The 72,089-nt window shown below is 48.1% G+C and overlaps 1 protein-coding gene and 1 long non-coding RNA gene across 2 annotated transcripts; one reads left to right on the forward strand and one right to left on the reverse strand.

Annotated features, from left to right (window-relative positions):
* Nucleotides 1-8,065: 8,065 nt before the first annotated feature.
* Nucleotides 8,066-52,355, forward strand: LOC127597274 (cuticle collagen 1-like; the record flags this gene model as incomplete). Its single annotated transcript, XM_052060186.1, has 3 exons — nucleotides 8,066-8,195; nucleotides 51,791-51,849; nucleotides 51,931-52,355. Coding segments are annotated over exons 1-3 (591 nt in total), but the record flags the coding sequence as incomplete, so codon positions are not given.
* On the reverse strand, nucleotides 12,068-12,755 carry LOC127597759 (uncharacterized). Its single transcript, XR_007961719.1, has 2 exons — nucleotides 12,593-12,755; nucleotides 12,068-12,223 (listed from the first exon to the last, which is right to left on the reverse strand). It is a non-coding gene; the product is annotated as an uncharacterized LOC127597759 (long non-coding RNA).
* Nucleotides 52,356-72,089: the final 19,734 nt, after the last annotated feature.

The raw sequence follows: 72,089 nt of genomic DNA on the forward strand, positions 1-72,089 counted from the left end.
AAGGATCTGTGAAACAGTGAAAGTAGCAAAAATCTGATCAGCGGGTTTGATCACTTCGCAATAGCGTTATGCTGGGGCACATTCTATGTCCAGGTCAAATGGGCCCTTTCATGTCCCTCAGAGGTTTATTTATTCTTTTCAACAATTATTGCACATTTTGAAGGGCAATCAACCTGCAGAAGACGGGCCATTTACGCCACCCCGCTTAGAGAGAACATGGCATGCCATTGCACCGAAGCACTTCCCTGCTCACTTCCCGCCCTCCTCCTCCCATGCATTAGCCAACATGATTTTCTTGTGTTTTCATGTTGGCCTTGCTGGTGTCACCATCTCCGAGTAGGGGAACAATAGCATGCATCTTGCTGGTGTCACGAGCATGCCTATCAGTAAAAGCAACACAAAAAAGCAGCTAAGATTTAAAAAAAAAAGAAAAAAACTGAACTTTCTGCCACTGGACTACCCACTTTATCAACTGAGCCACAACCACCCAGCAAGAGCCTATTGCTGTTGCTACCCAGCCTGTGACAGCAGCAATACTCCAGTTTGCCCCCGCTATCACCAACTCCCATCAGGGCCCCAGCAACATCCTATCCTTGCTGGGTAGCTGTATCTCACTTCAGAGTGCGCTTTTTTTCCAGTGACCAAAGATTTGCTTGTTTGAATATTGGCTGTTTTGATTTCCCTTTTTGTCTTGATGGTGTCAGATCAGCACAAAAACATAACAAAACCTTGCTGGTCAGTGTTGTTTGTTTGTTTTTCTTTGGGGGGGGGGGTTCTTTTGCAACTCTGCATTTCAAGCTAAGCTATTAGAATGGCTTCTCCATCTTGTTGCTTCTTAGACAGAATTTTATGTTTCATGACTCCTCATGCGCTTTTAGTGACAATGATACGTGTTAGAATTGTAGCTTATTTGCTGCAAAACAGCAAAGATGACCTAGGGGCCTGATCCACACGAAAACAGCTGAGTATGTCACTGCGCCACAGAGCAAGTGCAGCTCATATGTGGTGTGCAAAAATCTGCCTGGCAAGTTTGTTTGTTGTTGATTGGTGAACTTGGGGGACTAAAAGTGCTGGCAAAAAAACAAAACAGCTTTGACGAGCGTATGATCACAATGTCTGAGAATATGGCTCTGTTAAGAAAATGAAAAATCATTCAGCTGTAGTTAGGACTGCCAAGAAAATCATCGATACCTGCACTAGTCTGACAACTCCCTGTCTCACGTTGTGCCTGAAGCGATAGAATAATTACTTTGTGCACAACAAAATAAGGAAGTGGATCCCCGAAATAGCAGACAGAAAAAATGGTTGTCAGAAAAAATGAGATTTAATATAAAACACAAAATACCCATCTGGATGAAAACAACAGAAGACGCTGGTCAAAATAAGGACCAGGAATAAATAAGGAGGCAACAGAAAAAGCTTGCGTAAAAAAATAGCAAGGAAATAAATTTAGGCAACGATAGAATCTCGAACGAGATGATAAGAAAGTTCACAGTAACAGTCACTAGACTCTAAGGCAATGATTTGCTAGATAAAGACTCGGCGAGTGTAATGGCACGGCGTGGAATACTCCGGCAGTGAGTCGACTGCCAGAGCGCCCAAATAAACCCCGTGTAATTAATCACCAATGGGTGGCAGGTGTGCAGGCGGCAAGCAGGAAGCCTGCCCCCTGGTGGCAAACACGGAACGTGACACTCCAGTGCCGCGGACCTGTAACCGCGGGTCATTTGGTGCCGGGCTTCACAGAAAGACGACATAATTTACACTATTTCTGTTTCATTCATTTCAGAATCTGAAAATGTTTTATTTTGAAAAATTGCCAGATTCTCTGCAGGTGAAGTCCGTGCTTCTCAGTCACGTAATAGGCTGCCGCTAAAATGAAACCCAAGAGCTAGCAAAATGAGGAAAAACACTAACGTCTTTGGAAAGTTCCTTTGGGAAGGGGAAAAGGCCCAGCCAGGAGACAGAAGAAGACTTCCAAAAAAAAAGAAGGCTACATTTCATCAGACATGATCAGGAGTCCTATTGAAGATACAGATTTATCTCAACAGGAGATTCCCATGCAGCAAGCCCTTTCTGCATAATATGCAGCGATGGTGAGTCGTATTTTTCAAGCACTTTTTGTTTGTGATGTATCTTATGTTAAATGAAGGCACGTTTAAACATTACCATAGGGACCAGAGAATGTTTCGGCCAAATCGGACATTCCTCGCGTCATGATTCATGTTTATTATTATGTTACGAAAATACCATACAGTTCATATCATATTATTTTGTTGTATTTCTCTGGCCTTAAAAATCCCGGTCCCAAAAATACTCAAGCTGAGGGGAACGTAACTGCAAGCAATGATGGCACCCCTTGATGTAGCCATCTGCATGTCGAGAGGCCAAAATATTCCAATGAGGCTGGGCTGGCTTTCCATGCCAATTTTAAATTTTGGCATGGGCTGGCTACTGGTTTGAGTTGAATAAGGCACAACATATCTGTCCTGCTTGTCAGTGCTTAGCCCAGCTGAAAGAGAAGAATGAAATTCTTATAGCAATATCTCAAATTGTCTGACCTTCTTAAAATTTACGTTCCCTCTCGTTCCCTCAGGTCCACATCTTCCCTCCGCCTCTGTGTCCCCTCTGCCCGTCTCAGCACAATGGGGTGCAGAGCTTTCAGCCGCTCTGCCCCCAAACTCTGGAACTCACTCCCACCCAACATCCGAAATATTCATTCTCTTCCCACATTCAAATCCCATCTCAAAACCCACCTATTTATAATCTCATTCGTCTCTATTCTTCTCTCTCTCATTATTTATAATTTTATCTGTGGTTTTATTCTTGTTTTGATTGTATGGTGTGCTTGAGTTTTTTTGAATGGCGCTTATAAATGAAATGTATTATTATTATTATTGTTACGATTTGCTATTTTCGTATTTTAGCAGGTACCATGAAGTGGAGTCACTCAATTTGATTTTATGAGCCATACATTACATATATACAATTTTGCGGCGCGCCAGATCTGACACCTGGGCCTTGACTGTGACACCTGTCAATTACAGCTTCCTAAGTATGAAGAACAAATGTCAGTCAGCAAGACCCGCCTAATAGGAACCGCCATTGTGACAACAATAGCAAAGCCAATTAAATGCCTCACCTAATGACAGCGTGACCTTTCTGATGGCCGTACAAGACATCTGCATCTTTCATTTCATTTCTGTGAGGCCACCTAGAAAACATCAGAGCAGAATCAACACTGTCATAAGAAGCGAACTGGTCCCCACAAGCAAACTTGACTGGACATGGTCATTGTTTTGCCCACCTTGATGTGCTCTCAGGAAACACAACATCCATATTGGAATTACAGTCATGATAAAATGTCTACACATCCTTGTCAAATGCCAGGTTTTTCCGATAAAAAAAATGATACCAAGATACGTTAAGACAGCTGGGATAGGCTCCAGCATACCATAAACCTTTGTGAGGATAAGCGGTTCAGAGAATAAATGAGACCAGCATAAATCATTTAGAAACTTTTTCCAGCAGTAATGTGACCTATAGCCTTTAAAAGGAAAAAACAAAAACAAAAAACGACCGAGGTAATGTGATTGCACAACTGTGCACATTCTCTCATAACTGGAGGTGTGGCTGTATTTACTACGAACCAATTACAACGAAATGCATTTTTATTGGGTGTCAGCTCACACTTGCCACCATTTGAAGTGGTTCTGCTGTTCCCCAGGAGTTTTGTTGTTTGACATTTTTGGCTACATTTGACAGCAGAAGTCATGCTCTGCTGAAGAGTCTCCAATGAAAATGAAAATATGACACAAGCATGAAATTAATAAGAACTGGACATCCCGCCAAATGAAAAGACGAGAGGAAAGCCCATGTGAGTGACGAAGTGGCCGACAGCAATTCTGAGGGAGCCAAGTAGTTGACCAGGGCCACCTGATATGCTGCAAAGGAGGACTGCAATGGATTAAGAATGGGGCAAAATGATTTTCGAAAGAACAATTGGACAATATGCACTGCAGCACACGTCTGTTAGAAAGGTGAGGCGAGGAATGAGTTTCAGGTTTTATTTCAAGCAACTTAGAAAATATCTCTCGGAAAAATAACTTCATTCTTCAAATCAGTTCTCAAATAGTGGGATGGGTGGGTGTTAATTTTTGTCCTTTTTCAACAAAGATGAGTTGAGAAATTCACAAGAAGACATGCAAGTCTGCCTAACTAAGGATCTGTGAAACAGTGAAAGTAGCAAAAATCTGATCAGCGGGTTTGATCACTTCGCAATAGCGTTATGCTGGGGCACATTCTATGTCCAGGTCAAATGGGCCCTTTCATGTCCCTCAGAGGTTTATTTATTCTTTTCAACAATTATTGCACATTTTGAAGGGCAATCAACCTGCAGAAGACGGGCCATTTACGCCACCCCGCTTAGAGAGAACATGGCATGCCATTGCACCGAAGCACTTCCCTGCTCACTTCCCGCCCTCCTCCTCCCATGCATTAGCCAGCATGATTTTCTTGTGTTTTCATGTTGGCCTTGCTGGTGTCACCATCTCCGAGTAGGGGAACAATAGCATGCATCTTGCTGGTGTCACGAGCATGCCTATCAGTAAAAGCAACACAAAAAAGCAGCTAAGATTAAAAAAAAAAGAAAAAAACTGAACTTTCTGCCACTGGACTACCCACTTTATCAACTGAGCCACAACCACCCAGCAAGAGCCTATTGCTGTTGCTACCCAGCCTGTGACAGCAGCAATACTCCAGTTTGCCCCCGCTATCACCAACTCCCATCAGGGCCCCAGCAACATCCTATCCTTGCTGGGTAGCTGTATCTCACTTCAGAGTGCGCTTTTTTTCCAGTGACCAAAGATTTGCTTGTTTGAATATTGGCTGTTTTGATTTCCCTCTTTGTCTTGATGGTGTCAGATCAGCACAAAAACATAACAAAACCTTGCTGGTCAGTGTTGTTTGTTTGTTTTTCTTTGGGGGGGGGGGGGGTTCTTTTGCAACTCTGCATTTCAAGCTAAGCTATTAGAATGGCTTCTCCATCTTGTTGCTTCTTAGACAGAATTTTATGTTTCATGACTCCTCATGCGCTTTTAGTGACAATGATACGTGTTAGAATTGTAGCTTATTTGCTGCAAAACAGCAAAGATGACCTAGGGGCCTGATCCACACGAAAACAGCTGAGTATGTCACTGCGCCACAGAGCAAGTGCAGCTCATATGTGGTGTGCAAAAATCTGCCTGGCAAGTTTGTTTGTTGTTGATTGGTGAACTTGGGGGACTAAAAGTGCTGGCAAAAAAACAAAACAGCTTTGACGAGCGTATGATCACAATGTCTGAGAATATGGCTCTGTTAAGAAAATGAAAAATCATTCAGCTGTAGTTAGGACTGCCAAGAAAATCATCGATACCTGCACTAGTCTGACAACTCCCTGTCTCACGTTGTGCCTGAAGCGATAGAATAATTACTTTGTGCACAACAAAATAAGGAAGTGGATCCCCGAAATAGCAGACAGAAAAAATGGTTGTCAGAAAAAATGAGATTTAATATAAAACACAAAATTCCCATCTGGACGAAAACAACAGAAAACGCTGGTCAAAATAAGGACCAGGAATAAATAAGGAGGCAACAGAAAAAGCTTGCGTAAAAAAATAGCAAGGAAATAAATTTAGGCAACGATAGAATCTCGAACGAGATGATAAGAAAGTTCACAGTAACAGTCACTAGACTTTAAGGCAATGATTTGCTAGATAAAGACTCGGCGAGTGTAATGGCACGGCGTGGAATACTCCGGCAGTGAGTCGACTGCCAGAGCGCCCAAATAAACCCCGTGTAATTAATCACCAATGGGTGGCAGGTGTGCAGGCGGCAAGCAGGAAGCCTGCCCCCTGGTGGCAAACACGGAACGTGACACTCCCGTGCCACGGACCTGTAACCGCGGGTCATTTGGTGCCGGGCTTCACAGAAAGACGACATAATTTACACTATTTCTGTTTCATTCATTTCAGAATCTGAAAATGTTTTATTTTGAAAAATTGCCAGATTCTCTGCAGGTGAAGTCCGTGCTTCTCAGTCACGTAATAGGCTGCCGCTAAAATGAAACCCAAGAGCTAGCAAAATGAGGAAAACCACTAACGTCTTTGGAAAGTTCCTTTGGGAAGGGGAAAAGGCCCAGCCAGGAGACAGAAGAAGACTTCCAAAAAAAAAGAAGGCTACATTTCATCAGACATGATCAGGAGTCCTATTGAAGATACAGATTTATCTCAACAGGAGATTCCCATGCAGCAAGCCCTTTCTGCATAATATGCAGCGATGGTGAGTCGTATTTTTCAAGCACTTTTTGTTTGTGATGTATCTTATGTTCAATGAAGGCACGTTTAAACATTACCATAGGGACCAGAGAATGTTTCGGCCAAATCGGACATTCCTCGCGTCATGATTCATGTTTATTATTATGTTACGAGAATACCATACAGTTCATATCATATTATTTTGTTGTATTTCTCTGGCCTTAAAAATCCCGGTCCCAAAAATACTGCCTGACATTAAACCGGTCCATGGGGCAGAAAAGGTTGGGGACCGGTGCTCTCGAGGGCTTCTATGGGCTGCAAGAACGAAGACAGGTTTTAGTTGACTGTGAACTTTCACAATGCATTTATTCTCTGTTCTCAATTGCTTTAGCTGGTGAAACAAAGAACACAAGAGAATCTGGACTTCTTTTGGACCCTCGGCAACCTGTTCACCACCTCTTCCAGCTCCTTCCCACAGGGAGGTGCAATCCAGCTATGCACACGAAAACCAGCAGACATTCCAGCAACTTATTCCCTCTCGCCATGAACTTCCGAAAAAGTTGATTTTTAATTCCTGAGTGTCATTCTGTTTATGTCTGCCAATTTTGCACTTCTGTTTTGCCGTATTCACTATTGTAACTTTGTCATGTTGCATTATTTGTTGTTTTTGTTCTTTACTACCATGCTGCTGGTCATTTTAAATTGTTTTGGGACTCAAAATCACCATTGCACGGTTGTCGTTTTATCATATAAGGGCACCTCTTACAATTCTCAATGCCTGCATTTGTATGTGTTTGTCTGAAATATTCATTTTGCTTGCTGTAGTGTTAGAGTGGCTCCACCTACTGGTGGCAAATTCTTTGTCTATTTAAGAATGGCAAATAAAGATGATTCTGATTTGGATTTTCACCCTGGGGTGTGTAGAATTTTCACGGAAAAACAATGCATCAATTTTGGAATAATGCTGTTTGATTTTGAAATGCCTGACGAGTGAAAATGCTATGTTTTCTTTTCAAATGAAAACTTGATTTTCAGAAATTAGATTATTTTGCCCTCAGCAAATTATTTCAACAAATGTTCCACAATGGGCAACCCGGTGGATCCAGTGGTTAGCACCTCGACCTCACAGTGCAGAGGTACTGGGTTCAATTCCAGCTTCGGCCTCCCTGTGTAATGTAAACTCATTTACATGCTCAATTCAACTCAACTGTATTTGTAGAGCACTTTCAAACAGCCGTCGCTCAAACATGTGAATTCCTTACATTTTCTCCCCGGGCCTGCGTAGATTTTCTCGGGGTACTCCGGTTTCTTCCCACATTCCAAAAACATGCATGGCAGGCGGATTGAACATTCTAAATTGTCCCAAGGTGTGAGTGCGAGTGTGGATTGTTGCTCGTCTGTGTGTGCCCTACGATTGGTTGGCAACCAGTTCAGGGTGTCCCCGGCCTTCTGGCCAAAGACGGACAAACCATTATTTTTGCAAAGCCCCAATAGTCTTTGTCACATACACCACGCAGCTCCTTTTTTGCTAAACAGACAGTAAAAAAAAAATAATAATAATAATAACATGAACATATATCAGCTATTTGAGAGCATATTGGGACTCCAAGTACAAAGCTCATACAATTCCTGCGGTGATGAAATTTTGTGTGATCTATTCACTTCAAAATGGCTTAATTGACATGCAGCTTGCCAACATGAAGCAGAAACACTGCTTGGCAATAATCACCTGTGATTGTGTGAAAACAAAAGAAAAGTCAATTAAATGACCCACCTAGGCGAGTGCCCCACCTGAATGGGACGGACAAGTGATTTAAGCCCTCCATTACTGACTGTGAAACGGCAGAAGAGAGACGGAAGCGGGACTGACAACAGCTCCAAGGCCAATCTTGAGTGTTTGTGGTGAGTACTTTCTCCATCTTGAAGTGTTTTCAGGGAACGTGACATTAATGTTAGACATATTTGGTGTTGCACTTGTACCATCACCTGAAAAATTTGGACTCAAGTTCAAGTGGGCATTGCTTCATGCCCTTTGGCACGCTTGTCCAATGAAGTTGGAAAGCAGTGAGGTGGAGTTGGGGTAGGCAGTGGAGGTATAGTCTTCTCTCCCCTGCATGTGAAACCAGACGTATAAGAAAAATGCTATTTAAAATACGAACAAAACACATACGAACACGCAAAATACATGCTCCAAACAGATTTCATTTTTCACAACACTTTTTTCAGTACAGGTATAAAAGATCAATCCTTCAATAACAAAGGGTTTTAACAAACAAAATCAACTACCGGTATGCACTTTTTTTTAATGCAGTGCAAAGGGTTCCTGAGCATAAAAGTCAAAAGTCATGATTTCAGGATGGCACAAAATGGCTCAACAGCAAACCGACATATGTTGTCTTTTTTTTTTGGGGGGGGGGGGATTTTCTTTTCACAAATCAAACTCAAACTGAACTCAATCAATTATATATATATATATATATATATATATATATATATATATATATATATATATATATATATATATATATATATACACATATAAAACCAATATATAATAATGTAAAGGTAATATGTCCTGCTTGTCATTCCCCCAAAATATTAGGGCTTCTTAGGCTGTAATGTAGGGCAGTATAAGACCTGGTGCAAATGTTCTTAAGGCCATGTCTGCTATTGAGTGATGAATGGAAACATTACACCTAAAAACTAAACCGCGATACCCCGCTATTCGTGGGGCATATGCTCTGTGAAAAGCAAAAATCTGGGAATAACGAACGGTCACTGAAATGGATTGAGGCAATGGTTTTGTTAATTTTTAAAAATATATATATTTTTAAAAATGTGGGAACAAGTGATTTTGCCAATGGCCACTTGTAAGTATTTGGGGATTCACCCCAAATCCCCCCCCTCCCCCCAAAAAATAAACATTTATACAAACATAAATTTTTTAAACTAATGAAATGGCCACTCAAAGAGTGTTTCACCTGCAGTGTGCGGGCCACCAGTTGCCCATGCCTGGGCTAATATATTTAATGAATGTTTGTGACGTTGGCACTTGATGATGAAGTACCGTTTCCCAAATTTGGGCTTCACATTGGTGCAACCTGTGAATTTGACCTTCAAGAAATGTTTTTTTTATAAAGGAAAAACAAACATTTGTTGGTTGTAGTTTTAAATAGTTAAGTTGAATTAAAAACATAACAAAGAATCCGCTCAGTTTATAACCTGAAAAAGATTTGTCCATTGGAACAAAGCATATTTTGACATTTGCATGACAACAATTATTTCATTAGATTTGGATTGATTGGTAATACATTTTCATTTGTGCAGCGTAATGAATGAGTACAAAATTTTAACATAAGTTTTGTTTTGAAGACATTTCAAACAAAGTGCAGAAATAAAACAATTGCAGCAATTTGCCCACAAATTTAAAACAAATCACAAATCAAAGGACTGTTCCTGTCACGATGCATCGTGGACCCCAAAAAGCAGGCCAGAGGGAGGGGGCAGGGGGTATTTGATGAATTGTATTAAAACACAGAGAAAACTAAATCCAAAACAAAGTCCTGAAAACAAAAAGAATCCAAAGGAGCAAACAAAATCCTGACTGAAGCATAAACTAACCATGACCGAAACACGACTGAGAACATGACAGTCGCAAACACACAAACAGCAACAATGACCTGACCATGAGTGGTCGGGCGGGAGTCCTTTGATAAAGCTAATTACACAATGATCAACGGGTGTGCAGCTGCATGGGGGAGCCCCACAGTGCCACCTGTTGGTCACAAACAGAATCATGACAGTGCCCCTCCCTCAAGGGACGGATCCCAAAACGTCCCATCGTCGTCCAAAGGCTTGCCTCGCTGGGGAACAGGAACGAAAAGCGACAGCAACCCTTGTCTTGCCAGGGAACAGGAACAAAAGCGACGGCAACCCTTGCCTCGCCGGGGAAACGGGAACAAAAGTGATGGCAACCCTTGCCTCGCCAGGGAACATGAACGTAAAGTGAAAGCAACAAAATCACAAGAAATCAAAGTAGCAAAAACCTAAGACTGAAAACGAAACATGACACCCATGAGTGGTCGGGCGGGAGTCACTTTATACAACTCATTACATAATGACCAACAGGTGTGAAGTTGCAGGGGGAGCTCTACAGTGCCACCTGTTGGCAATATTTGGGCATGGATGTTTTTTCTTCTGACAATTAAAACATGGTGCTGCCTTCAAATTAATCTCTTCCACACACACGCGCACACACACACACACACACACACACACACACACACACACACACACACACACACACACACATTGAATACATTTTTTTTAAGTGTCTAATTATATTTTAACGTGTCAAGAACTATTATGAGAAACTCTTAACAGCTAAAAGAATGCTCAAGAAATTTGGAGCTTCTAAAAAACAAGAAAATTTAATATTTGGCATTGAATATTTTTTTCCAGCATCTTTTTGGTGTCACTCACAGCACTTGTTTATCATTACATCCCAATTATTTTGCTCTCGTTTCAAAAAGTAATTGACGTGCTTAATAGAATGCAACCACTGTTCAGATATTAGAAAGCGAAAGTATACGAAACAAAGCTATTTTTCTCCAGATTCTGTGGAAGTAGATGAATATTTTAAGATTTTGCAATGTTCTCCCGCTGACTACCAAAGAATGGAAACAGCGATAAAGGTAGTATCAATCTTCTTTGTCCACTGCTTAATTCAAAACATACTTCAAAAATCGCTGATGTACTCTCAATAAGCATTTTCCATTAAAAAAATGGGGGATGGTCCCATGCACGTATTTTAAATTTGACCAAAAAAGATCTGTTGACAGGTGAGGATTGTGAATATGGTTTTGTAAAGTTAAAGGCTTTTGCACGGTGGGGCTCTGCGTGCAGTGTATGGTTGGTGCTGGGACCATTTTCGGCAAAATAAGCAATTAGCGTCTCAACAAGAAATTGATTTCCAAGAAAGTCGTGGTTTCAGTAAATGTGAGAATTCCATTCGACGGCAACAACGTTCAGATTGGCAGTGAGTCACTTCTTCCAAGTCACAGTCAAGGTGCCTCGTGGCGAGGCATGGAACTGGGCCCCATTAAACTGACAGTCAGCTCTCCTCCCATGCTCACCTGATGGACTTTCCCTCAAAGTACAGTACATTGACCGTCTCTTTTCATTGTATTTTAGGACATCACCAGCCACAATGATCATTCTCAAGGTGTTCACTGTTGCCCTTTTGGTGTTAGGTAAGTCATCAAACCTTCAACGACGAAGTAAGAGTGAGTGAAAGGCATGTATGTAACAAAGATGCCAACTCTTTATCACAGGAACCAGCAGTTTTTCTGCTAAGGTTCGACAAGTGCGAAGTCATCCACCAGGACCACCTGGACCACCAGGAGGACCACCTGGTCCACCAGGCCCAGATGGACCGCCAGGACCACCTGGTGAAACAGGACCATTAGGACCACGAGGTCATCCAGGACCACATGGACCAAATGGTCCCCCAGGGCCAGATGGTCCACCAGGGCCACCTGGACCAGATGGTAAACCAGGGCCAAAGGGTGCAAGTGGACCACCTGGACACGATGGTCCACCAGGACCACCTGGACAAAATGGGTCAAATGGTCCACCAGGACCACCTGGACCAGACGGGCAGATTGGACCACATGGCCCAGAAGGCCCACCCGGGAAAGCTGGACCACCAGGACCACCTAGTATGCCAGGACCACCTGGACCACCTGGACCACCATATTATCCACCTTGGTCGGCTTATTATGGTCGACATTGGCCACCAGTACCTTGGCAACCTAAGCCATTCCCATATCAATATTACGGATACTTGCCACCAAACCAGCCTTACCAATACTTTCCACCAAGGTATCCTGACCAATCCTTCCCACCACACCCTCAGCTACCTGGACCACCTGGACCTCCTAGTATGCCAGAACCACTTGGACCACCAGGAACTCCTGAGTCACCACTAAATTTTCCATATTATCCACCTTGGTCGACTTATTATGGTCACCGTTGGCCACCAGTGCCTTGGCAACCTAAGCCATTCCCATATCAGTCTTACCAATACTTGACACCATACCAGCATTACCGATACTTGCCACCATACTATTATTACAGATACTTGCAACCACACCATTTAAACCGATACTTGCAACCACACCAGGATTACCGCTACTTGACACCATACCATCCTTTCCGATACTTTCCACTGTCCCAGCCTGACCAATACTTGCCACCACAGCCTGAGCTACCTGGCCCACTATCACATCCTGGTGAACCATTTGACCAATATCCATAATCTTCACAACGAGGGCAACGGATGAAAACGACCGAACGAGAGCAACACCTTGCCAAGCTATACCATCACTCAGACATTTATTTCATATCATCAATTAGCCACCCGGCAAATACCAGCCACCATTGCAGTCACATATTATTGTGGATTAAAAACCACCCATCTGAACCAAGTGTTACTCCAGATGAATACAATCAGCCTGACCTTTCAAACCAGGACCACCAACTAGGTCCCCGCCAGGACCTACCTCACCAACATGAGTGACTGCAGATATAAATGACCCAACTGGACCACCACCTTGTTCATCCAGCCTTTTACTGGTGATGAACACAACCCCCCTCTACCACCAATTGGACCAACATCTACTTCGCCACCTGGCTCCCTGGGCATGTCATCCCAGAGCATTGAGAGTGAGCTCTGTTTGTCCCTCAAGAAAACTTGTCAGGATTCATTCAATCCTTATTGTAATGATCAGCATGCGGTCGTGTGTGTAATGCACAATTACCATCCTTGCCCCCTGCACTCAGATCAAAGAATAAAGAGGATTTTTCTTCATAATGACTTGGTTGTTTGAATATGACCTCAACTCAGACCTTTTATCCTTCGTGGTCTCAGACACAATTTTGCTTCCTAGGTTTGGCATCAAATTGCAAACACCTGCTGCATGATTGAAAACAAAAAACAACAAATAAAACAACCGTCAACAACAACAACAACAACAAAAACTAGAGCGAGGAGAAAAAATCAAGAGGAGGAGCGCAGTCTTGGCATTTGTGTACTGGCATGTTGGAGCATTGGTATTGTACTGTCTCGGCCAGATTTGGACAGTCAGCTAAACTCATCTTCTACACCACGACTCTGAAGACGTTACGCTTTGTCCACAGGTTTAATAATGGAGAAAAAGGTGAAACTGTAACATACAATGAGGCGAAATTACCTTCAATTCGCACCATGCACAGATGTTACAATAAAAAACTGAAATCGCAGAGTATATGAATTGCTTTTCGTTCACAACCAACAGAATAAAATAACATAACCCGGACTGCGACATTAGCAAGACGTCATCGTGCTAACGCAATTAGCAAGCGCTCGCTCAAATCCGAACATATTTTTTGCAGTTCACCGAGCAGCATTTCAAACATAAAGTGTCACAGAACTGTTCACTGATAACGAAACAAACTTGTATATACCCACGATGCTACCAAATGCGTGATATGTCTGTGGATTGTGCTGGATTAAACTTGACGACCATAACGTTTCTCTCATTGACGATCTATCGCTCTACTTCCTGCTTCCGCGTACACGTCTTCTGCTTTCACGACGTCACGTTGGTGTTTACAGTAAAATCAAGAAATATGTTGCATAACAAAACACTCTTAATTATGCATAGGAATATGAACATTTCTTTAGTGGACCTTAAATGCAACATTCAAACTTAGATTAACTGTAAATTGGGGACAGAACACTCCCCACCCGGCATGATTACGTGCCACCCACTTGTCCATTGCCTACGCATCTGGAGGAAGAAGCAACACCCGTTCAGTGACTGGTGTCATGAAGATTGTCTCTCCTCCAGGCTTGATCACCTTCACCTCGAACTCTTCCATCTTTGCTTCTAAAAGTCTTTGTTACTATTCCAAGTGGCCATTCATTTCTTTGTACTTGGCGATCCTGAAGGAGAACAATGTTCTTCGGCTCGATGTTTTTGTGTGGAGACCGCCACTTACTTTGTGCTTGCAGGTTTGGGAGAAACTGTATACGGCATCTGTCCCAGAAGGTGTTGGACAGATGCTGGACATGCCTCCACTGGCGCTTGTACAGGTCAGCGGGTCCAAATTATCCTGCAGCAGCTGGTAGAGGGGCCACTTTTTGAGTTAGAAGAGTAGCTGGTGTGAGTATGAACGACTCGTCTGGGTCAGTTGTCAAAGGAACAAGAGGGCATTGATGATAGCCGATACTTCTGCCATAAAGGTTACCAAGATTTCATGGGTACGTTTTCTTTCAACTGTAGGAACATGGAGTCGAGTATCTTTCTGACGAGCCTGATCATTCTCTCCTTTGAGAATGAGAAGTGTGTGGAGGTTTGAAGGTCCAGGAACATGCTTGGTCTCAAAGGTAGGACTTAATACTGTTGTCGTCAATGTTGGGAGGTATTTTGAGATTCTTGCATGCACTCACTAAATTGGTTCCTCAATTAGACCAGATACTTTTAACTGGTCCTCTTGCAGGCAGGAAATTAGCCAGAATGAATGAAACTAGATGTATCGAGGGACACAATGACTTCTATATGGACGGCTCTTATGCTCATACACGTAAAAACCACAGCGCAGCGTTTGCTTTCTGAGCAGCCTCCTCTTGTCCGATGAGAATAGACACTCCAGGAGCCAAATAAATCCAATCTGACATTTGTGAAGGGTGGGTTGGTGGAAAGATGATCTGCTGGGAGATTAGTCTAGATTTTTTTACGACTGGTCGGAGCCCTCAGACTTCTGCATGGCACACAGTAGATGATTCTGCTCACTTTTCTCTTGCCACCAATTATCCAAAAGCCAGCTGATCGGACCGCTCCTTCCGTAAAGTGAGGCCCTTGATGGTGGACTTCAAGAATCTTCCACCTATTTCAAAACTTAGCTTGGAGCAGACGTGTGCACATTTTCAGCATGACATGTCTGATCCACTGGTGAAAGGACACTTTGAGCCTCTCCTCTTTCATTTAGAACTGCTTCAATCAACAAGGTTGCTGATATATGGTTATGATTGCATGACTGTCCATTTCTCATGTGTGATATTATATAACCATTTTTTGTTATTTTATGTTAACTGTTCTGTAAAACGGATGCCCGAGTGGGCCAGTGGTTAGCGCGTTGACCTCACACTGCAGAGGTGTAGGGTTAGGATTCCGGCAATGGTCTCCCTGTGTGGAGTTTGCATGTTCTCTCCGTGCGTGTGTGGGTTTTCTCCGGATACCCCGGTTACCTCCCACATGCCAAAAACATGCATGGCAGGTTAATGGAGCACACTAAATTGTCCCTAGGTGTGAGTGAGACCGTGGATGGTTGTTCGTCTGTGTCTGTGTGTGCCCTGTGATTGGCTGGCAACCAAATTAGGGTGTACCCCACCTACTGCCCAAAGACAGCTGGGATAGGCTCCAGCACCCCCCACGACCCTGGTGAAGGATAAAGCGGATCGCAAAATGGATGGATGGATGGATGGATGGATGTTCTCTAAGACACTTTGTTAGAGCTGCGGCTGTTGTGAAAGCGCTACATAAATAAAGATGTATTGTATTCTATATACAGTATACACCAGAAAACAAGAGAACAGTGTCAGTCTCATATTGGGTCGAAAGCCAAAGAATAAGGATGTGTCTTCAAATGTTTTTTATAAATGGACATGGATGGGGCTTGGCTAACATTTAACTGACCTTCAGTTCGGAAGGGAAAGACAGGCAACAGAAAAGTGGTGATCCCCTCTGAGGCTCCGCTTAGTTTTCGGCACTGACAGTAGAGTTTGGTCTGTAGACCTGAGGCGCCGATTCGACGTGTAGGTGTGGAGGAACTCAGAAAGGTAAACTGTGGTGAGGCCAATTCAAGATTTGAAAACAAAAAAAAGTTAAAATGAACTCTAAAATGTCCTGAGCGCCAGTGAAGAAAAGCCAGAATTGGGGTTGTGTGCACCCTTTCATGATCTCCAGTCAGGAGCTAAGCAGCAGTACTTCGGACCAAGGGGGGCACTTGAGGGAGGACTGGCTGATTCCAAAACAAAGTACATTTCAATACCCTGTCTGAGAAGTAACTAAGGCATTGATTACTGTTTCTAAGCGCTGCTGAGAAAATAAAGGCTTTACCTATGCCGGCTGCCTAAGATGAAAGAAGCACCGATTTGCCAGTCTGATTAAAAATCACTGTTTGGTTTGGTTTGGTTTGTTTATTGAACATAAAACATATACAGTAATAATTTGACAGAAAATAAGGTAGATAAAAAAGTAAAAGAAAGAAATCAGTCTTCATTCAACACAGTTATTATGTTCAAGGGAGTAGGATGAAGTAAAAAAACTTATCTAGTCCTACCCCGTTATGTGTTTATATCTACTAAATCATTTTTATATCAATCACAAAAGAAAAAGTAATAAGAAGTCTCCATTAAGGCTCATACTTTACCCTTAACCGTGATATTTTCACAACTTTTGGTTTGTATCGGGATTATATACATCCTCACCCTGGCACTCTTGTGTCAATTTTCTCTTGTATTCATAATGGATATTGCAATACCTTTCTCTATTTATCAACTTAGTTCTGATTTATCATTATATTTAATGTTTAGAATTTATCATTTTAACTCTGATTGGTGTAGGTTGTTAGTACTATTTTTTTGAATTTGTTTTTGAACTCAGCAAGCGATTTACTCATTTTTAGGTCCGTTTTGAGATTATTCCACATATTAACACCTTTGCTAGATACACTTCTTTGCTTGATGTTTGTTCTTGTTTTGAGTTTTTTGAATAAGTTGGTACCTCTTAATTCATAGTTGCTTTCTCGAATTTCAAAAAACTTCTGAATGTTTTGGCAGAGCAGGTTATTGTGTGCTTTGTACATTAATTGGGCGATTTTAAAGTCAACCAGGTCATAAAATTTCATCGTATTTAATTTAATAAATAGTGGATTTGTGGGTTCCGTATATTTTGATCTATTAATAATTTGAATTGCTTTTTTTTGTAGTTTGAGAATAGGGAGTGTGTTTGTTTTGCAGGCATTTCCCCATATTTCCACACAGTAGGTCATGTATGATAATAATAATGAAGTGTATAATGTGTACAAGGATCTCTTATTTAGCACTTCCTTGGTTTTGTAGAGGATCTTGTTTTTGTAGAGGCTATTTTTCTTTTTACGTTATCGATATGTGGTTTCCAACATAGTTTTGAGTCTATTACTAATCCGAGAAACTTGGTTTCATACGCTCTTTCTATTTCAATTGAGTTTACCATAAATTTAGCTTGGTGTTTGATTGGTCTTGTGCCAAAAACAATTGACTTCGATTTTTTCAGGTTAAGTGACAATTTATTTCTGTCGAACCAGTTTTTTAATTTGTTTAATTCGTTTTCTACGGTTGTCAGGAGCTGTTTCAGATTTATTCCAGAACAGTAGAAAGTTGTATCATCAGCAAATAGGACACATTTAAATAGTTTTGAGACCTTGCAGATATCATTTATATATAAGGTGAATAGTTTTGGACCAAGCACTGACCCCTGAGGTACTCCTTGAGTGATTTTCAGTTGATTCGTTTTTTTATTGTTGAGTTGCACGTACTGATATCTGTTTTCTAAATAACTTTTTATCCATTTATAAGCTACACCTCTAATGCCATATCTTTCTAGTTTTTTCAATAATATACTGTGATCTATTGTGTCAAAAGCTTTTTTTAGATCTAGGAAAACCCCAACAGTAAATTCTTTGTTGTCTATATTAGTGGCTTTTGCTTCCACAAACTCCATAACTGCCAATGAGGTGGTCCGTTTTTCCCTGAAGCCATATTGATTCTCACTTAACAGCGCATGCTTTTGTATAAAACTATCAAGTCTGCGCGAAAATAGTTTTTCTAATATTTTTGAAAATTGTGGTAGTAGTGATATTGGTCTATAATTTGTAAACAGATGTTTTTCTCCACTTTTATAGATTGGAATAACTTTAGCAATTTTCATTTTTGATGGAAAGATACCAGCTTTGAATGACAGGTTGCATATGTGTGTGAAAGGTCGCACTACATATTCTATAATCTGCTTAATTATTGTCATATCAATATTAAAGCAATCAGTTGACTTTTTATTTTTAAAAGTTTTTATAATATTTGATACTTCTTCTTGTTTTACTGCAGTAAGGAACATCGTGGAGGAGTTTTTTTCTACGTATCTATCCACTTCAAACAGGTCTGTTGGATCAGGAATTTGTTTTGCTAGGTTACTGCCGATGTTGACAAAATACTCATTAAATTCAGTTGCTATTTCTGCAGTTTTTTCCAAAATAGTATTTTTACCTTTGATAAAATACTCTGGATAATCCATTTTTTTAGGACTATTTCTGATTACTTGGTTCAGTATTTTCCATATTTCTTGTGTGTTACCTTTATTCTGCTCTAATAGTGCATGATAATGATCTCTTTTACTGGTTCTTATAATATTTACTAATTTATTTTTATAGGTCTTATATTTTTTTTCTGCTTCTTCAGTTCTGAATTTTAAAAACAATTTATATAAATTGTTTTTCTTTTTACATGCGTTTTCTATGCCTTTCGTTATCCATGGATTACTTGGGTCTTTATACTTTTTGGAAACTTTAGTTAATGGAAAATGTTTATCATATAAGAAGATTATGGTAGACTGAAATACTTCAAACGCTGTATTTGGGTCTTCGTTTGAGTAGACCTCGGTCCAGTTTTGTTTTTCTAGGTCTTGCTTAAAGGCATCGATGGAACGTTGGGTTCTTAGTCTTATTTCTGTTATACAAGTTGTTGATTTAGCTTTTCTATCGAAATAATTATGAAAAACTGCAAAAACAGGCAGGTGGTCACTTATGTCATTAATGAGAAGTCCACTTTCCATTTTATGATCAATCTTATTTATAAATATGTTATCTATTAATGTGGCCGTGTCAACTGTTATTCTTCTAGGTTTCAGGATTACTGGGAAAAAGCTGTTGCTGTACATAATATTTATGAAGTCAGTTGTTTTTTTGTGTCTATTTGGGTTTAATAAGTCAATGTTAAAGTCACCACATATTATTCGTGTTTTCTTATTGTTGTAGTAACTGAGCATATCTGTTACTAGACATTCCATTAGGTTTTCTATTGTGTTTGTCAATCTCTCGATTTTACTGCATTTAAGTGCTTTGTCTACATATATTGCAACCCCCCCCCTCCTTTTTTTTTCTCTATTAGTTGCAAACATTTCGTAACCTTCTATTTCCATTTCAGTTGTTTTATCTTCATCAAGCCAAGTTTCTGATATGGCAATTATTTTAAATTTATTGAATTTAGTCAGGTATTCTTTAATTTTTGTGAAGTTTTTATAGAGACTTCTACTGTTTAAGTGTATTACCGAAAGTGCATTTTCCAATTTTATATTAGTGTTGAATTGTTCATCCAGGTAATAGTCAGAGTTTGTTACCCTTTGTTTGTTGTTGAAGAAGTTATTGTCTGGGTCCAAATTGTTCTCGGGATCGAATGGCTTATAGTCAATATCTTCAAAGGGTTGGAAGTTCATGTTTTTGGGATGTGAATTTCCCGCTCCCACACGGTCGTCGATGGCTCCCTCACGTCCGTCGTTGGTTCCCTCGCTGTCGTCGCTCGCTCTCTCACCGTCATCACTGGGTCCCTCGTGGTCACTGGCTCCCTTGCGGTCGTCGCCGACTCCCTCACGCTCGCCGGCTGGCTGCCTCCCGGCTCTCTCACGCGCGCTGGCTGGTTGTCTCCCGGCTGCCTCAGGCTCGCCGTCTCCCGGCTCCCTCGCGGTCACTGGCTCCCCTGCAGTCGTCGCTGGTTTCCTCTCGGTCGTCTCTCGCTCCCTTGCGGTCGTCGTTGGCTCTCTCACGGTGGTCGCAGGCTGGTTGTCTCCAGGCTTCCTCACGGTCGCTGGCTTCCCTGCAGTCGTCGCTGGCTTCCTCGCGGTCATCACTGGCTCCCTCACGGTCGGTCGTCGCTGGCTGCCTCGCGGTCGGTCGGTCTTGAAAAAGTTATTGTCCGGGTGCAAGTTGTTCTCAGGGTCAAACGTCTTGTGGTCAGTAGGGTTGGAGGTCATCAAAGGGTTGGAAGGGTCATCAAAGGATTCGAAGTCCATGTTTTTTGGTATGTGAATTTCCTGCTTCAGTTGGGTCAGAGTTTTTATTGTCGGGTGGTGAAAAATTCTCAGTATGCTGCTTGATGGTGTTGAACTCGAGCCTGTTGTGTTGGAGTACTGGTGCGGGGGTGGACAATAAGTTTGTTATGTCTTAAGTAGGCAGTTTCCCCTCTGTCACATGCAGCTTTTAATTTTGGGAGGAGCTCTTTTCTTTTTTGTCGTACGGCATCTGTAAAGTCTTCGTTAATGTAGATGTTGGAGCCTTTTAAATATTTTGCATTTTGTAGGATCCTTGATCTGTCCTTGTATCTTAGAAATTTCACCACAACTGGCCTTGGTCGAGGTCTTCCAGGGTCTTGTCTTCCTGTGCGGTGAGCTCTCTCCACCTCAATTTGCCCCTGTATCAGCAGTTTCTCCTTAAGGATTTTTTGAACTTTTTCGTCTGTTTCAGTCCACGTTTCTCCCGGTTTTTCCTCAATTCCATCAATTACTAAGTTGTTTCTTCTTGACTGTCCTTCCAAGTAGTCCACCTTGTCCGTTAATACAAGCATGCCGTCACATACTTTGTAGAATTCCGTTTGCATGTCTTTGGAATGGCCAGTTTGACAGATTAGATTTTTTTTTAATGTCGTCTACCTCTTTTTGGGTAAAGTTGATGCTGGTTTTTATTTCTTGGACTTCCCTGGTAAAAGTGTCAAGTCGTGAGTTTGTTGAGTCGATTATCATCTTGACAAATCCTTTGAAATTTTCCTGTTGTTGTTGCAAGAGCGCCGTAAAAAGTTCTTTTTGTTGCTGGAGTAATTCATTTACTTGAGTGAGGGTCAGGGAATCCTCTTCCTGCTTTGTGTCTTGTTTCTGTTTGGGTGGCATTTTGTCGGGTCTCGTTGCTAGCCGGTTGTATGCTAGTTTGTGACGTGTCCAGTAGGCTTGCTGCTGGGTGTTTCTAACGTGGCAAGTGGGTTTACCGGCTCCCTCACGCTCGCTGGCGTTTGGTTGGTTGGTTTCTGGTCGTGGGTTCCAGCTGCGTAGCGACTTTTCGCTGTTAGCTTCCGTGCTAACGTCCGCGGTTAGCTTCCGTGCGAACGAGCTAGCGTTTCGTGATGTGCAACTGGATTATGTAAAGCTGCTGTCAAATAAGATCCTCAGGTATCAATTGGAAAGTACTTGATATTTACATGCTTTGGAAAGTACTTGATATTTACATGCTGTAATTAATCAATTTCAAAAGTTGACATTTGTTTTTCATACTTGCATGTGCTGGAACTGATCATTTTCCAAAGTCAAGGTGAAGAGGATACAACAGGCATCTGTCATCATAACATTTTTCAACCGCCTGGTCTGCACACTGCGTTGACATTTTGTTGTAATGATTGGCCATGATGAAATCTACCTGGTACTTTGGGTACTACCACTTTGGGAGTATGGAGAAGTAAATCCCTAATACAAGGTATTTGGTCCCGAGACCACTGATGTGAGAGTTTGGTTCTGTTTGGTTCTGGTTGCAGGCCTTAAGTCAGATTTGTTACCAGTGGGTTTTGGACTGTGCCAAAGAAGCCATTTGTTACCTATTGTGTTAATAAATTTTAGGGACAGAATTTTGGCACACAGCCAATGCGTTAAGGTGGCCGCTTTTCAGATCGAACATGGAGGTCGTTCACCTGTTTAGTCAACAGAGATGTAGCAAGGAACTCTGCTGTGCATGCCCATTTCCTGGTTTTAGATAGATGAGACGGAGCCACCTAACAGATGTCGCCGAAGTCAAATACAATATATACCAGGGGTGGTCAGGGACTCGAAGCCATTTTTTACTATGTTACTGTCAAGAGCCACATCATACACATGGGCACACATAAGCATCACCACATCGCTTCGTCTCTGTCACACACACACACGCACACACACACACACACACACACACACACACACACACACACACACACACACACACACACACACACGCACACACGCACACACACACACACACACACACCCCTCTGCTCAGCCAAATTTATTGAAAATGTCGCACACCATCATGATAATGACAGTACTAAGACCACAGACCAGTCATTTTCAACAATGAATATTGTGTGCACTGTCTCACACACACATACTCTAAGTTCAACCAAGTCCACAAACAAAAATATAAGAATGTTTTTCTCTTACTATGCATATTGCTTGCCTGAGCAAGCAATATGCTGAGCATCGTTCATGCGCATTCCTTCATGAACGATGCTCTTCAAATCTGGCTTGCATTCCTTTCTTGCACTCGAAGCAATCATTGTCTGCATGCGAGCTGCAGCAGTTACTTACTACTCGGGTCAGCCTGCAACATAGGACAAACCTTTTTGCCCGAAGATAGACTTTTGAAGCGACCAACCTTCCACGATCGATCTAATCGCACACGTGCAAACATATTCATATTCTCTAGTACAGACTCGTGTTTGCGCTGTCCAATCTGTCCTGATAACAGAAATTCCTCATTTGGGAAATGAGCATGGTACATGTCCTTTATGAACCTGCAAATATGTTGACAAAATGCACGTGTAACAACATGATCTGCGGGACGCACGTGAATAAAGTTAATATCTTTCGCAATTACAGTAAAATGCACGGCAATAAAAAGTCACTTACACGTCGTCGTTTCGGATCTGATGAATGAAAAAGGCGAAGCGAACATGTTTCTTAATAATAATAATAATAATAATAATAATAATAATAATAATACATTTTATTTATAAACGCCTTTCAAGACACCCAAGGACACTTTACAATAACAAAGACCACAAAACAATACGGGTTGAGCAGCGGCAGCCAAAACGCGCCAGCGTTCACTCAACCCAGGAAGTCAGAAAGAAACCACAACTGAGGGAGAGGGGGAGAAAAAAAAACACACTCGAACTACACTCATTTTGAGGATAATTAGAGTTAGGCGAAAAACTCCTGCACAAGCATATGACAGTTACAACAGGTCACAAGACATAAACAATGAAGACGGTGAATCAAGGGAATATATGAAGGAGGGGGGGATGGTGGGGGACGAGCTTCCGTGCGTACTTTCATCAGGGGAAGTTAGAGATAGCAGATGTTGTTTTGGTAGCAGGCTGCCCAAGAATTCAAGACAGGCTTGAGTCCGTGGCTTATGTCTCTTTAGTGGCGTCGATCAGCCAAATCCGTGATTTCAGTCAATATTTGAGCACGGATTCCAGTTTCTCCAAGTTCTTGACCATCTTGCAGAGATGCTCCAAAACCGCAACAGTTGGTGGTTGAGCGCAGTCTGAGTCTGAGTGTTGGACATCCGCACGATGCCATCCTTAGACCGGCAGCCTCTTCACTTCCAATAGAGCTGCTCCCGTCGGTTGAATTTTGCGATAGATCAGGAAACTGCTAACACCAGACAGCAGCATACCTGTTCTCGGAAGCCCAATAATGTAGATGTCAACCACATCCTCAGCGGACAGTGTTGACAGGCACACCGTTCTCTGCTTCCTCCAAGGATCTAGGGCAGGGGTGTCCAAACTTTTTGCCAAGGGGGCCAGATTTTATGTGGTAAAATGTCGGGGGGCCGACCTTGGCTGACATTCTTTACATTGAACAACAATATTGTTCAACACATTTTAGTAAGCCAGTCTGTTTTACATTTCCATTTTTATTTTAATTTCAACAATCTTAAGAATTTCTTTTGGTTCATTTGAAACAGGTATATCACATGCAACTGCTTATTCACTTGACTTTTTCTTAAACAGAATTCTCCTGAGTGCAAATTGATTGATTTGAAACATAAGATGTATCACCATGACTTTTCAATAGTCACAAAACCTTTGACTCGAACAACAGGGAAATGAACAAGCAATACACATATCCACAACTGCAAGGATCATTTGAAATATGACATATCAGTCAATATAAACACGGAGTGATGTCTTGTTAACTCGTGAGTGATGCCCTCTAGTGTCTAAATGCTATTACTCATTTAGTGAATGCTATTACTCATTTAGCCACTAGAGGGAAGCAGTACTCTATGAAACATCACTCACCCGTCTACAAGACATCAGTCAATGCAACACGTGTTCCATTGCGCCCAACCTGCGGGCCAGACGGCACTGATTTTATGACAGGGGTCGAGGGCCGGATGAAATTCGACCGCGGGCCGGACTTTGGACATGGCTGATCTGGGGTGTACCCAGCAGCAAATGTCCCGGAGGGGCAAGTAGGCTCCCCACTGCCTGCTCTTCTCATCGAGAAAATGTTGTCGATGGCATCGAGAGATCAGCCAACCAATTCCATGTTTGTTTTTAGGATGAAAATACGACAGGAGGCTAGGAAAACTCAGACAAAGACATCACATAGACTGAGTGGCGAGCAGGGAAGGGTGGGGGTGGCAGGGGGGGGACAGGAGCAGAAAGCAAAAGCGTCCGCCTTTGTCGAGAGCCAAGCCATTCTTCCGTCGTGTCGAGTAGGCACTGCTTTTTAAGCTAGTGCCGCAATCTATGAGATGTAAGTGAATAAAGTTCAAATCTTTCGCAATTAGAGTAAAACGCACACCAATAAAATGTCACTTACACGTCGTCGTTTCGGATCTGATGATAGAAAAATGCGAAGTGAAAATGTGTCTTACGTTGTGTCTTTCTATCGCACCGGGTGGTCGTTACGTGTATTTAAGCTGCCGCTGCGGTCCCTCTCCATACGGGTTAGGGCTAGTGGAATTTCCGCTTACATAAGTTCCGATAACATGTAATATCATAGTCAAAATGTTAATGCGTAGGTTTTTATTCCGGGTGAAGGAAATTCCTTTTCATAGAATTCCGGGGGTGATAATGTTTACTGTACACACACCCACGCATGCCGGACGCCCAACCATGCGCCCAACTATGCACGCACACACGCACGCCACAATCAGCAACAGCCCAAACGAAACCGAGGCACGCGAATACACAAATCTCCCCCACCCCCATTTCCTCCGCCCACCCTCTCATGGGCGACTTGGGACCAGTCCGCTGGCTTTCGGTCCCTTGCGATCAACGTATTAGGCACCTGTGCCTTAAAATCAGAGTAATTCGCTAACTAGCTTGGCGCCGTTGTTTGCGCATGAGTGGTGATTCAGTTGTCATCTGACTGGTTGCACTGAATGTCAATCAAGTAACGGGATTGATGATAGGCTGACATCGTAAATTCTGCATATTTAGCGCCATTATTTGAATGGCATTTGAATGGCCACCGCCGAGGCATTTTCAATGCTTGTCAAGTGAAAGCCCAGGAGCTGCAGTGAACCGGCCAAAGAGCCGCGTGTTGGCCATCCCTGGTACACAATAAACATAATCAGGGGTGCACATAAAAACACCATGGTCCTAAATGTTAATGCATGTGTAACCCGGATTATGGCATGAGGCAAAGGGGAGTAGACATAACCAATTGAAAGATCATAGGTTTCATTCAGAAGGTAAAAAAGAAGGATTTTTCCTGAAGTCCACGATCATCTCTATCGTCTTGAGCGTGTTCAGCTCTAGGTTTTGCCAGCTGCACAAGAGCTCCAGCTGCTCCACTTGCTGTTGGTGTCATGATCCTGTTTTGGTCTGGCCAGCAGGTGGCATTAGCGGACTGCGGCACGCACCTGCTGCCAATCTATAATTTGTGAACACTGTATTTAAAGTCTCTTCTGCATTGTGTCACGTTCCGTGACTGCCAGCAGGTGGCGGGTTTTTCCCTCTGCCTACTGCACACCTGTTCTTAATTCGAGGGTGATTATCAGGCCTTTATCAAGTGGCTCTGGCAGCTCATTCTCTGCCGGAGAATTCCACGCCGTGCCATATTCTCTCGTGCTCTATTTCGCTATTCGTAATTGACTCGTTGCCTTCTTACCTTACGGCCGATACTCTTGTGATTTCGCGTTTAGACTCTAAGAATTGTACTTATCGTATTTTCGCCAATTCAGGCCCTCCTCGTGTTTTGTTTTCCGCAAGCGTTTTCAGTTGTTTTTTCCTTCTTTGTTTCTCCTGGTCCTGATTTGATCAGCGTTTTTTGTTACCGTTTTTCCCTGTCGGGCTCTTTCTGTTTTTTGTCATTATTTCATTGTTTCTTGTCACCTTTTGTTTGACAAGATTTTTTCGTTGTCTGCTTTCCGGGGATCCAACCCTTTACTTCCTTGTTCTGCACGGAGCGATCCGTTATCGCTTCGGGCAGAACGTGACAGAATTCTCCGGCCAACATGGATCCCGCAGATATCGAGAAAATATTGTCCGCTCTTACCCGACAAGAGCAACAGATGAGTCAGCAGGGCCAAGCCATTTCGGAACTCCGAGGCGCGGTCTCCATGCTGGCTCATCGGTTCGACGAATTCGAACCTCGTTTAGTGCGGGTGGAGGAACGGAGACCCCCTCCCTCCGGGGCCCGTCCGACCACCCCGGAAGCGCCCCCCTCACATACCACTATGTCGAGGGAACCATCGCTTCCACACCCCCCTCGTTACGGGGGTGAGCATGGGCAGTGTGGCCACTTCCTTCACCAGTGCTCACTCATATTCGACCAACAGCCGTCTGCCTACGCTAATGATGCCGCCAAAGTGGCCTATGTGATGAGTTTGTTGACAGGTCCGGCGGCGTCATGGGCGATTGCGACCAGCGACGCCAAGCCGATTCTCCGATCGTCGTTCCCTGAGTTCGTGACAGCGTTTCGCCCGGGTGTTCCACCATCCCGTGCGGGGCCGAGAGGCAGAGGGTCGGCTACTCGCCCTCCACCAGGGAGAACGATCGGTCGCGGACTACGCCATCGAGTTCCGGATTCTGGCAGCACAAAGCGGATACGCCGATCGAGCACTGTGCGGACTGTTTCGCCGTGGCCTGAACACGCAACTCAAGGACGAGCTGGCTACCCGCGACCACAGCACCGACCTGGAGGAGCTGATCGACCTCGCCCTCCTCATGGACAATCGCCTGAGGGAGCGAAGCCGGGAGCGTGGAGGAGATCGGTTTCCGTTGCGACGCACTGCGCACCGTGAGGAACAGCGTGGAGTACTCAGGCCTGCAAGGCTCGGTGACCACTCCTGAGTCCGGGAGACAGCACCCACGGAGAAACCGATGCAACTGGGAGGTAAAGACGTTGGTATGGAGGGAAGAAGTCGTCGTCTCCGCGATCGGGCGACGAATGACAGCGTCCCACCATCTCCTCACGCCACTACCAGCTATCCAGGATCGTCATTTCACGCCCACCCCGAGTACTGTGAGTCACGATCCCGCGCGTCACCCCCGAGTCTAACCGTATCGACATGCGACCGGGACACCCCAACAGACTGGCGCTCGATGGGGAGATATTTGGTGGGTCCCGGTCGAGGCGGGTTCGGGCCCTGGTAGACTCAGGGGCGGATGTCTGCCTGATGGACACTGATCTCGCATCCGAACTGGGTTGTTTTCTGGAGGAACTAATCGATAAGAAGCGGGTTCGTGATCTCAATGGGCGTCTCCTGGCGGTCGTCACACATAGAACAGAGCCATTGAAGCTCCAACTTTCCGGTAACCATGTCGAGCACCGTCGCTTCCTCGTAATGCGGTCCCGTAACGCTCCTATCATCCTCGGTTTACCCTGGCTCAAGGTACACAACCCCGTAATTTCATGGGCGCGCCCAGCCATAGATAGTTGGAGCCCATACTGTTATCAACACTGCTTACAGTCAGCCGTCGGGGTGTACGATCGTGTCACACCCCCCGAGGAGATCTGCCTTGACGGAGTGCCGGATTGCTATCGGGACCTCAAGGAGGTCTTCAGCGAGGATCGCGCGCGTTCTTTGCCCCCACACCGCCCCTACGATTGCGCTATAAACCTGCAGCCGGGCGCTCCGTTGCCGACCTCGCGGCTGTATCAGGTGTCCCAGCCTGAGCGCGAGGTGTTGACGGAGTATATCAACAGCTCGCTCGCTGCAGGTCTCATTAGACCATCACGTTCACCGTTAGGGGCGGGTTTTTTCTTCGTGGGTAAAAAGGACAAAACCCTGCGACCATGCGTCGACTACCGTGGGTTAAACGACATAACCATAAAGAATAGATACCCACTACCTTTGTTGGACTCCGCCTTTGCCCCACTGCAATCCGCCACGGTCTTCTCAAAACTATATTTGCGCAGCGCTTACCACTTGGTCCGTATCAGAGAGGGTGATGAATGGAAGACCGCTTTTAAGACCCCTCTGGGCCATTTCGAGTATTTGGTGATGCCTTTCGGGCTTACTAACGCTCCTGCCGTATTCCAAAACCTCATCAACGACGTTTTAAGGGACATGATAAACATTTTCTGTTTCGTTTATCTGGACGATATTTTGATTTTCTCCCGGTCATTACAAGAGCACCAACAACATGTTAGGCTGGTGCTACAGCGTCTATTAGAAAACCGGCTCTTCGTCAAGGCAGAAAAGTGTGAATTCCATGTCCCCGTCATCTCCTTCCTGGGGTTTATTATTGAACGGGGTAGGTTGCGAGCAGACCCCATTAAGACGCAGGCAGTCAAAGACTGGCCGGTTCCTACTAACCGCAAGGAACTGCAGCGCTTTTTGGGGTTTGCAAATTTCTATAGACGGTTTATCCGCGGTTATAGTCACAAGGCGCTTCCCTTAACCCGCCTTACTTCTATTAAGACCCCATTTAAGTGGGACCCTACCGCGGATGCTGCATTCGGAAACTTAAAGGCGGCGTTTACCAGTCCCCCCGTACTTCAACATCCTGACCCCGATCTTCCCTTTATTGTAGAGGTGGACGCCTCGGATTCAGGGGTGGGGGCGGTGCTGTCCCAACGCTCTCCGGTCGACCAGAAGCTAAACCCCTGCGCCTTCTTCTCCCGTCGACTCACAGCGGCCGAAGCCAATTACGACGTGGGCAACCGTGAGCTGTTGGCTGTTGTCTCCGCCTTGCAAGAGTGGAGACACTGGCTCGAGGGGGCAAAGGAACAGTTCACGGTCTACACTGACCATAAGAACCTCGCTTACCTCTGAACCGCAAAGAGACTAGACTCCCGTCAGGCCCGGTGGGCCTTGTTCCTCACCAGGTTCAATTTCATTCTCACATACTCCCCCGGGTCGAAGAACACCAAGCCCGACGCCCTTTCCCGTCTCCACGACCCCACGGGAGGGGATCGGTCCCCGGAAACCATCCTCCCGGTTCAGTGCATCGTGGGGGTCGTCCAATGGGAGATTGAGCAACGTATCCAGACTGCCCTGGAGGGGGTTCAGGTACCGGCGGGGTGTCCAGCGGGGAGGCTGTTCGTGCCTCCGCCCCTGCAGTCTGAAGTCCTGCAGTGGGGTCATGGGTCCAAGGTGGCATGTCATCCAGGGGTGAACCGGACGGTGCAACTCGTCGCCCAGCGGTTCTGGTGGCCGGAGCTCCGGAGCGACGTGACGGAGTTCGTCAAGGCCTGCACCTCCTGCGCATGCGGCAAGTCTTCCAATCAACCTCCGGCAGGATTGCTCCAACCGTTGCCCATTCCGCCTCGTCCTTGGTCCCACATCGCTTTGGACTTCATTACGGGCCTTCCCTCCTCCCGGGGTCGAACGGTCGTGCTCACGATCGTGGACCGCTTCTCCAAAGCGGCTCATTTTGTGCCCTTGTCCAGGTTGCCGTCGGCGCTGGAGACCGCCGACCTCCTGGTTAAACACGTTTTCCGCCTCCACGGCATTCCTACTGACATTGTGTCGGATCGGGGGCCCCAGTTTGTGTCTCGCGTCTGGAAGCGGTTCTGCCGGTCCCTCGGAGCTACTGCCAGCCTGACCTCCGACTACCACCCCCAGTCCAACGGACAGGCGGAGCGCGCCAACCGGGATCTGGGGGCGGCCCTCCGCTGTGTGTCCCTCCACCGTCCCGCATCATGGGTCGACCACTTACCATGGGTGGAGTATGCACACAACACCCTCGTCTCCTCCGCAACCGGCCGATCACTGTTCATGACAGCTTACGGCTACCAGCCGCCACTGTTTCCATCACAGGAGGGGCAGGTGGAGGTCCCTTCCGTTCAGCACCACCTTAAGCGGGCCCATCACATGTGGAAAGAGGCCCGGGCTGCGTTGTCCCGCACTGCGACCCGGAACCGGCAGATCGCAGATCGTCATCGGCGCCCGGTGCCCTCCTATGTGGTGGGACAAAGGGTGTGGCTGGCTACGAGGGATCTTCGCCTGGCCGGCACGTCGGCGAAGCTGGGACCCCGATTCACTGGACCATTCGAGGTCGAGGCCGTCATCAGTCCAGCTGCAGTCAGGCTCCGGCTGCCACCCACCATGAAGGTTCACCCCGTCTTCCACGTCTCCCTACTCAAACCCGTGTCTTCCAGTGACTTGGCTCCTTCTCCCACGCCGCCTCCACCTCCGCGGGTGGTCGATGGTGGTCCAGTGTACACAGTGCGTGCCATCCTGGACTCTCGGCGCAGGGGCAGGGGTTTCCAGTACCTGGTCGACTGGGAGGGCTACGGGCCGGAGGAGCGGCAATGGGTGCCTCGCTCCTGGATCCTTGATCCGTCCCTTCTGCGCGACTTCCACACCTCTCATCCATCCAAACCGGGGGGTCCGCCGGGAGGCGTCCGTTGAGGGGGGGGTACTGTCACGTTCCGTGACTGCCAGCAGGTGGCGGGTTTTTCCCTCTGCCTACTGCACACCTGTTCTTAATTCGAGGGTGATTATCAGGCCTTTATCAAGTGGCTCTGGCAGCTCATTCTCTGCCGGAGAATTCCACGCCGTGCCATATTCTCTCGTGCTCTATTTCGCTATTCGTAATTGACTCGTTGCCTTCTTGCCTTACGGCCGATACTCTTGTGATTTCGCGTTTAGACTCTAAGAATTGTACTTATCGTATTTTCGCCAATTCAGGCCCTCCTCGTGTTTTGTTTTCTGCGAGCGTTTTCAGTTGTTTTTTCCTTCTTTGTTTCTCCTGGTCCTGATTTGATCAGCGTTTTTTGTTACCGTTTTTCCCTGTCGGGCTCTTTCTGTTTTTTGTCATTAAAGACACCTTTTGTTTGACAAGATTTTTTCGTTGTCTGCTTTCCGGGGATCCAACCCTTTACTTCCTTGTTCTGCACGGAGCGATCCGTTATCGCTTCGGGCAGAACGTGACACATTGCACCTGTGTCTAAGAATTGTTTTTGGTATTGCTATTCTCTCTGCTCATGGACTATTGTGCTATTGACCTCGTCGTGTTTCGCGTTTTGCAATTTCGGTACACCTGCTTTTTGTAAGTACGATTTTGGTTTTGTGATTTGGCTTTACCACATAGTTTTAGTTTGTATTGGCGGTCTTTAATTTTCTCCCTTGCCTTTGTGCAAGCGCCTTTTGTTATTCGTTTATGTTCTCTCTGGTCCTTGTTTTGACGAGCGCTTTAAGTTACTTCTTTGTCGGTGCGATTATAAGCATTAAACCTATTTTTGTTACGGAGACCTTGTTTACGTCTACGTTTTTGGGATCCAGACTTAACTCGGCTTGTCCGAGACGTGACAGTTGGTATGCAGACTCGTCACCGTCTTTGATGAGACCGATGACCGTGGTGTCGTGTTGTGGTGTCGGTGTTGCAGTGCAATTGTTCGTGAAGAGGGAGAAGAGCAGTGGAGAGAGGACACATCCCTTTGGGGCTCTAGTGCCTGTGGTGTGTGTTGATGATGTTGTTCTTCCCAGTCTCACCTGTTGTGTCCATCCAGTCAGTAAACTGAGGAGGCACTGGCAGATTGTAGAGGACACACCGAGCTGGACAAGTTTGGGGGTGAGGAGTTCCGGGATGATGGTTTTGAACGCAGAGCTGAAATCCACAAACAGGATCCTTGGGTAGGTCCCTGTAATGTCGAGGTGCACGAGGACATACTGCAGCCGTATGATGACTTCATCCTCCACAGACCTATTTGCCCGGTAGGCAAACTGAAGAGGGTCCAGCTGGGGTCCGGTGATGTTCTTTAGGTGGTTCATCACAAGGCGTTCAAAGGACTTCATGACCACAAACATTTGAGCGACAGGCCTATCATCGTTCAGTTCTGATGTTGCCGGTTTCTTGGGAACTGGGATGATGGTAGACTGTTTGAAGCAGGATGGGACTTCACACAGCTCCAGGAATCTGTTGAAGATTTGTGTGAAGACCGGAGCCAGCTGGTCAGTTTCAGGCAGGAGGGAGACACTTTGTCAGGCCCCACAGCTTTCTTGATCTTTTGCTGCTTGAAGAGCCGTCTCACGTCCTGTTTGTGGATCTGTAGGGCAGAGAATGAGTGTGGGAGTGTGGATAGAGTCGTTTCTGGTCGAGGTGGGCACATGTGGGAAATGGGAGTGTCAGCAAAAAAAAAAAAAAAAACATGTTTAGTTCATCAGCCAGAACCTTTTTGATCACTGGTTGGGGGGGGGGGGGGGGATGCTATTCTAGTTTGTGATTGGGCTCAGGCCATTCCACACAGATGCAGAGAACTGTTTTTTCAGCCTCTCCGCATAGCTTCTCCCTGTGATGTTAATTTCCTTTGTCAATTGGTTTCAGGCATGTTTGTACAGTGCCTGATCTTCACTTCTAAATACGGCCTCTTTCTCTTTTCTAAGTTGCCTGAGTTCGGGAGTGAACCATGTCTTGTTATTGCTGTAGTAGCGGAAGGACTTTGTTGGTACACACGTCCTCACAGAAACTGATGTCTGATGCGACAGTCTGTGTTGTGTATTCATCCAGTGTGCCCGTTGAAGTTTCAAAGACGTCCCAGTCAGTTCAGTCAAAGCATTCATGTCGAAATAGCTTTGTTTCATGGGTCTATTTCTTCACAGTCTTAACAACTGGTTTTACACATTTGAGTTTTTGTCTGTATGTTGGAATTAAGTGTCTTAAAAAGTGGTCAGAAAGACCCAATGCTGCGCGGGCGATCGATCGGTATGAACCTTTGAGTGTTGTATAGCAGTGATCTAGAATGTTGCCTTTTCTGGTGAAACAGTTAAGATGCGCTCTATTAAAATCACCCAAAATGATAAGGGGTGACTCTGGATAGTTCAGCTAGAGTTTGTATTGCTGTGTTCGCGTTAGCTCGTGGTGCAATGTAAACACCTAGTACAAAGGAGGTGAACTCTCGTGATGAGTAGAATGGCTTGCAGTTTAGAGACAGGGACTCCAAGTCCGCAGTGTGCGTCAAATTCCGTTACATAGGCACCATTCGTAGTGGGTATCAAAGCATATTCCACCACCTTTTCATTTCCCCGAGAGCTCCATGTCTCAATCGGCTCGGAGTAGGTGGAAGCCGGGTAAATGTAGCGCGGAATCCGGGTGGCGGTCACTGAGCCAGGTTTCAGTGAAGCAGAGCGTAGCAGAACATGCAAAGGTTTTGTTGGTCTTTGTGAGGAGAATTTAATCCATCTTGTTTGTTCCATCCACGTGTCGGCACCATCTTTATTGGCCTTGCAGCTGCAGTTAGTTGACACGCATACACAAACATTGACAATAACGCGCTACAGAATGCCTGAAAATATGTGGGACCCCAGAGGCAGCTGACGGGTATCGACTGGCCAAGCGGAACGCAGCTTCGGTGGTCGCCGAGGCAAAAACCCGAGCGTGGGAAGAGTTCGGTGAGGCCATGGAAGCCGACTTCCGGACGGCTTCGAGGAAATTCTGGTCCACCATCCGACGTCTCAGGAGGGGGAAGCAGTGCACCACTAACACTGTGTACAGTGGGGATGGGGCGCTGCTGACTTCGACTCGGGACGTTGTGAACCGGTGGGCAGAGTACTTCAAAGACCTCCTCAACTCCACCAACATGCCTTCCTTTGAGGAAGCAGAGCCTGGGGACTCTGAGGTGGGCTCTCCTATCTCTGTGGTTGAAGTCACCGATGTGGTTAATAAGCTCCTCGGTGGCAAGGCCCCAGGGGTGGATGAGATCCGCCCGGAGTTCCTCAAGGCTCTGGATGTTGTGGGGCTGTCCTGGTTGACACGCCTCTGCAACATCGCATGGTCAACAGGGAGAGTGTCTCTGGATTGGCAGACCATGGTGGTAGTCCCTCTTTTGAAAAAGGGGGACCGGAGGGTGTGTTCCAACTACAGAGGGATCACACTCCTCAGCCTCCCTGGTAAGGTCTATTCAGGGGTGCTGGAGAGGAGGGTCACTCAGGAAGTCGAGCCTCAGAGTGAGGAGGAGCAGTGTGGTTTTCGTCCCGGCCGTGGAACAGTGGACCAGCTCTACACCCTTAGCAGGGTCCTTGAGGGTATGTGGGAATTCGCCCAACCAGTCTACATGTGTTTTGTGGACTTGGAGAAGGCGTTTGACCGTGTCCCTCGGGGAGTTCTGTGGGGGGTGCTTCGTGGGTATGGGGTACCGAACCCCCTGATACGGGCTGTTCGGTCACTATACCACCGATGTCAGAGTTTGGTTCGCATTGCCGACAGTAAGTCGGAATCGTTTCCAGTGGGGGTAGGACTCCGCCAAGGCTGCCCTTTGTCGCCTATTCTGTTCATAACTTTTATGGACAGAATTTCTAGGCACAGCAGAAGCGTTGAGGGGGTCCGTTTTGGGGGGCCTCAGTATTGCATCCCTGCTTTTTGCAGATGATGTGGTGCTGTCTCCTTCAAACGGGGCTATCCATCTCTCACTGGAGCGTTTCACAGCCGAGTGTGAAGCGGTTGGGATGAAGATCAGCACCTCCAAATCTGAAACCATGGTCCTGAGTCGGAAAAGGGTGGAGTGCCCCCTCCGGGTCGGGGAGGAGATCTTGCCCCAAGTGGAGGAGTTCAAGTATCTTGGGGTCTTGTTCACGAGTGGGGGCAGGAGGGAGCGGGAGATCGACAGGCGGATCGGTGCAGCGTCTGCTGTGATGCGGACGTTGTATCGGTCTGTTGTGGTGAAGAAGGAGCTGAGCCAAAGGGCGAAGCTCTCAATTTACCGGTCGATCTACGACCCAACCCTCATCTATGGTCACGAGCTATGGGTCGTGACCGAAAGAACGAGATCCCGGATACAAGCGGACGAAATGAGTTTTCTCCGCAGGGTGTCCGGGCTCTCCCTTAGAGATAAGGTGAGAAGCTCTGTCATCCGGGAGGGGCTCAGAGTCGAGCCGCTTCTCCTCCACATCGAGAGGAGCCAGATGAGGTGGCTTGGGCATCTGATTCGGATGCCTCCTGAGCGCCTCCCCGGTGAGGTGTTCCGGGCATGTCCCACCGGGAGGAGACCCCGAGGAAGACCCAGGACACGCTGGAGAGACTATGTCACCCAGCTGGCCTGGGAACGTCTCGGGATCCCCCGGGGAGAGCTGGAAGAAGTAGCTAGGGAGAGGGAAGTCTGGGCTTCCCTGCTAAAGCTGTTGCCCCCGCGACCCGGCCCCGGATAAGCGGTAGATGATGGATGGATGGATGGATGGGCATGGGCTGGCGGCTGGTCTGAGTTGAATAAGGCACAACATCTCTGTCCTGCTTGTCAGTGCTTAGCCCAGCTGAAAGAGAAGAATGAAATTCTTAAAGCAATATCTCAAAATGTCTGACCTTAAAATTTACGTTCCCTCAGGTCCTCATCTTCCCTTCGCCTCTGTGTGCCCTCTTTCCCGTCTCAGCATGATGGGGTGCAGAGCTTTCAGCCGCTCTGACCCCAAACTCTGGAACTCACTACCACCCAACATCCAAAATATTCATGCTCTTCCCACATTCAAATCCCATCTCAAAACCCACCTATTTATAATCACATTAATCTCTATTTGTCACGCCACGTGCCCGCCAGCAGGTGGCGGGTTTTTTCCCTCCGCCATCTGCACACCTGTCCGTAATTTCGGGCTGATTATCCTCCTTTATTAAGAGGCTCCGGCAGTCCTCTCACTGCCGGAGAATTCCTTACCGTGCCATTGCTCTCTCGCGCTATTTTCTCGATTGATATTACTCGTTGCCTTTTTGCCTTACGGCCATTACTCTTGTTATTCGCGTTGCATCTAAATTGTATTGCTCTAGGTTACCGATTTCTTTACTTCCTCGCTCTTTGTTTTTCCGTGAGCGTTTTCGGTTGTTTTCCTTATTTCCTGGTCCTTATTTGACCAGCGTTTTTTGTTACCGTTTTCCCTGTCGGGCTCTTTCTGTTCGTTATTAAAACCTTTTGTGTTCCATACAAGATCTTTTCGTGTCTGCTTTACCTGGGATCCACCTCGTTATTTTGTTGTGCACGAGGCGATCTCTCATCGCCTCGGGCGCAACGTGACACTATTCTTCTCCCTCTCTTATTATTTATAATTTTATCTGTGGTTTTATTCTTGTTTTGATTGTATGGTGTGCTTGAGTTTTTTTGAATGGCGCTTATAAATTGTCACGTTGGGCCAGAGGCAATGAAAGATCGCCTCGTGCACAACAAAATAACGAGGTGGATCCCCAGGTAAAGCAGACACGAAAAGATTTTGTAAGAACACAAAAAGTCTTTAATAACGAACAGAAAGAGCCCGACAGGGAAACAGTAACAAAAAACGCTGGTCAAATAAGGACCAGGGAAGAAATAAGGCAACAACAGAAAACGCTCGCAGAAAAACAAAAGGCGAGGAAGGTCTGATTAGACTATAGACTAAATATACAATTTTGGGACTAGAGAGAACGCAAGATAAACGGCCACAAGGCTAGAAGGCAACGAGAAATCAACTATAGAGGTTTTAGCGCGAGAGAACAATGGCACGGCGTGGAATTCTCCGGCAGTGAGTGGACTGCCGGAGCCTCTTAATAAAGGCAGATAATCAACCCGAAATTACGGACAGGTGTGCAGTTGGCGGAGGGAAAAGCCCACCACCTGCTGGCGGGCACGGGACGTCGCATGAATGAAATGTATTATTATTATTAGTAGTAGTAGTAGTAGTATTACAATTTGCTATTTTCGTATTTTAGCAGGAACCAAGCAGTGGAGTCACTCAATTTGATTTTATGAGCCATATGCAATTATGCGGCGCGCCAGATCTGACACCTGGGCCTTGACTGTGACAACTGTCAATTATAGCTTCCTAAGTATGAAGAACAAATGTCAGTCAGCAAGACCCGCCTAATAGGAACCGCCATTGTGACAACAATAGCAAAGCCAATTAAATGCCTCACCTAATGACAGCGTGACCTTTCTGATGGGCGTACAAGACATGTTGCATCTTTCATTTAATTTCTGTGAGGCCACCTAGAAAAAATCAGAGCAGAATCAACACTGTCGCAAGAAGCGAACGGGTCCCCACAAGCAAACTTGATTGGACATGGTCATTGTTTTGCCCATCTTTTTGTGCTCTCAGGAAACACAACATCCATATTGGAATTACAGTCACGATAAAATGTCTACACATCCTTGTCAAATGCCAGGTTTTTCCGCTAAAAAAAATGATACCAACATACTTTAAGACAGCTGGGATAGGCTCCAGCATACCATAAACCTTTGTGACGATAAGCGGTTCAGAGAATGAATGAGACCAGCATAAATCATTTAGAAACTTTTTCCAACAGTAATCTGACCTATAGCCTTTAAAAGGAAAAAACAAAAACAAAAAACGACCGAGGTAATGTGATTGCACAACTGTGCACATTCTCTCATGACTGGAGGTGTGGCTGTATTTACTACGAACCAATTACAACGAAATGCATGTTTATTGGGTGTCAGCTCACACTTGCCACCATTTGAAGTGCTTCTGCTGTTCCCCAGGAGTTTTGTTGTTTGACATTTTTGGCTACATTTGACAGCAGAAGAGTCTCCAATGAAAATGAAAATATGACACAAGCATGAAATTAATAATGAAATGGACATCCCGCCAAATGAAAAGACGAGAGGAAAGCCCATGTGAGTGACGAAGTGGCCGACAGCAATTCTGAGGGAGCCAAGTAGTTGACCAGGGCCACCTGGTATGCTGCAAAGGAGGACAAAATCTGACTGCAATGGATTAAGAATGGGGCGAAATGATTTTCGAAAGAACAATTGGACAATATGCACTGCAGCACACGTCTGTTCGAAAGGTGAGGCGAGGAATGAGTTTCAGGTTTTATTTCAAGCAACTTGGAAAATATCTCTCGGAAAAATAACTTCATTCTTCAAATCAGTTCTCAAATAGTGGGATGGGTGGGTGTTTCTTTTTGTCCTTTTTCAACAAAGATGAGTTGAGAAATTCACAAGAAGACATGCAAGTCTGCCTAACTAAGGATCTGTGAAACAGTGAAAGTAGCAAAAATCTGATCAGCGGGTTTGATCACTTCGCAAAGCGTTATGCTGGGGCACATTCTATGTCCAGGTCAAATGGGCCCTTTCATGTCCCTCAGAGGTTTGTTTATTCTTTTCAACAATTATTGCACATTTTGAAGGGCAATCAACCTACAGAAGACGGGCCATTTACGCCACCCCGCTTAGAGAGAACATGGCATGCCATTGCACCGAAGCACTTCCCTGCTCACTTCCCGCCCCCCTCCTCCCATGCATAAGCCAGCATGATTTTCTTGTGTTTTCATGTTGGCCTTGCTGGTGTCACCATCTCCGAGTAGGGGAACAGTAGCATGCATCTTGCTGGTGTCACGAGCATGCCTATCAGTAAAAGCAACACAAAAAGCAGCTAAGATTAAAAAAAAAAGAAAAAAACTGAACTTTCGGCCACTGGACTACCCACTTTATCAACTGAGCCACAACCACCCAGCAAGAGCCTAATGCTGTTGCTACCCAGCCTGTGACAGCCGCAATACTCCAGTTTGCCCCCGCTATCACCAACTCCCATCAGGGCCCCAGCAACATCCTATCCTTGCTGGGCAGCTGTATCTCACTTCAGAGTGCGTTTTTTTTCCAGTGACCAAAGATTTGCTTGTTTGAATATTGGCTGTTTTGATTTCCCTTTTTGTCTTGCTGGTGTCAGATCAGCACAAAAACATAACAAAACCTTGCTGGTTAGTGTTGTTTGTTTTTTTGTTTGTTTGTTTGTTTTTTTGGGGGGGGTCTTTTGCAACTCTGCATTTCAAGGTAAGCAATTAGAATGGCTTCTCCATCTTGTTGCTTCTTAGACAGAATTTTATGTTTCATGACTCCTCATGCGCTTTTAGTGACAATGATACGCGTTAGAATTGTAGCTCATTTGCTGCACAGCAGCAAAGATGACCTAGGGGGCTGATCCACACAAAAACAGCTGAGTATGTAACTGCGCCACAGAGCAAGTGCAGCTCAAATGTGGTGCGCAAAAATCTGCCTGGCAAGTTTGTTTGTTGTTGATTGGTGAACTCGGGGGACTAAAAGTGCTGGGGAAAAAAACAAAACAGCTTTGACAAGCATATGATTACAATGTCTGAAAATATGGCTTTGTTAAAAAAATGAAAAATTATTCAGCTGTAGTTAGGACTGCCAAGAAAATCATCGATACCTGCACTAGTCTGACAACTCCCGTGCCGCGGACCGGTACCCGCGGGTCATTTGGTGCCGGGCTTCACAGAAAGACGGCATAATTTACACTATTTCTGTTTCATTCATTTCAGAATCTGAAAATGTTTTATTTTGAAAAATTGCCAGATTCTCTGTAGGTGAAGTCCGTGCTTCTCTGTCACGTGATAGACTGCCGCTAAAATGAAACCCAAGCGCTAGCAAAATGAGGAAAAACACAAACGTCTTTGGAAAGTTCCTTTGGGAAGGGGAAAAGGTCTAGCCAGGAGACAGAAGAAGACTTCCAAAAAAACAAAAGAAGGCTACATTTCATCAGACATTATCAGGAGTCCTATTGAAGATACGGATTTATCTCAACAGGAGATTCCCATGCAGCAAGCCCATTCAGCATAATATGCAGTGATGGTGAGTCATATTTTTCATGCACTTTTTGTTTGTGAGGTATCTTATGTTAAATGAAGGCACGTTTAAACATAACCATAGAGATCAGAGAATGTTTCGGCCAAATCGGACATTCCTCGCGTCATGATTCATGTTTATTATTATGTTACAAAAATACCATACAGTTCATATCATATTATTTTGTTGTATTTCTCTGGCCTTAACAAGCCCGGTCCCAAAAAATACTGCCTGACATTAAACCGGTCCATGGGGCAGAAAAGGTTGGGGACCGGTGCTCTCGAGGGCTTCTATGGGCTGCAAGAACTAAGACAGGTCTTAGTTGACTGTGAACTTTCATCATGCATTTATTCTCTGTTCTCAATTGCTTTAGCTGGTGAAACGAAGAACACAAGAGAATCTGGACTTCTTTTGGACCCTCGGCAACCTGATCACCACCTCTTCCAGCTCCTTCCCACAGGGAGGCGCAATCCAACTGTGCACACGAAAACCAGCAGACATTCCAGAAACGTATTCCTTCTGGCCATGAACTTCCGAAAAAGTTCATTTTTAATTCCTGAGTGACATTCTGTTTATGTCTGCCAATTTTGCACTTCTGTGTTGCCGTATTCACTATTGTCACTTTGTCATAAGTAAGTAAGTAAGATATCCTTTATTCGTCCCACACTGGGGAAATTTACAGCCTCCAGCAGCAAGAATGTATGTAGAAAGAAGAAAGAAGAAAGAGAAAAAAAACAACAAACATCTTTCAATTAAATGCAATATGAACACAAAATGGATAAATCGCAGTACTATTTACAATTTTCCTTCACATCATTTAATTATTATTATTATTATGATTGTTATTTTTTATTCATCAGCCTGACAGCAGTCGGTAGGAACGAGCGTCGGTATCTCTCCTTCTTGCAGCGCGGGTGTAACAGTCTCTGGCTGAAGGAGCTACCAAGTGCTGTCAGGGCGGGCTGGAGGGAGTGGGAGGGACTGGCCATCATAGCTTTTAGCTTAGTTAGCATCGTTCTGTTGCCCACCTCCTCCAGAGTGTCAAGGGAGCAACCCAGGACAGAACTGGCCTTCCTGACCAGTCGCTCCAGTCTCTTTCTGTCCCGGGCTGAGATGCTGCCTGACCAGCAGACAATGCCATAATGGATGGCCGAGGCCACCACCGAGTTATAGAACGTCTTAAGGAGTGACCCCTGAACGCCAAAAGACCTCAGTTTCCTGAGTAGGAAGAGTCGGCTCTGTCCTTTCCTAATCAGGGTGTCCGTGTTTGTAGACCAGTCCAGTTTGTCGTTCAGAAGAACACTAAGGTACTTGTAGGAGGTCATCCTCTCTATGTCCATACCCTGGATGTTCATCGGTGCTGGTGAGGACTTTTTCCTGCAGAAATCCACAACCAACTCCTTAGTTTTCCTAGGGTTGATCTGGAGGAGATTCTGCTGGCACCAGTCCACAAAGTCCTTTGTCAGTCCCCTGTACTCCCGATCGTCCCCTCTGTAATGAGGCCAACAATCGCAGAGTCATCGGAGAACTTCTGAAGGTGACAGTTTGGAGTGACGTGTCTGAAGTCCGAGGTGTAGAGGATGAACAGGAATGGAGCCAGAACAGTCCCCTGCGGCGCTCCAGTGCTGCAGAGAAGCCGGTCCGACTCACAGCTCTGCAATCTCACGTACTGCGGCCGATTTGTGAGGTAGTCTGTGATCCATGCTGTGAGATGGTGGTCCACTCCGGCGTTCTGCAGTTTGCCTCGCAGCAAATTGGGCTGGATGGTGTTGAAGGCACTGGAGAAATCAAAGAACATGATTCTCACAGTGCTCCCAGCCTTCTCCAAGTGTGACAGCACTGAGTGGAGGAGGTAGATAATGGCGTCTTCCACGCCGATGCCAGGCTGATAGGCAAACTGCAGTGGGTCCAGTGACGGGCTCACCAGCGGTCGAAGGTGGGCGAGGATGAGTCTCTCCAGCGTCTTCATCAGGTGAGACGTCAGCGCCACCGGTTTCTAGCTGTTCAGCTCCTTAGGGTGGGGGGTCTTGGGCACTGGGACCAGGCATGAAGTTTTCCACAGCTGTGGAGCTCTGCCCAGCTTCAGGCTGAGGTTGAAGAGGTGCTGGACAATGTTACACAGCTGGTCAGAGCAGGTCCTGAGGAGCCGGGAACTGATCTTGTCCGGACCTGCTGCCTTCCTCACATTCATCTTCCTCAGTTGGTTCCTTACCTGCTCTGTTGTTACGGACAGGCAGGAACCAGGTGACATATTGGGTTGATGAGAGCTAGTCGAAAGAGGAGGGGGAGGAGAAGAAGTCCTCGGTGAGAGAGGTTGCAGTTTGTGGTTGGGGGAAGGGACAGACGACTGGTCGAAACGGTTGAAAAAATGGTTCAGTCTGCCCAGTCTGCCCAGTCCTTGTCCTTCTCGATCACTGTCTTTGGGCTGTCATGGCCTGAGATGGTTTTCAGGCCCCTCCAGACACCAGTGACATTGCTGGCCTGTAACTGGTCCTCCAATTTCATCCTGTATATCTTCTTCCCCTCCCTGATCTTTCTTCTCAGGCGAATCTACACGGCCTTCAGCTCCTCTCTGTTTCTCGACCGAAAAGCTCTCTTCTTCTCCTTCAGCAGGGTCTTTATGTCAGGATTAATCCATGGTTTGTTGTTGGAAAAACACCGCAGAGTTCTGGTGGGTACGGTGTTCTCCTCACAGAAGTTTATATAGTCCGTGATGGTGTTAGTGAGTGCATCAATGTCCTCCCCATGAACCTCGCTGAAGAGTTCCCACCTGGTTGTCGCGAAGCAGTCCCGCAGAGCATCTTCAGCTTCCGATGACCATTTCTTGACCATTCTGGTCACAGTTGGCTGCCTGTGCACCAGGGGTTTGTACACAGTTGCAACATGTCATGTTGCATTATTTGTTGTTTTTGTTCTTTACTACCATGCTGCTGGTCATTTTAAATTGTTTTGGGACTCAAAATCACAATTGCACTGTTGTCGTTTTATCATATAAGGGCACCTCTTACAATTCTCAATGCCTGCATATGTATGTGTTTGTCTGAAATATTCATTTTGTTTGCTGTAGTGTTAGAGTGGCTCCACCTACTGGTGGCAAATTCTTTGTCTATTTAAGAATGGCAAATAAAGATGACTCTGATTTGGATTTTCACCATGGGGTGTGTAGAATTTTCACGGAAAAACAATGCATCAATTTTGGAATAATGCTGTTTGATTTTGAAATGCCTGATGAGTGAAAAGCTGTGCGTGTTTCTTTCCAAATGAAAGCTTGATTTTCAGAAATTAGATTATTTTGCCCTCAGCAAATTATTTTAACAAATGTTCCACAATGGGCGATGTGGTGGATCCAGTGGTTAGCACGTCGACCTCACAGTGCAGAGGTACTGATTTCAATTCCAGCTTCGGCCTCCCTGTGTAATGTAAACTCATTTACATGCTCAACTCAACTCAACTGTATTTGTAGAGCACTTTCAAAAGGCCGTCGCTCAAACATGTGAACTCTTTACATTTTCTCCCCGGGCCTGCGTAGATTTTCTCCGGGTACTCCGGTTTCTTCCCACATTCCAAAAACATGCATGGCAGCCTGATTGAACATTCTAAATTGTCCCAAAGTTTGAGTGCGAGTGTGAATTGTTGTTCGTCTCTGTGTGCCCTGCGATTGGTTGGCAACCAGTTCAGGGTGTCCCCGGCCTTCTGGCCAAAGACGGACAAACAATTATTTTTGCAAAGCCCCAATAGTCTTTGTCACATACACCACACAGCTCCTTTTTTGCTAAACAGACAGTAAAAAAAAAAAAATAATAATAATAACATGAACATATATCAGCTATTTGAGAGCATATTAGGACTCCAAGTACAAAGCTCATACGATTCCTGCGGTGATGAAATTTTGTGTGATCTATTCACTTCAAAGTGGCTTAATTGACATGCAGCTTACCAACATGAAGCAGAAAAACTGCTTGGCAATAATCACCTGTGATTGTGTGAAAACAAAAGAAAAGTCAATTAAATGACCCACCTAGGCGAGTGCCCCACCTGAATGGGACGGACAAGTGATTTAAGCCCTCCATTACTGACTGTGAAACGGCAGAAGAGAGACGGAAGCGGGACTGACAACAGCTCCAAGGCCAATCTGTATGTGGTGAGTACCTTCTCCATCTTGAAGTCTTTTCAGTGAACATGATATTAATGTTAGACATATTTGGTGTTACACTTGTACAATCACCTGGAAAATTTGGACTCAAGTTCAAGTGGGCATTGCTTCATGCCCTTTGGCACGCTTGTCCAATGAAGTTGGAAAGCAGTGAGGTGGAGTTGGGGCAGGCAGTGGAGGTATAGTCTTCTCTGCTCTGTATGTGAAACCAGATGTATAACAAAAATGCTATTTAAAATACGAACAAAACACATGCAAACATGCAAAATACATGCTCCGAACAGATTTCATTTTTCACAACACTTTTTTCAGTACAGGTATAAGCGATCAATCCTTCAGTAACAAAGGGTTTGAACAAACAAAATCAACTACTGGTAGGAACTTTTTTTTATGCAGTGCAAAGGGTTCTGAGCATAAAAGTCAAAAGTCATCACTCCAGGATGGCACAAAATGGCTCAACAGCAAACCGACATATGTTGGCTTTTTTTTTTTTTGGTGGGGAAGATTAGAGAAGAGAAGAAAACTCAAAATGAACTCAATCAAAATGGTTATATATATATATATATATATATATATATATATATATATATATATATATATGAGCTATCCAGCCGCTATATATATATATATATATATATATATATATATATATATATATATATATATATATATATATATATATATATATATATAGCGGCTGGATAGCTCAGTTGGTAAGGCATCGGTTTAGCATACGGGAGACGGTGGTTCGAATCCCGCTTGGGGCAAAAATGAGCACATAACACCATCCAGTGTGGGTCCTTGGGCAAGATCCTTCACGCTAATGCCTACCTCATACAATGATGAGAGACAATAAAACGAATGACATGCCGGCTCAGACGTCGCCCGGCCAAACAAGGTCTGCGTCAGGTGCTGGGGAACCAGAGCACCTTGATGAAAAATGGGCTACTGGAACAAAGCGGAGATGGGCGAGATGCGATAACATGGCTCTGTTGGAATGCTACTACTCAAGCAACCCTAGTCAGAGGGGTTACATACAGAGAATGTGGGCTAAATGGTTACTTCGAAACCCACAGTCACGGTTGACCACGAAACAACTAGTAGCTCAGTGTTCCAACATCCACAAACGGCAACTGCTGTCACAACTTGAGATTGATGAGGTACAACGCAGGTTCCATGGTGAAGGGCCCCAGGCTGCCAGATCAGAGGAGGAGGTCATACAAGAGATTGGGAGGCAAGCCCCAATGAATGCAGATGAAGAGATTGGTTGGCCAGCCCCAATGAATGAAATGCTGAGCGAGGCAGCAACTGACCTGAAAGCTAAGATCATGGCGAGAATGAAAGCTGGGCAACCTAGAAACCGATTACAACGGCTATGTGAAGTACCATCTGAAAGTTTCATAGAAAGTGTGAATGCAGCACTGCGGACGATCCCTACCGTAACGATCACAGAAACCAATGAGCTGATATATGCTTCAGCATCAGTGATCCTGGAGACTCTGGGCTATAAGAGCAACCATGGAAGCCATGAGATACGTTACCCACCATGGAAAAGACGGTTGGAGGCTAAGATCAAGGCGGCCCGGAAGATGTGAGTCAATTGACGGAGGCCCAGAGAGGTGTGATGAAAAGGCCGATACCCGAGAGGTACATCCAGATGACCGTACCTGAAGCACTCGAAACTGCCAAACAAAGGCTCCAAGCCTTGTCCAGTCGCCTAAAGCGGTACACGAAAGAGAATGAGGCCAGACGAATAAACAGGCTGTTCGCAACACAACCTGCGAAAGTGTACGCTCAGTGGCAGGGTCCTAACAACAGAGCTGACCCACCAAGACTGGAAACTGAAAGGTACTGGAAAGGCATATGGGAGAAGGAGGTTGCACATAACAGCAGTGCACAATGGCTGGTGACCCTGAGAGAGGAGCACAGCAACCTCCCTGAACAGAACCCAGTTACCATAACAGTGGCAGACATACAGGAAAGAGTCTCAGATATGAAGAACTGGACAGCACCAGGCCCGGACATGGTCCACACCTACTGGCTAAAGAAACTCACAGCACTCCATGAGCGCCTAGCAGTACAAATGAACCAACTGCTGAGGGATGGGACTCACCCAGAATGGCTAACCGAAGGGCGAACGATCCTGATCATGAAGGATCCCTCGAAGGGTGCAGCCCCATCCAACTATCGGCCAATAACCTGTCTCTCCACAACATGGAAGCTCATGTCAGGCATCATTGCGGCTAAGATAAGTGGACACATGGATCAATACATGAACGAAGCACAGAAGGGCATTGGTAGAGATACCAGAGGAGCCAAACATCAGCTCCTGGTTGACAGAACAGTCGCACAAGACTGCAGGTCCCGACGTACCAACCTGTGCACAGCCTGGATTGATTACAAGAAAGCCTATGACTCGATACCACATACATGGATCACTGAATGCTTGGAGTTGTATAAGGTGAACAGGACCCTAAGAGCCTTCGTTGCGAACTCGATGAGAATGTGGAAAACCACACTTGAAGCCAATGGCAAGCCACTTACCCAAGTGTCCATCAAATGTGGCATATACCAAGGTGATGCACTCTCCCCACTGCTGTTCTGCATAGGACTGAACCCCCTAAGCCAAGTAATCACCAAGACAGGCTATGGATACCGCCTCAGAAATGGAGCTACAATCAGTCACCTCCTCTACATGGATGACATAAAGCTGTATGCTAAGAGCGAAAGGGACATAGATTCACTGATCTACACAACCAGGATCTACAGCAGCGACATCGGGATGTCATTCGGGCTTGAGAAATGTAGTCGGATGGTGACTAAGAGAGGAAAGGTAGTCCGCACTGAAGGGGTCTCACTCCCTGAAGGAACAATAGCAGACATTGAGGACAGCTACAAGTACCTTGGTATACCACAAGCCAATGGCAACCTCGAACTGGCAACAAGGAAAGCGGCTACGGCCAAATACCTCCAGCGAGTGAGGCAAGTCCTAAGAAGCCAGCTCAATGGCAAGAATAAGACCCAAGCAATAAACAGCTATGCCCTGCCAGTGATCAGATACCCTGCAGGAATAATAAGGTGGCCAAAGGAAGAGATTCAGACCACGGACGTTAAGACCCGAAAGCTCCTAACCATGCATGGAGGGTTCCATCCCAAATCCAGCACCCTGAGACTGTACGCAAGCCGAAAGGAAGGAGGCCGGGGACTAGTGAGTGTGAGAGCCACTGTCCAGGATGAAACATCCAAGCTCCATGAATACATCAAGGAGAAGGCTCCAACGGATGACGTACTCAGAGAATGTCTCAGACAATGGGGAACAGAAGATGAGGCGCTGGAAGAGGGACCATCATGGGAGGATAAGCCCCTACACGGGATGTACCACCGGACCATAACTGAAATGGCTGATCTCAAGAAGTCCTATCAGTGGCTAGAGAGGGCTGGCCTGAAGGACAGCACAGAGGCACTCATCCTGGCTGCTCAGGAGCAGGCCTTGAGCACCAGAGCCATCGAGGCCCAAATATACCACACCAGACAAGACCCAAGGTGTAGGTTGTGCAAAGAGGCACCTGAGACGATCCAACACATAACTGCAGGGTGTAAGCTTCCTGGCCTCTGGTAGAGGACCCGAGCTGAATGAGGGACGGACACCACCCGAGGGGTGAGATGAGGATTTTTTTTTTATATATATATATATATATATTAGAGTTGTCAAACGACTAAAATATTTAATCTAATTAAAAATGCAACCGTCATAATTAACTCAAATGAACTAAAAAATTAATCGTGATTACTCACACATTTTTTATCGTTTCTAAATTTCCTTTTACATTTTTTCCCCCATTTCAATGCTTTCATCAACATGGAATCATGAATCAGTTTTCTATGTGCCAAATGCAAATATTTACTGAAATAACAATTTCGATTTTCAATTTTACATGAACATTTTTCACTTGGTGCAGTTATTCACACATAATCTTTCACACATTACTGTCCATCAATAACGGTGAAAATATTTTGTCACACAACAGCTGCTTTAACAGCTTTTTTTATTAAATCAAAACAGAGCAATATAACATTATAAAGTGCACATCTAAGGTACACTAGTACTCAGCCTATAGTGGATTTAAACCATGGTTGCATACTTAATTTTTCTCAAGTTTGCTTTCAACACAGCAGTCTGTTTCTGTATGTTTGTTGAAGAATAACGAGACACCGGACACCAGTGTTCATTATGTGCCACTGTATTCGAAACTGCCGGTCTTACAAACAAGCACACGCACTTCCCCCGTGCTGCAGGGGCAAACCATTCTGAAAGGGGGGGTTTTACTCCCCCTAACATAGTCAGGCTATGTTGATTGTATTGGTCCTTCTTGCGCGGAAGTCTGTCTCTACGGTTTTGTGTAGACCTCATTTCGAATGACTACACTTGGTTCGATGACAACACTGGAGACATTTTACTTTCGCTAGGTCGCTACCACTGTAGCGCACTGTCACTGTCAGACGAACACAGAGAAGCTCCACCCGCTGTATTTATGTGGACACGGAACGCTGTAACCTTCCACACAAAATAGTTCCAAACAAGTAACAATCGCGTCAGTGGCATACATCGTATACCTGTATGAAACAGAGAGAGAGAGAAGAACAGATAACTTTGGTCTTGTCAGTGGAGCAATATGGCAACCTTTTAAAAGTAAACTTTCCATTCATAAACTCTTTAAGTATCCGTTTTCGGTGTTTCGCGCTGCCGGGGCTGGCAAAACAGACATGGGCGTGGACTTCTGCAGCGCTCTTGTTGTTTTGTTTCTGGTGTATTTATAGAGCAACGTAACATCCGCTTGTGACGTGTGCCGCGTTAATCTCGCGAGAAAATTTTTAATCCCGTTAAAATTCATTTAAATTAATGCCAATAAAAACGCGCTAAACTGACAGCTCTAACATATAACCAATATATAATAATATAAAGGTAATACGTCCTGCTTGTCATTCCCCAAAAATATTAGGGCTTCTTAGGCTGTAATGTAGGGCAGTGTAAGACCTGGTGCAAATGTTACTAAGGCCATGTCTGCTATTGAGTGATGAATGGAAACATTACACCTAAAAACTAAACCGCGATACCCCGCAATTCGTGGGGCATATGCTCTGTGAAAAGCAAAAATCTGGGAATAACGAACGGTCACTGAAATGGATTGAGGCAATGTTTTTTGTTAATTTTTAAAAATATATATATTTTAAAAAATGTGGGAGCGAGTGATTTTGCCAATGGCCAACTGCAAGTATTTGGGGATCCACCCCAAATCCCCCCCCCCCCCCAAAAAAATACACATTTATACAAACATACATTTAAATTAATGAAACGGCCACTCAAAGAGTGTTTCACCTGCGGTGTGCGGGCCACCAGTTGCCCATGCCTGGGCTAATATATTTAATGAATGTTTGTGACGTTGGCACTTGATAACCTGAAAACTAAGGAAGTATAACGGTCCCAAATTTGGGCTTCAAGAATTTTTTTTAAATTCTTGAACATTGGTGCAACCTGATAATCTGACCTTCAAGAATTTTTTTTTATGAAGGAAAAACAAACATTTGTTGGTTGTCATAGTTTTAAATAATTAAGTTGAATTACATAACAAAGAATCCGCTCAGTTTATAACCTGAAAGTTTCCTTTATCTAAACAAGATTTGTTCATTGAAACAAAGCATATTCTGAAATTTGTATCAAAAATTTTACATTGTTGTACTGCTGAATGATAATGATTTCATTAGATTTGGATTGATGGGTAATACACTTTCATTTGTGCAGCGTAGAATGACAAGTACAAAATTTCAAACAAGTTGCAGAAATAAAATAATTACAGCAATTTGCCCACAAATTAAAAAAAAAAATCACAAATCAAAGGACTGGTCCTATCACGATGCATCGTGGACCCGAAAAAGCAGGCCAGAGGGAGGAGCAGGGGGTATTTGATGAATTGTATTAAAACACAGAGAAAAATAAATCCAAAACAAAGTCCTGAAAACAAAAAGAATCCAAAGTCGCAAACAAAGCCCGACAGTGCCACCTGTTGGCCACATACAGAATCATGACAGTGCCCCTCCCTCAAAGGAAGGATCCCAAAACGTCCCATAGTCGTCCAAAGGCTTGCCTCGCCGGGGAACAGGAACAAAAAGCGACGGCAAGACTTGTTTTGCCAGGGAACAGGAACAAAAGCGACGGCAACCCTTGCCTCGCCGGGGAAACGGGAACAAAAGTGATGGCAACCCTTGCCTCGCTAGGGAACAGGAACGTAAAGTGAAAGCAACAAAATCACAAGAAATCAAAGTAGCAAAAACCTAAGACTGAAAACAAAACATGACACCCATGAGTGGTCGGGTGGGAGTCATTTTATACAACTCGTTACATAATGACCAACAGGTGTGTAGTTGCAGGGGGCGCCCTACAGTTCCACCTGTTGGCAATATTTAGGCATGAATGTTTTTTCTTCTGACAATTAAAACATGGTGCTGCCTTGATATTAATCTCTATCACACACGCGCACATACATACACACACACACACACACAAATACACACTCTCTCTCTTGACGAGTTTGGTCTTTGTTCATTGAATACATTTTTTAAAGTGTAATTATATTAATAATTATATTTTAACGTGTCAAGAAATATTATGAGAAACTCTTAACAGCTAAAAGAATGCTCAAGAAATTTGGAGCTTCTAAAAAACAAGAACATTAAATATTTGGCATTGAATATTTTTTCCAGCATCTTTTTGGTGTCACTCACAGCACTTGTTTATCATTACATCCCAATTATTTTGCTCTCGTTTCAAAAAGTAATTGACATGTTTAATAGAATGCAACCACTGTTCAGATATTAGAAAGCGAAAGTATAAGCAACAAAGCTATTTTTTCTCCAGATTCTGTGGAAGTAGATGAATATTTTAAGATTTTGCAATGTTCTCCCACTGATTACCAAAGAATGGAAACAGCGACAAAGGTAGTATCAATCTTCTTTGTCCACTGCTTAACTCAAAACATACTTCAAAAATCGCTGATGTTCTCTCAATAAGCATTTTCCATTTTTTCCATTTTCCATTAAAAAAATGGGGGATGGTCCCATGCACGTATTTTAAATTTGACCAAAAAAGATCTGTTGACAGGTGAGGATTGCGAATATGGTTTTGTAAAGTTAAAGGCTTTTGCACGGTGGGGCTCTGCGTGCAGTGTATGGTTGGTGCTGGGACCATTTTCGGCAAAATAAGCAATTAGCGTCTCAACAAGAAATTGATTTCCAAGAAAGTCGTGGTTTCAGTAAATGTGAGAATTCCATTCGACGGCAACAACGTTCAGATTGGCAGTGAGTCACTTCTTCCAAGTCACAGTCAAGGTGCCTCGTGGCGAGGCATGGAACTGGGCCCCATTAAACTGACAGTCAGCTCTCCTCCCATGCTCACCTGATGGACTTTCCCTCAAAGTACAGTACATTGACCGTCTCTTTTCATTGTATTTTAGGACATCACCAGCCACAATGATCATTCTCAAGGTGTTCACTGTTGCCCTTTTGGTGTTAGGTAAGTCATCAAACCTTCAACGACGAAGTAAGAGTGAGTGAAAGGCATGTATGTAACAAAGATGCCAACTCTTTATCACAGGAACCAGCAGTTTTTCTGCTAAGGTTCGACAAGTGCGAAGTCATCCACCAGGACCACCTGGACCACCAGGAGGACCACCTGGTCCACCAGGCCCAGATGGACCGCCAGGACCACCTGGTGAAACAGGACCATTAGGACCACAAGGTCATCCAGGACCACATGGACCAAATGGTCCACCAGGGCCAGATGGTCCACCAGGGCCACCTGGATCAGATGGTAAACCAGGGCCAAAGGGTTCAAGTGGACCACCTGGACACGATGGTCCACCAGGACCACCTGGACAAAATGGGTCAAATGGTCCAACAGGACCACCTGGACCAGAAGGGCAGATTGGACCACATGGCCCAGAAGGCCCAGCCGGGCAAGCTGGACCACCAGGACCACCTAGTATGCCAGGACCACCTGGACCACCATATTATCCACCTTGGTCAGCTTATTATGGTCGACATTGGCCACCAGTACCTTGGCAACCTAAGCCATATCAGTATTACGGATACTTGCCACCAAACCAGCCTTACCAATACTTTCCACCAATGTATCCTGACCAATCCTTCCCACCACACCCTGAGCTACCTGGACCCCCTTGACCTCCTAGTATGCCAGAACCACTTGGACCACCAGGAACTCCTGAGTCAACACTAAATTTTCCATATTATCCACCTTGGTCGACTTATTATGGTCACCGTTGGCCACCAGTGCCTTGGCAACCTAACCCATTCCCATATCAGTCTTACCAATACTTGACACCATACCAGCATTACCGATACTTGCCACCATACTATTATTACAGATACTTGCAACCACACCATTTAAACCGATACTTGCAACCACACCAGGAATACCGCTACTTGACACCATACCATCCTTTCCGATACTTTCCACTGTCCCAGCCTGACCAATACTTGCCACCATATCCTGAGCTACCTGTCCGATCACATCGTGGTGAACCATTTGACCAATATCCATAATTTCACAACGAGGGCAATGGATGAAAATGACCGAACTTGAGCAGCACACCTTGCCAAGCTATACCATCACTCAGACATTTATTTCATATCATCAATTAGCCACCCGGCAAATACCAGCCAACATTGCAGTCACCTATTATTGTGGATTAAAAACCATCCATCTCAACCAAGTGTTACTCGAGATGAAAACAATCATCCTGACTTTTTAAACCAGGACCATCAACTCGGTCCGCGCCATGACCTGCCTCACCAACATGAGTGACTGCAGATATAAACAACGCAACTGGACCACCACCTTGTTCACCCAGCCTTTTACTGGTGATGAACACAACCCCCCTCTACCACCAATTGGACCAACATCTACTTCGCCACCTGGCTCCCTGGGCAAGTCATCCCAGAGCATTGAGAGTGAGCTGCGTTTGTCCCTCAAGAAAACTTGTCAGGATTCATTCAATCCTTATTGTAATGATCAGCTGCGGTCGTGTGTGTAATGAACAATTACTATCCTTTCCCCCTGAAGAAATCAAGAGGAGGAGCGCAGTCTTGACATTTGTGTACTGGCATGTTGGAGCATTGGTATTGTACTGTCTCGGCCAGATTTGGACAGTCCGGTAAACTCATCTTCTACACCACGACTCTGAAGACGTTACTCTTTGTCCACAGGTTTAATGATGGAGAAAAAGATGAAACTGTAACATACAATGAGGCAAAATTACCTTCAATTCACACCATGCACAGATGTTACAATAAAAAACTGAATTTGCAGCGTATATGAATTGCTTTTCGTTCACAACCAACAGAATAAAATAACATGACCTTGACTGCGAAATTAGCAAGACGTCATCGTGCTAACGCAATTAGCAAGCGGTAGCTCAAATCCTAACATATTTTTTGCACATCGCCGAGCAGCATTTCTAACATAAAGTGTCACAAAACTGTTCACCGATAACGAAACAAACTTGTACATACTCACGATGCTGCCAAAGGCGTGAGATGTCTGTGGATTGTGCCTGATGGTGGATTTCTGGACCACCGTCCATAACCGGTCCGGCATGTCGCTTCTCCCTGCGCTGCAGGGCCGCCAGGTTGTATGAGGTGTCGTGATGCGCTGCGCCCTCCAGGGTGCGTCGTCGCCACTCCACCCGATCCGATGCCGCTTCCTCCATGTTGGTCGGATCGATGGTGAACTTCTTGAGAGTGACCTTTATGCTGTCTTTAAAACGCTTCAGCTGCCCGCCGCTGCTCCTCTCCCCAATGACGCCACTTCCGGTTATGAACTTAGGTGTTTACAATGAAGTCAATAAAATTATGTTGCATAAAGAAACACTCTTAATTATGCTTAGGAATATAAACATTACTTTAGTGTAACTTAAATGCAACATTCAAACTCAGATCAACTGTAAATTGGGGACAGAACACTCCCCGCCTGGCATGATTACGTGTCACCCACTTGTCCATTGCGTACGCACTCACACGACTGGTCTCATGAACAATGTCTCTCCTCCATGCTTGATCACCTTCACCTCAAACTCTTCCGTCTTTGCTTCTAAAAGTCTTTGTTACTATTCCAAGTGGCCATTCATTTCTTTGTACTTGGCGATCCTGAAGGAGAAAGATGTTCTTCGTTGTTTTTGCGTGGAGACCGCCACTTACTTCGTGCTTGCAGGGTTGGGAGAAACTGTTTACGCCATCTGTCCCAGAAGGTGTTGGACAGATGCTGGACAGACAGAAGGGACTACCATATTTCCTTAAGATGGGAGCAGATACAGCGAGAACAGCAGAGGCCCCAGAATTGAGCCCTGTGGAACACCACATGACAGGGGAGCAGTGCGTGACTCAGAGCAGCCAAGGCTGACACAAAAGGTTCTGTCAGGTTGATAGGACCTAAACCACTCAAGGGCACTGCCGCCAATACCCACCAAGTGCTGCAAACGAGTCAGCAGAATACTGTGATCCACTGTATCAAATGCTGCAGTTAAGTCCAATAAAGCTAGACACACATGGTCTCCAGATTCATTTGCCACGAGGATGTCATTAGAAACGCGTAACAGGGCTGACTCCGTGCTATGCATCGTCTTGAAACCTGACTGGAAGACCTCCAAGATGTTATGTTCACCCAAGAAAAGTTTCAACTGCATGTGCACCACTTTTTCCAGAATTTTGGAAATGAAAGGCAGTTTGGAAATGGGCTTGAAACTTGACAGCACATCTTGATCAAGACCAGGTTTCTTGATCAAGGGTTGGATCACAGCATGTTTAAACTGTTGAGGAACTACACCAGAAGAGAGGCTGCTGTTGATGATATCCAAGACCGATGCGCCAACACTCGGGAGAACCTCCTGAAAGAAGTGCGGGGTAAGAGAGTCGCAAGGGGAGCCAGATGGCTTCGTCTGGTGAACTACATCCTCCAAAAGCGCTAAGGACACAGTTTCAAAAGAATTTAGTACAGCTGAACATGGAACATGGACAGAGGAGTCAGATGCAATATTTGAGACCGGAGTCCTAGCTGAAGAGACCTTATCAATGAAAAATTGAAGCCGTTGCACATCTCGGGTGAAGTTTTAAATGTAAATCGTTTTAAATAGTGCGCGTTGGTTGTGACGGTTAGCTTGAATAAGGTCCGACAGATATTCTCTTTTGGCCTCTTTTACTGTGAGCTGTTGTGGTCAAGGGCGGCCCGCTAGTCCAGTGGTTAGCACGTCGGCTTCACAATGCAGAGGTACCAGGTTCGATTCCTGCTCCGGCCTCCCTGTGTGGAGTTTGCATGTTCTCCCGGGCCTGCGTGGGTTTCCTCCGGATGCTTTGGTTTCCTCCCACATTCCAAAAACATGCGTGGCAGGCTGATTGAACACTCTAAATTGTCCCTAGGTGTGAGTGTGAGCGTGGATGGTTGTTCGTCTCTGTGTGCCCTGTGATTGGCTGGGAACCGATTCAGGGTGTCCCCCGTCTACTGCCCGGGGTATATATATATATATATATATATATATATATATATATATATATATATATATATATATATATATATATATATATATATATATATATATATATATTTAAAAAAATACTCATCTCACCCCCTCGGGTGGTGTCCGTCCCTCATTCAGCTCGGGTCCTCTACCAGAGGCCAGGAAGCTTGAGGGTTCTGCGCAGTATTCTTGCTGTTCCCAGCACTGCACATTTCTGGACTGAGATGTCCGATGTTGTTCCCGGGATCTGTTGCAACCACTCATCTAGTTTGGGGGTCACTGCCCCGAGTGCTCCGACCACCACAGGCACGACTGTCACCTTTACCTTCCAGGCTCTCTCCAGCTCCTCTCTGAGCCCTTGGCATTTCTCGAGTTTCTCATGTTCCTTCTTCCTGATGTTTCCATCACTTCGGACCGCTACATCCACTACAGCGGCTTTCCTCTGCCCTTTATCTATGATCACGATATCTGGTTGGTTCGCCATTACCATCTTGTCAGTCTGGATCTGGAAGTCCCACAGGATCTTCGCTCTGTCATTCTCCACCACCTTCGGAGGTGTTTCCCATTTTGACCTTGGGGTTTCCAGTCCATACTCCGCACAGATGTTTCGGTAGACTATGCCAGCCACCTGGTTATGGCGTTCCATGTAGGCTTTCCCTGCCAGCATCTTACACCCTGCAGTTATGTGTTGGATCGTCTCAGGTGCCTCTTTGCACAACCTACACCTTGGGTCTTGTCTGGTGTGGTATATCTGGGCCTCGATGGCTCTGGTGCTCAAGGCCTGCTCCTGAGCAGCCAGGATGAGTGCCTCTGTGCTGTCCTTCAGGCCAGCCCTCTCTAGCCACTGATAGGACTTCTTGAGATCAGCCACTTCAGTTATGGTGCGGGGGTACATCCCGTGTAGGGGCTTGTCCTCCCATGATGGTCCCTCTTCCAGCGCCTCATCTTCTGTTCCCCATTGTCTGAGACATTCTCTGAGTACGTCATCCGTTGGAGCCTTCTCCTTGATGTATTCATGGAGCTTGGATGTTTAATCCTGGACAGTGGCTCTCATACTCACTAGTCCCCGGCCTCCATCCTTTCGGCTTGCGTACAGTCTCAGGTTGCTGGATTTGGGATGGAACCCTCCATGCATGGTTAGGAGCTTTCGGGTCTTAACATCCGTGGTCTGAATCTCTTCCTTTGGCCACCTTATTATTCCTGCAGGGTATCTGATCACTGGCAGGGCATAGCTGTTTATTGCCCGGGTCTTATTCTTGCCATTGAGCTGGCTTCTTAGGACTTGCCTCACTCGCTGGAGGTATTTGGCCGTAGCCCCTTTCCTTGTTGCCAGTTCGAGGTTGCCATTGGCTTGTGGTATACCAAGGTACTTGTAGCTGTCCTCAATGTCTGCTATTGTTCCTTCAGGGAGTGAGACCCCTTCAGTGCGGACTACCCTTCCTCTCTTAGTCACCATCCGACTACATTTCTCAAGCCCGAATGACATCCCGATGTCGCTGCTGTAGATCCTGGTTGTGTGGATCAGGGAATCTATGTCCCTTTCGCTCTTAGCATACAGCTTTATGTCATCCATGTAGAGGAGGTGACTGATTGTAGCTCCATTTCTGAGGCGGTATCCATAGCCTGTCTTGGTTATTACTTGGCTTAGGGGGTTCAGTACTATGCAGAACAGCAGTGGGGAGAGTGCATCACCTTGGTATATGCCACATTTGATGGACACTTGGGTAAGTGGCTTGACATTGGCTTCAAGTGTGGTTTTCCACATCCTCATCGAGTTCGCAACGAAGGCTCTTAGGGTCCTGTTCACCTTATGCAACTCCAAGCATTCAGTGATCCATGAATGTGGCATCGAGTCATAGGCTTTCTTGTAATCAATCCAAGCTGTGCACAGGTTGGTAAGTCGGGACCTGCAGTCTTGTGCGACTGTTCTGTCAACCAGGAGCTAATGTTTGGCTCCTCTGGTATCTCTACCAATGCCCTTCTGCGCTTCGTTCATGTATTGATCCATGTGTCCACTTTTCTTAGCCGCAATGATGCCTGACATGAGCTTCCATGTTGTGGAGAGACAGGTTATTGGCCGATAGTTGGATGGGGCTGCACCCTTCGAGGGATCCTTCATGATCAGGATCGTTCGCCCTTCGGTTAGCCATTCTGGGTGAGTCCCATCCCTCAGCAGCTGGTTCATTTGTACTGCTCGGCGCTCATGGAGTCCTGTGAGATTCTTTAGCCAGTAGGTGTGGACCATGTCAGGGCCTGGTGCTGTCCAGTACTTCATATCTGAGACTCTTTCCTCTATGTCTGCCACTGTTATGGTAATTGGGTTCTGTTCAGGGAGGTTGCTGTGCTCTTCTCTCAGGGTCACCAGCCATTGTGCACTGCTGTTATGTGCAACCTCCTTCTCCCATATGCCTTTCCAGTACCTTTCAGTTTCCAGTCTTGGTGGGTCAGCTCTGTTGTTAGGACCCTGCCACTGAGCGTACACTTTCGCAGGTTGTGTTGCAAACAGCCTGTTTATTCGTCTGGCCTCATTCTCTTTTGTGTACCGCCTTAGGCTACTGGACAAGGCTTGGAGCCTTTGTTTGGCAGTTTCGAGTGCTTCAGGTGCGGTCATCTGGATGTACCTCTCGGGTATCTGCCTTTTCATCACACCTCTCTGGGCCTCCGTCAATTGACTCACATCTTTAAGGGCCGCTTTGATTTTAGCCTCCAACCGTCTTTTCCATGGTGGGTAACGTATCTCATGGCTTCCAAGGTTGCTCTTATAGCCCAGAGTCTCCAGGATCACTGATGCTGAAGCGTATATCAGCTCATTGGTTTCTGTGATCGTTACGGTAGGGATCGCCCTCAGTGCTGCATTCACACTTTCTATGAGACTTTCAGATGGTACTTCACATAGCCGTTGTAATCGGTTTCTAGGTTGCCCAGCTTTCATTCTCGCCATGATCTTAGCTTTCAGGTCAGTTGCTGCCTCGCTCAGCATTTCATTCATTGGGGCTGGCCACCCAATCTCATCATCTGCATTCATTGGGGCTTGCCTCCAATCTCTTGTATGACCTCCTCCTCTGATCTGGCAGCCTGGGGCCCTTCACCATGGAACCTGCGTTGTACCTCATCTATCTCAAGTTGTGACGGCAGTTGCCGTTTGTGGATGTTGGAACACTGAGCTACTAGTTGTTTCGTGGTCAACCGTGACTGTGGGTTTCGAAGTAACCATTTAGCCCACATTATCTGCATTTAACAACTAGGGTTGCTTGAGTAGTAGCATTCCAACAGAGCCATGTTATCGCATCTCGCCCATCTGCGCTTTGTTCCAGTAGCCCATTTTTAATCAAGGTGCTCTGGTTCCCCAGCACCTGACGCAGACCTTGTTTGGCCGGGCGACGTCTGAGCCGGCATGTCATTCGTTTTATTGTCTCTCATCATTGTATGAGGTAGGCATTAGCGTGAAGGATCTTGCCCAAGGACCCACACTGGATGGTGTTAAGTGCTCATTTTTTTTTGCCCCAAGCGGGATTCGAACCACCGTCTCGCATATGCCAAACCGATGCCTTACCAACTGAGCTATCCAGCCGAGCTGAGTATACGTCATCTTATTATCATATGTATATATATAAATATATATATATATATATATATATATATATATATATATATATATATATATATATATATATATATATATAAACACTCTTCAAACTCATCCGGATTCAACACGGCAGTGACAGCACGTCTTGATAGGCTGCCACAATTTCCATTTTGGACAAATCTCACAACGTTAAACGCTTCACCCAGCCGCCGAGTGCGGCGGGCAGCAGGCCTCTTGGACAGGTTGAGAGATAAAAAAATAATAATCCCCGTTCAGTCTCAATGGCAGGGAGCAGGCTTCACCCGGCCGCCGAGTGCGGCCGGGGAGCAGGCCTCTTGGACAGGTTGAGAGATAAAAAAATAATAATCCCGTTCAGTCTCAATGGCGGGGTGCGGGCCGGCCCGGCGGCGGAGTGCGGCCGGGGAGCAGGCCCATTGGACAGGTTGAGAGATAAAAAAATAATAATCCCCGTTCAGTCTCAATGGCAGGGAGCAGGCCTCACTCGGCCGCCGAGTGCGGCGGGCAGCAGGCCTCTTGGACAGGTTGAGAGATAAAAAAATAATAATCCCCGTTCAGTCTCAATGGCAGGGAGCAGGCCGCACTCGGCCGCCGAGTGCGGCCGGGGAGCCGGCCTCTTGGACAGGTTGAGAGATAAAAAAATAATAATCCCCGTTCAGTCTCAATTGCGGGGTGCGGGCCGGCCCGGCGGCGGAGTGCGGCCGGGGAGCAGGCCCATTGGACAGGTTGAGAGATAAAAAAATAATAATCCCCGTTCAGTCTCAATGGCAGGGAGCAGGCCTCACTCGGCCGCCGAGTGCGGCGGGCAGCAGGCCTCTTGGACAGGTTGAGAGATAAAAAAATAATAATCCCCGTTCAGTCTCAATGGCAGGGAGCAGGCCGCACTCGGCCGCCGAGTGCGGCCGGGGAGCCGGCCTCATGGACAGGTTGAGAGATAAAAAAATAATAATCCCCGTTCAGTCTCAATGGCGGGGTGCGGGCCGGCCCGGCGGCGGAGTGCGGCAGGGGAGCAGGCCCATTGGACAGGTTGAGAGATAAAAAAATAATAATCCCCGTTCAGTCTCAATGGCAGGGAGCAGGCCGCACTCGGCCGCCGAGTGCGGCCGGGGAGCCGGCCTCTTGGACAGGTTGAGAGATAAAAAAATAATAATCCCCGTTCAGTCTCAATGGCGGGGAGCAGGCCGGCCCGGCGGCGGAGTGCGGCAGGGGAGCAGGCCCATTGGACAGGTTGAGAGATAAAAAAATAATAATCCCCGTTCAGTCTCAATAGCAGGGAGCAGGCCGCACTCGGCTGCCGAGTGCGGCGGGCAGCAGGCCTCTTGGACAGGTTGAGAGATAAAAAAATAATAATCCCCGTGCAGTCTCAATGGCGGGGTGCGGGGTGGCCCAGCGGCGGAGTGCGGCCGCCGAGTGCGGCCTGGGAGCAGGCCCCTTGGACAAGTTGCGAGATAAAAAAATAATAATCCCCGTTCAGTCTCAATGGCGGGGAGCAGGCTGCACTCGGCCGCCGAGTGCCGCTAGGGAGCAGGCCTCTTGGACAGGTTGAGAGATAAAAAAATAATAATCCCGTTCAGTCTCAATGGCGGGGTGCGGGCCGGCCCGGCGGCGGAGTGCGACCGGGGAGCAGGCCTCTTGGACAGGTTGAGAGATAAAAAAATAATAATCCCCGTGCAGTCTCAATGGCGGGGTGCGGGCCGGCCCGGCGGCGGAGTGCGGCCGGGGAGCAGGCCTCTTGGACAGGTTGAGAGATAAAAAAATAATAATCCCGTTCAGTCTCAATGGCGGGATGCGGGCCGGCCCGGCGGCGGAGTGCGGCCGGGGAGCAGGGCCATTGGACAGGTTGAGAGATAAAAAAATAATAATCACCGTTCAGTCTCAATGGCGGGCAGAAGGCCTCTTGGACAGGTTGAAAGATAAAAAAATAATAATACCGTTCAGTCTCAATGGCGGGGTGCGGGCCGGCCCGGCTGCGGAGTGCGGCCGGCCGCCGAGTGCGGCCGGGGAGCAGGCCCCTTGGACAGGTTGAGAGATAAAAAAATAATAATACCCGTGCAGTCTCAATAGCGGGGTGCGGGCCGGCCCGGTGGCGGAGTGCGGCCGGCCGCCGAGAGCGGCCTGGGAGCAGGCCTCTTGGACAAGTTGAGGGATAAAAAAATAATAATCCCCGTTCAGTCTCAATGGCGGGGAGCAGGCTTCACCCGGCCGCCGAGTGCGGCCGGCCGCCGAGTGCGGCCGGGGAGCAGGCCTCTTGGACAGGTTGAGAGATAAAAAAATAATAATCCCGTTCAGTCTCAATGGCGGGGTGCGGGCCGGCCCGGTGGCGCAGTGCGGCCGGCCGCCGAGTGCGGCCTGGGAGCAGGCCTCTTGGACAAGTTGAGGGATAAAAAAATAATAATCCCCGTTCAGTCTCAATGGCGGGGAGCAGGCTTCACCCGGCCGCCGAGTGCGGCCGGCCGCCGAGTGCGGCCGGGGAGCAGGCCTCTTGGACAGGTTGAGAGATAAAAAAATAATAATCCCGTTCAGTCTCAATGGCGGGGTGCGGGCCGGCCCAGCGGCGGAGTGCGGCCGGGGAGCAGGCCCCTTGGACAGGTTGAGAGATTAAAAAATAATAATCCCCGTTCAGTCTCAATGGCGGGGTGCGGGGCGGCCCGGCGGCGGAGTGCGGCCTGCCGCCGAGTGCGGCCGCCGAGTGCGGCCTGGGAGCAGGCCCCTTGGACAAGTTGAGAGATTACAAAATAATAATCTCCGTTCAGTCTCAATGGCGGGGAGCAGGCTGCACTCGGCCGCCGAGTGCGGCCGGGGAGCAAGCCTCTTGGACAGGTTGAGAGATAAAAAAATAATAATCCCGTTCAGTCTCAATGGCGGGATGCGGGCCGGCCCGGCGGCGGAGTGCGGCCGGGGAGCAGGGCCATTGGACAGGTTGAGAGATAAAAAAATAATAATCACCGTTCAGTCTCAATGGCGGGCAGAAGGCCTCTTGGACAGGTTGAAAGATAAAAAAATAATAATACCGTTCAGTCTCAATGGCGGGGTGCGGGCCGGCCCGGCTGCGGAGTGCGGCCGGCCGCCGAGTGCGGCCGGGGAGGAGGCCCCTTGGACAGGTTGAGAGATAAAAAAATAATAATACCCGTGCAGTCTCAATAGCGGGGTGCGGGCCGGCCCGGTGGCGGAGTGCGGCCGGCCGCCGAGAGCGGCCTGGGAGCAGGCCTCTTGGACAAGTTGAGGGATAAAAAAATAATAATCCCCGTTCAGTCTCAATGGCGGGGAGCAGGCTTCACCCGGCCGCCGAGTGCGGCCGGCCGCCGAGTGCGGCCGGGGAGCAGGCCTCTTGGACAGGTTGAGAGATAAAAAAATAATAATCCCGTTCAGTCTCAATGGCGGGGTGCGGGCCGGCCCGGTGGCGCAGTGCGGCCGGCCGCCGAGTGCGGCCTGGGAGCAGGCCTCTTGGACAAGTTGAGGGATAAAAAAATAATAATCCCCGTTCAGTCTCAATGGCGGGGAGCAGGCTTCACCCGGCCGCCGAGTGCGGCCGGCCGCCGAGTGCGGCCGGGGAGCAGGCCTCTTGGACAGGTTGAGAGATAAAAAAATAATAATCCCGTTCAGTCTCAATGGCGGGGTGCGGGCCGGCCCAGCGGCGGAGTGCGGCCGGGGAGCAGGCCCCTTGGACAGGTTGAGAGATTAAAAAATAATAATCCCCGTTCAGTCTCAATGGCGGGGTGCGGGGCGGCCCGGCGGCGGAGTGCGGCCTGCCGCCGAGTGCGGCCGCCGAGTGCGGCCTGGGAGCAGGCCCCTTGGACAAGTTGAGAGATAAAAAAATAATAATCCCCGTTCAGTCTCAATGGCGGGGAGCAGGCTGCACTCGGCCGCCGAGTTCGGCGGGCCGCCGAGTGCGGCCGGGGAGCAAGCCTCTTGGACAGGTTGAGAGATAAAAAAATAATAATCCCGTTCAGTCTCAATGGCGGGGTGCGGGCCGGCCCGGCGGCGGAGTGCGGCCGGGGAGCAGGCCTCTTGGACAGGTTGAGAGATAAAAAAATAATAATCCCGTTCAGTCTCAATGGCGGGGAGCAGGCCGCACTCGGCCGCCGAGTGCGGCCGGGGAGCAGGCCTCTTGGACAGGTTGAGAGATAAAAAAATAATAATCCCGTTTAGTCTCAATGGCGGGGTGCGGGCCGGCCCGGCAGCAGAGTGCGGCCGGGGATCAGGCCCCTTGGACAGGTTGAGAGATAAAAAAATAATAATCCCCGTTCAGTCTCAATGGCGGGGAGAAGGCTGCACTCGGCCGCCGAGAGCGGCCGGGGAGCAGGCCTCTTGGACAGGTTGAGAGATAAAAAAATAATAATCACCGTTCAGTCTCAATGGCGGGCAGAAGGCCTCTTGGACAGGTTGAGAGATAAAAAAATAATAATCCCGTTCAGTCTCAATGGCGGGGAGCAGGCCGCACTCGGCCGCCGAGTGCGGCGGGCAGCAGGCCTCTTGGACAGGTTGAGAGATAAAAAAATAACAATCCCCGTGCAGTCTCAATGGCGGGGTGCGGGCCGGCCCGGCTGCGGAATGCGGCCGGCCGCCGAGTGCGGCCGGGGAGCAGGCCTCTTGGACAGGTTGAGAGATAAAAAAATAATAATCCCGTTCAGTCTCAATGGCGGGGTGCGGGCCGGCCCGGCGGCGGAGTGCGGCCTGGGAGCAGGCCGCTTGGACAAGTTGAGAGATAAAAAAATAATAATCACCGTTCAGTCTCAATGGCGGGGTGCGGGCCGGCCCGGCTGCGGAGTGCGGCCGGCCGCCGAGTGCGGCCGGGGAGCAGGCCCCTTGGACAGGTTGAGAGATAAAAAAATAATAATACCCGTGCAGTCTCAATAGCGTGGTGCGGGCCGGCCCGATGGCGGAGTGCGGCCGGCCACCGAGTGCGGCCTGGGAGCAGGCCCCTTGGACAAGTTGAGGGATAAAAAAATAATAATCCCCGTTCAGTCTCAATGGCGGGGAGCAGGCTTCACCCGGCCGCCGAGTGCGGCCGGGGAGCAAGCCTCTTGGACAGGTTGAGAGATAAAAAAATAATAATCCCGTTCAGTCTCAATGGCGGGGTGCGGGGCGGCCCGGCGGCGGAGTGCGGCCTGCCGCCGAGTGCGGCCGCCGAGTGCGGCCTGGGAGCAGGCCCCTTGGACAAGTTGAGAGATTACAAAATAATAATCTCCGTTCAGTCTCAATGGCGGGGAGCAGGCTGCACTCGGCCGCCGAGTGCGGCCGGGGAGCAAGCCTCTTGGACAGGTTGAGAGATAAAAAAATAATAATCCCGTTCAGTCTCAATGGCGGGGTGCGGGCCGGCCCGGCGGCGGAGTGCGGCCGGGGAGCAGGCCTCTTGGACAGGTTGAGAGATAAAAAAATAATAATCCCGTTCAGTCTCAATGGCGGGGTGCGGGCCGGCCCGGCGGCGGAGTGCGGCCGGGGATCAGGCCCCTTGGACAGGTTGAGAGATAAAAAAATAATAATCCCCGTTCAGTCTCAATGGCGGGGAGAAGGCTGCACTCGGCCGCCGAGTGCGGCCGGCCGCCGAGTGCGGCCGGGGAGCAGGCCCCTTGGACAAGTTGAGAGATAAAAAAAATAATAATCTCTGTTCAGTCTCAATGGCGGGGAGCAGGCCGCACTCGGCCGCCGAGTGCGGCCGGGGAGCAGGCCTCTTGGACAGGTTGAGAGATAAAAAAATAATAATCCCGTTAAGTCTCAATGGCGGGGTGCGGGCCGGCCCTGCGGCGGAGTGCGGCCGGGGAGCAGGCCTCTTGGACAGGTTGAGAGATAAAAAAATAATAATCCCCGTGCAGTCTCAATGGCGGGGTGCGGGGCGGCGGAGTGCGGCACGGCGGCGGAGTGCGGCCCGGCGGCGGAGTGCGGCCGGCCGCCGAGTGCGGCCTGGGAGCAGGCCCCTTGGACAAGTTGAGAGATAAAAAAATAATAATCCCCGTTCAGTCTCAATGGGTGGAGCAGGCTGCACTCGGCCGCCGAGTGCGGCCGGGGAGCAGGCCCATTGGACAGGTTTAGAGATAAAAAAATAATAATCCCCGTTCAGTCTCGATGGCGGGGAGCAGGCCGCACTCGGCCGCCCAGTGCGGCGGGCAGCAGGCGTCTTGGACAGGTTGAGAGATAAAAAAATTATAATCCCCGTGCAGTCTCAATGGCGGGGTGCGGGGCGGCCCGGCGGCGGAGTGCGGCCGGGGAGCAGGCCCCTTGGACAGGTTGAGAGATAAAAAAATAATAATCCCCGTTCAGTCTCAATGGCGGGGAGCAGGCTGCACTCGGCCGCCGAGTGCGGCGGGCAGCAGGCCTCTTGGACAGGTTGAGAGATAAAAAAATAATAATCCCCGTGCAGACTCAATGGCGGAGTGCGGCCGGCCGCCGAGTGCGGCCGCCGAGTGCGGCCGGGGAGCAGGCCCCTTGGACAGGTTGAGAGATAAAAAAATAATAATCCCCGTTCAGTTTCAATGGCAGGGAGCAGGCTGCACTCGGCCGCCGAGTGCGGCCGGGGAGCAGGCCTCTTGGACAGGTTGAGAGATAAAAAAATAATAATCCCGTTCAGTCTCAATGGCGGGGTGCGGGCCGGCCCGGCGGCGGAGTGCGGCCGGGAGCAGGCCCATTGGACAGGTTGAGAGATAAAAAAATAATAATCCCCGTTCAGTCTCGATGGCGGGGAGCAAGCCGCACTCGGCCGCCGAGTGCGGCGGGCAGCAGGCCTCTTGGACAGGTTGAGAGATAAAAAAATAATAATCCCCGTGCAGTCTCAATCGCGGGGTGCGGGCCGGCCCGGCGGCGGAGTGCGGCCGGCGGCGGAGTGTTGCCGGCCGCCGAGTGCGGCCGGGGAGCAGGCCCCTTGGACAGGTTGAGAGATAAAAAAATAATAATCCCCGTTCAGTCTCAATGGCGGGGAGCAGGCAGCACTCGGCCGCCGAGTGCGGCCGGGGAGCAGGCCTCTTGGACAGGTTGAGAGATAAAAAAATAATAATACCCGTGCAGTCTCAATGGCGGGGTGCGGGGCGGCCCGGCGGCGGAGTGCGGCCGGCAGCCGATTGCGGCCTGGGAGCAGGCCCCTTGGACAAGTTGAGAGATAAAAAAATAATAATCCCCGTTCAGTCTCAATGGCGGGGAGCAGGCAGCACTCGGCCGCCGAGTGCGGCCGGGGAGCAGGCCTCTTGGACAGGTTGAGAGATAAAAAAATAATAATACCCGTGCAGTCTCAATGGCGGGGTGCGGGGCGGCCCGGCGGCGGAGTGCGGCCGGCAGCCGATTGCGGCCTGGGAGCAGGCCCCTTGGACAAGTTGAGAGATAAAAAAATAATAATCCCCGTTCAGTCTCAATGGCGTGGTGCGGGCCGGCCCGGCGGCGGAGTGCGGCCGGGGTGCAGGCCCATTGGACAGGTTTAGAGATAAAAAAATAATAATCCCCGTTCAGTCTCGATGGCAGGGAGCAGGCCGCACTCGGCCGCCCAGTGCGGCGGGCAGCAGGCGTCTTGGACAGGTTGAGAGATAAAAAAATAATAATCCCCGTTCAGTCTCAATGGCAGGGAGCAGGCCGCACTCGGCCGCCCAGTGCGGCGGGCAGCATGCGTCTTGGACAGGTTGAGAGATAAAAAAATTATAATCCCCGTGCAGTCTCAATGGCGGGGTGCGGGCCGGCCCGGCGGCGGAGTGCGGCCGGGGAGCCGGCCCATTGGACAGGTTGAGAGATAAAAAAATAATAATCCCCGTTCAGTCTCAATGGCGGGGAGCAGGCTTCACCTGGCCGCCGAGTGCGGCCGGCAGCAGGCCTCTTGGACAGGTTGAGAGATAAAAAAATAATAATCCCCGTTCAGTCTCAATGGCAGGGTGCGGGCTGGCCCGGCGGCGGAGTGCGGCCGGGGAGCAGGCCCATTGGACAGGTTGAGAGATAAAAAAATAATAATCCCCGTTCAGTCTCAATGGCGGGGAGCAGGCTTCACCCGGCCACCGAGTGCGGCCGGCCGCCGAGTGCGGCCGGGGAGCAGGCCTCTTGGACAGGTTGAGAGATAAAAAAATAATAATCCCGTTCAGTCTCAATGGCGGGGTGCGGGCCGGCCCAGCGGCGGAGTGCGGCCGGGGAGCAGGCCCCTTGGACAGGTTGAGAGATAAAAAAATAATAATCCCCGTTCAGTCTCAATGGCGGGGAGCAGGCCGCACTCGGCCGCCGAGTGCGGCGGGCAGCAGGCCTCTTGGACAGGTTGAGAGATAAAAAAATAATAATCCCGTTCAGTCTCAATGGCGGGGTGCGGGCCGGCCCGGCGGCGGAGTGCGGCCGGCCGCCGAGTGCTGCCGCCGAGTGCGGCCTGGGAGCAGGCCCCTTGGACAAGTTGAGAGATAAAAAAAATAATAATCCCCGTTCAGTCTCAATGGCGGGGAGCAGGCTGCACTCGGCCGCCGAGTGCGGCGGGCAGCAGGCCTCTTGGACAGGTTGAGAGATAAAAAAATAATAATCCCCGTGCAGACTCAATGGCGGAGTGCGGCCGGCCGCCGAGTGCGGCCGGGGAGCAGGCCCCTTGGACAGGTTGAGAGATAAAAAAATAATAATTCCCGTTCAGTTTCAATGGCAGGGAGCAGGCTGCACTCGGCCGCCGAGTGCAGCCGGGGAGCAGGCCTCTTGGACAGGTTGAGAGATAAAAAAATAATAATCCCCGTTCAGTCTCAATGGCGGGGAGCAGGCTGCACTCGGCCGACGAGTGCGGCCGGGGAGCAGGCCTCTTGGACAGGTTGAGAGATAAAAAAATAATAATCCTGTTCAGTCTCAATGGCGGGGTGCGGGCCGGCCCGGCGGCGGAGTGCGGCCGGCGGCGGAGTGTGGCCGGCCGCCGAGTGCGGCCGGGGAGCAGGCCCCTTGGACAGGTTGAGAGATAAAAAAATAATAATCCCCGTGCAGTCTCAATAGCGGGGTGCGGGCCGGCCCGGCGGCGGAGTGTGGCCGGCCGCCGAGTGCGGCCGGGGAGCAGGCCCCTTGGACAAGTTGAGAGATAAAAAAATAATAATCCCCGTTCAGTCTCAATGGCGGGGAGCAGGCAGCACTCGGCCGCCGAGTGCGGCCGGGGAGCAGGCCTCTTGGACAGGTTGAGAGATAAAAAAATAATAATCCCTGTGCAGTCTCAATGGCGGGGTGCGGGGCGGCCCGGCGGCGGAGTGCGGCCGGCAGCCGAGTGCGGCCTGGGAGCAGGCCCCTTGGACAAGTTGAGAGATAAAAAAATAATAATCCCCGTTCAGTCTCAATGGCGGGGTGCGGGCCGGCGCGGCGCGGAGTGTGGCCGGGGTGCAGGCCCATTGGACAGGTTTAGAGATAAAAAAATAATAATCCCCGTTCAGTCTCGATGGCGGGGAGCAAGCCGCACTCGGCCGCCCAGTGCGGCGGGTAGCAGGCGTCTTGGACAGGTTGAGAGATAAAAAAATTATCATCCCCGTGCATTCTCAATGGCGGGGTGCGGGCCGGCCCGGCGGCGGAGTGCAGCCGGCCGCCGAGTGCGGCCGCCGAGTGCGGCCGGGGAGCAGGCCCCTTGGAAAGGTTGAGAGATAAAAAAATAATAATCCCCGTGTAGTTTCGATGGCGGGGAGCAGGCCGCACTCGGCCGCCGAGTGCGGCGCGAAGCAGGCCTCTTGGACAGGTTGAGAGATAAAAAAATAATAATCCCCGTTCAGTCTCAATGGCAGGGTGCGGGCCGGCCCGGCGGCGGAGTGCGGCCGGGGAGCAGGCCTCTTGGACAGGTTGAGAGATAAAAATATAATAATCCCGTTCAGTCTCAATGGCGGGGTGCGGGCCGGCCCAGCGGCGGAGTGCGGCCGGGGAGCAGGCCCCTTGGACAGGTTGAGAGATAAAAAAATAATAATCCCCGTTCACTCTCAATGGCGGGGAGCAGGCCGCACTCGGCCGCCGAGTGCGGCTGGCAGCAGGCCTCTTGGACAGGTTGAGAGATAAAAAAATAATAATCCCGTTCAGTCTCAATGGCGGGGTGCGGGCCGGCCCGGCAGCGGAGTGCGGCCGCCGAGTGCGGCCTGGGAGCAGGCCCCTTGGACAAGTTGAGAGATAAAAAAATAATAATCCCCGTGCAGTCTCAATGGCGGGGTGCGGGGCGGCCCGGCGGCGGAGTGCGGCCTGGGAGCAGGCCCCTTGGACAGGTTGAGAGATAAAAAAATAATAATCCCCGTTCAGTCTCAATGGCGGGGAGCAGGCTGCACTCGGCCGCCGAGTGCGGCCGGGGAGCAGGCCTCTTGGACAGGTTGAGAGATAAAAAAATAATAATCCCCGTTCAGTCTCAATGACAGGGTGCGGGCCGGCCCGGCGGCGGAGTGCGGCCGGGGAGCAGGCCCATTGGACAGGTTGAGGGATAAAAAAATAATAATCCCCGTTCAGTCTCAATGGCGGGGAGCAGGCTTCACCCGGCCGCCGAGTGCGGCCGGGGAGCAGGCCTCTTGGACAGGTTGAGAGATAAAAAAATAATAATCCCGTTCAGTCTCAATGGCGGGGTGCGGGCCGGCCCAGCGGCGGAGTGCGGCCGGGGAGCAGGCCTCTTGGACAGGTTGAGAGATAAAAAAATAATAATCCCCGTGCAGTCTCAATGGCGGGGTGCGAGCCGGCCCGGCGCCAGAGTGCGGCCGGGCGCCGAGTGCGGCCGCCTAGTGCGGCCGCCAAGTGCGGCCGGGGAGCAGGCCCCTTGGACAGGTTGAGAGATAAAAAAATAATAATCCCCGTGCAGTCTCAATAGCGGGGTTCGGACCGGCCCGGCGACGGAGTGCGGCCGCCAAGTGCGGCCGGGGAGCAGGCCCCTTGGACAGGTTGAGAGATAAAAACATAATAATCCCCGTTCAGTTTCAATGGCGGGGAGCAGGCTGCACTCGGCCGCCGAGTTCGGCGGGCCGCCGAGTGCGGCCGGGGAGCAGGCCTCTTGGACAGGTTGAGAGATAAAAAAATAATAATCCCGGTGCAGTCTCAATGGCGGGGTGCGGGCCGGCCCGGCGGCGGAGTGCGGCCGCCAAGTGCGGCCGGGGAGCAGGCCCCTTGGACAGGTTGAGAGATAAAAAAATAATAATCCCCGTTCAGTCTCAAAGGCGGGGAGCAGGCTACACTCGGCCGCCGAGTTCGGCGGGCCGCCGAGTGCGGCGGGCAGCAGGCCTCTTGGACAGGTTGAGAGATAAAAAAATAATAATCCCGTTCAGTCTCAATGGCGGGGTGCGGGCCGGCCCGGCGGCGGAGTGCGGCCGGCCGCCGAGTGCGGCCGCCAAGTGCGGCCGGGGAGCAGGCCCCTTAGACAGGTTGAGAGATAAAATAATAATAATCCCCGTTCAGTCTCAATGGCGGGGAGCAGGCCGCACTCGGCCGCCGAGTGCGGCAGGCAGCAGGCCTCTTGGACAGGTTGAGAGATAAAAAAATTATAATCCCCGTGCAGTCTCAATGGCGGGGTGCGAGCCGGCCCGGCGGCAGAGTGCGGCCGGGGAGCAGACCCCTTGGACAGGTTGAGAGATAAAAAAATAATAATCCCGTTCAGTCTCAATGGCGGGGTGCGGGCCGGCCCGGCGGCGGAGTGCGGCCGGCCGCCGAGTGCGGCCGCCGAGTGCGGCCGGGGAGCAGGCCCCTTGGACAGGTTGAGAGATAAAATAATAATAATCCCCGTTCAGTCTCAATGGCGGGGAGCAGGCCGCACTCGGCCGCCGAGTGCGGCAGGCAGCAGGCCTCTTGGACAGGTTGAGAGATAAAAAAATTATAATCCCCGTGCAGTCTCAAAGGCGGGGTGCGAGCCGGCCCGGCGGCAGAGTGCGGCCGGGGAGCAGACCCCTTGGACAGGTTGAGAGATAAAAAAATAATAATCCCCGTGCAGTCTCAACAGCGGGGTGCGGGCCGGCCCGGCGGCGGAGTGCGGCCGGCCGCCGAGTGCGGCCGCCGAGTGCTGCCGGGGAGCAGGCCCCTTGGACAGGTTGAGAGATAACAAAATAATAATCCCCGTGCAGTCTCAATGGCGGGGAGCAGGCCGCACTCGGCCGCCGAGTGCGGCGGGCAGCAGGCCTCTTGGACAGGTTGAGAGATAAAAAAATAATAATCCCCGTGCAGTCTCAATGGCGGAGTGCGGCCGGCCGCCGAGTGCGGCCGCCAAGTGCGGCCGGGGACCAGGCCCCTTGGACAGGTTGAGATATAAAAAAATAATAATCCCCGTTCAGTCTCAATGGCGGGGAGCAGGCTACACTCGGCCGCCGAGTTCGGCGGGCAGCAGGCCTCTTGGACAGGTTGAGAGATAAAAAAATAATAATCCCCGTGCAGTCTCAATGGCGGGGTGCGGGCCGGCCCGGCGGTGGAGTGCGGCCGGCCGCCGAGTGCGGCCGCCAAGTGCGGCCGGGGAGCAGGCCCCTTGGACAGGTTGAGAGATAAAAAAATAATAATCCCAGTGCTGTCTCAATGGCGGGGTGCGGGCCGGCCCGGCGGCGGAGTGCGGCCGGCCGCCGAGTGCGGCCGGGGAGCAGGCCTCTTGGACAGGTTGAGAGATAAAAAAAATAATAATCCCTGTGCAGTCTCAATGGCGGGGTGTGGGCCGGCCCGGCGGCGTAGTGCGGCCGGCCGCCGAGTGCGGCCTGGGAGCAGGCCCCTTGGACAAGTTGA

Source organism: Hippocampus zosterae, chromosome 3 (assembly GCF_025434085.1).
Source record: "Hippocampus zosterae strain Florida chromosome 3, ASM2543408v3, whole genome shotgun sequence".
Taxonomy (NCBI): Eukaryota; Metazoa; Chordata; class Actinopteri; order Syngnathiformes; family Syngnathidae; genus Hippocampus; species Hippocampus zosterae.